The sequence below is a fragment of the Cricetulus griseus genome, chromosome 7 (assembly GCF_003668045.3).
Source record: "Cricetulus griseus strain 17A/GY chromosome 7, alternate assembly CriGri-PICRH-1.0, whole genome shotgun sequence".
Classification (NCBI taxonomy): domain Eukaryota; kingdom Metazoa; phylum Chordata; class Mammalia; order Rodentia; family Cricetidae; genus Cricetulus; species Cricetulus griseus.
Window position 1 is genome coordinate 40,530,754 of NC_048600.1, and position 72,089 is coordinate 40,602,842.

Consider the following 72,089-nt stretch of genomic DNA (forward strand, 5'->3'; position numbering starts at 1 on the left):
GCTGATGCAGGAAATAGAACATTTAACCTATTCACAAGTAGAATACAATATTTCACAGTATGGATTTTCGAGTAGGTCAGAAATCCTTACTCTGTGTGAGTATGCAGGTACACATTCACATGGAGGCCAGAAGTCAACCTCAGGTGTGGTTACTCAGGACTCATTCACCTTATTTCCTGAGACAGCATCTCCTACTGGCCTAAAATTATTTAGAATGGTAGGCCAGTGAGTACCAGGGATCCACCTGTCTCTCTACCTCCCCAATGTTGAGATTGTAAGCACACTAGTGGATTTGGGAGCCAAAGCCAGGTCTTCACACTTGCTTGGCAAATACTTCCCAAATGAGCCCTTCTTCCGTTTCTTCAGTGGTATGTTTCTTCAGTGGTATGTATATGTATATGTGCAAATGGATGCAGGTGTGCACACATGTGTGCATAACCCAAAAGTCAATATAGGCATCCATGCTATTTTGTAAGAGATGGCCTCTCAGTTTCCTAGAACTCACCAAGTAGGCTCAGCTGGCTGAATAGTGAGCTGCGCCTGTCTCTGCCTCTCCAGCTCTGAGATTACAAGCACACACCCCAGTGGTGCTCAAGAATGGATGAGCAGTCAGCCAGATGTCACTTCGCTGACCATAAAAGGAGACAGCAATTGCCTGTTAAATGTCCCCCATAACTCTTCTACTTTATGATTACCACAGGTCCATCTGTCTCAGACATTGGCGGGCTCATTTCCGCACAAGCTGGGCTTCCTCCCAAAAACTAGTCGATACTTGTGAATTCAGATGAAGATGGCTCCTGCAAAGTTAAAACTCAAGGGTGACACCTTGAATTTAGAAGCTTCACTTCATAGCTAATGTTATTCTCTGACCCAGAAGCAGTTAATAGCCTACTGTGCAGGACCACTAATGCTGCCCCTTTCTGTCCCCTAACCTCTCAGGGCCCAATTTCTTCACACTTGCTTTCCATTTAGAAGGGGAGTGGCCTCACCAAATAGAGCAGGCTTAGATCTAAACCAGGGAAGCCTTGAAATCATGAGCAAGTTAGTTAGCCACCTTCATTGTTGCACTGGGGATGTAGCTCAGTGGTAGCGTGCTTACCCAGCAAGTACAAGGCCCTGAGTTCAATCCTCAGTATGCCCCCAAAAGAAAATATTTTCCTTTTCCTTAAAGGTTTGCTGTGGGGGAACCAGTAAGAAAGGGGTGGAAAGCATCCACATTCTCCTAGGAACTATCTCTGCAAACATTAATTTGCAGCTGCTGCTATTATGAAAACCTTAGTGCCAGGAACTCCACCACCATCTACTCACCACCACAGAGTAACACTAAAGGCCCACACTCAACCCGTTTCCTTAACTTTGCTCAGACTTTCTCACTCTGCTGCGAACTTGAGAACAAACTACTTAAGCTCCAACCTCATTGAGGTCCATTTTCCTTGGCTGTGAAATGGATCTCATATCCAGTTGGAGGACAGCTGGTTTGCTCCAGCATCTGGCACAGAAAATGTATCTTTGAGATGTTGCATCTCTGTATTAATATAATCTTTATCTCCCCACAAGCATCTACTACATGTGTTCCACAAATGTTAGCCTGCTGCTTTCCCATCTTGTGTCAAGGGGCAATGTATGGATCTGTCTGCACATGGTTGTGAAAGCAAGGCCCTAGTGCAGTCAAAAACATACTAAGATTCAAAAGAAAGAAGAATAGCCACATTCCTCATTGCTGGGTCTGTCCTGGGTTTTCCTGTTCAAATGTGGATATTTGCTCAGTTCAGTCAGAGCTTTTCAGATGGACCTGGTATGGGTGTCAGCCAGCAAAGAAGCATTAACCAGGATGTTTTCAAGCCTTCGTAAGTTCCAACAGCGAACTCTGATTACATAATTTCCCCATCAGACTTACCCTTGGCTGTTCCCCTGTTCATGGTCTAAATACTACCATGGCATCTTTCCCACTTACATCACTTAAGTGCATGTGCACTTGTACCCACCTTTGGATGTCATCAAGAGACAAGCCATGAAAACTCAGCGCCTTCAATCTCTTCTCATAAATCAGACCTTCCCTTAATCTGTTCCCGCTCCCACTGCCAACTTTTCTCCAATCTGTCTCCATCTTTCTCCTACTAACGCTACCAGAAATAAATGCTACAGACGAGGGGTGGGTGAGCTGAAAGATATGAAAGGACAAAAAAAAGGGAAGAGAGACCAAGACCAGATAGGCAGCCCCAGAAGTGATGAGAACAGGATCAGAAGTAAGCTGCTGTGCCTACATTCTGGGCAGCCATGGCTCATCTTCTTCAGGCTGTGGAATGAGAGATGGTCTTTGGAACAATGCCAGGCTGAAAGCTGTACCCAATGCTGTAGTATCTTTCCCATCCCTGGTCCATAGTTTTCCTTTTGTTTCCTATCAGGCCATTTCAAGATTCACCTTTTTCTTCCCCATCTCCCCCCAATTTTACCCTGTGTTACTTTTTAAGTGTTTTCACATTTTTATCCTTTCTGTCCATATTTCTAACCTACACGGGGTACCTTTATATAATATCCCCCATCCTCGCTCCTCTTTCTAGCACCTTCCAATTTAATATCTTCTGCAAATTTCATTAGCATGCAATTTACTTTCCCTTTCAGATCATTAAAACAATCAACATGAACAACCTCACCTAGACTAAGCTATTATGAATCTCTCTCTCATTCTCCCCAGATGGCGGCCGAGTGGGAACATCACCATTTATCATTATCTTTTGTTTATAATCTCTCAGCCAGGTTTCACCTAAGCCGATTAGAACTAATCTCAATGGCAAAAGAAAACTCAGATAAGTAAAACCAAACTCCGGCATCTCCAGCCTCAATGAAGACTAAATTTACTGCATGGCTGATGGGTAGTGTTTATTTCTCTAATTCTATTTTGATTACCCTTCCATGTGTCCACTATCAGGGTTCCTTCTTCAAGGCTAATAGAGAATCAGATTGTCCTTTGGTGAATATTTGAACAACACACCCAAGTGATTAATTCCCTTACTCCTAATTGGTAAACATTTTCATAGAGTCTATGTCTCCCATGGGGTATACGTGCATATGTGTGTGTGAAATATGAGTGTGTACCCATGCACATGCAAGGACTTGTATGCATGTATGTGGAAGGAGGCTGAGGCTGGTCTTGATCATCCTCCTTAATCATTTGTTACCTTATTGTTTGACACAGGGTCTCCCACTGACGATAGAACTCATTGGTTAGGCTACCCTAGCTGACCAGTGAGCACCAGGGACTCTTCTGTCTTCCTCTTTCCCGTGGGCTGAGAATACAGATGCTTGTCACTGTACCTGGCTTTTTGCATGGGTTCTGGGGGATCAAAAATAGGCCCTTATGCTCCTGTAGCAGGTACTTTACCAACTAGACGATGCCCCCAATCTCTTCTGCAATATTCTTAAACTTTAAGGTGGAGGGTACTTTATGCAGATGAAGTTCTTTACAAATTGTCAAAGTGTTGCTTATTTAACTTCTGATGTGTAAGAATCCAGGCTCCCCCAAGGCGGAGGGTTTCACACCAGCCTTGGCACTTGGCGAGCATGTGCTGTTAATGATCTTCTATTTACGGCTTTAATGAGGATAAAGCAGTGATTTCCTTAGCTAGGTGCCAGATCCAGAGATTGATAACCAGCTTAATCCTAATATAATTCCCTTAATAATGGCTAAAAACCACTGAAGTACCTGAATACATCAAGATGTAAATGTCTTATAATGCCCATAAACACTTCCAGAAGCATAATGGAGTAATTCTACTAAGATGGAAACAAGCAAGAGCTGGTATAAAAATCAATCTGGCTTCCCCTTCAATGATTGATTACCTTCCCCTGGATCAATTAATTTTGCACTAAGGAAACATATAATGAAGTTTCATACCAGAGGAACAGAACACAGAACACCAACCCTACTTCAGACTCACTAAAGGACTGGACATGTTTGTTTCTGTTCATATGAAGAGAAACAAAAATTCAAATGTGTACCACGCATCACTTAAGATTTTACATCAATAATCATTTGCAGTGCTTTTATGAATATTCCAGGACTTCTCACCAAAAAATACCTGGGTTCCATCTTGTTTCTATTCTTTCTGATGTGAACTCAGAAGCACCTTCTGTTCTAAGTGACACGCACGGTCTCTTCTTTATTGATAGTCTACATTATAGAAAATGGTTATAGGGAACTGTCTAGTTATGATAGTAAAATGGGTATGTACAGAAATAAAGAATGTGAGTCACATGGGAATCTAAACATGCTCAATGTAGGGTGGCAAGATGAATCAGTAGGTAAAGGTGCTTGCTGCCAAGCTTGATGGCCTGAGTTCAATCCCCACATGATGAAAGGAGAGAACTGACTTTTACAAGTTGTCCTCTGACCTCCACACATGTACCATGACACATGTACACACACACACACACACACACACACACACACACACACACACACACACACACTATTAAAAGAGAAAACAATGGAAATTGAGAACAGAATGGTAATTATCGAAGTGGGAGCAGGAAGGAGGAGAAAGTGGGAAAACTTGATTGATGGGCACTAAGTCATAGTTAGACGGAATGAAGGGTTACTGCTGACAGGACTGCAGATGACAATTTGCACATCTAACAAAGCCAGAAATTTTTAAACATTTTCATCATAAAGACATGATATAGGTGTGAAGACATAGATTGATTTCATCTTAAATTTTACACAGTGTATGCATGGGCTGACATAGAGACTCAAGATGCTTAATAAGCTGGGATTTTGATTTAGTGGTAGAGTACTTCACCAGTATGCATGTGGCCCTAGTTTTCATCCCCAGTACCACAGAAAAAAAGTGGGAAAAGATTTAATACATAAGAACATGTTCCAAAGAGAACTCATGGTTTAGGGTGACATCGTCACCAATTTTGAAACTCAAGAGCAACTGTTGAAACAGGAAGTGCCGTGCAGACTTACTCTGGATGTGATTCAGTGAAATTCTGCTCAAGTTGAACAGACTCCGTGATGAGCTCTGCAATTTCCTTCAATTGAAGGAGACAAAAAGGAGCTTCGAGGAACCTCAAAGATCAAGAAGACATCCTTACAGAAAGGGATTTAAGGGACACACTCACTTCCTGGCACTGAGGCAGGAAACTAACTTACTGCAAGGAGTCATTCTTCAAGAAGGGACGGAGCTCCACAAAGCACATGCCTGAAAATTTACTGTCCCTCTTTATGGCTTTCTATAAAGTCCTTTTGCACAAAATGGCAAAGCAACGCCCCATTTATGTGGCATAAAAATTAAGCAGCTAATGGGGTGTGTCCAATGGACTCCTACCCACTTACAGAGGAAGGAAACCTCAGCTTTTAATTCGTTCAGCTCAAGGAGGCAAGAGAACATCATCAACTACCAGCAATGGCTTGAAATGAAATTTCTGACTATGTCAAAGTGAACCGTGAAAGGCAGATGATGTGAGGGTACCCATAGTTCTTCAAGGGCTTTGTAGGCCATGGCTGTGTACTTCAGGAAAATCAGAACTTTGCAGAATCATCTCAGCCATGATTTTTCTGGCCTCTCTACTGATCTTCAGCAGCTAATTCCCATCATAATCATCCACATGAAATAGCAGGGGGAAGACACCAGCATGTATAACACCCAGAACCCAGGAAATAAATCAGCATGTGTCCTTAAAGTTTTTTCAATGATAAAATCAATACTTGCCAGCCAAACTTGAGTTATTTTAGAGTTACGGATGGACACTACATTTACTATCATTCTGTTGAGATGAGATTATTCTGCTTTGCAAAGTGATAATCCAGGCTCAGTTCAGAGTGGAACACTCACATGGTCTGGGAAGAAGGCTCATTGGATGGAGTACTTGGTAGGCAATCATGAAGACCTTACTAAAATTCTCAGAATCATACAAAGCTGGACACAGTAGCTCATGCCTGTAATCCAAGCACTCCTATAGTGAGTTGGGTGGCAAAGACAGAAGAACACTTGGATGCTGGCAGGCCAGATAGTCTGGCTTACAGAGCAAACAACAACAAAGGGAGCCTGCCTGAGACAATGGGGAGGGTGAGGAATGACATCCGAGATTGTCCTCTGATCACCACATATATACAGTGGTATGTGCTTGTCTGCACTCTTTACAAATGGGCACACACACACACATTCACACACACACACACACACACACACATTCACACACACACACACACACACACACATCATAATACATACATATAAAATTACATATAAAAGAAAAAGAGTAGGTATTTTTTGGTTCTAGTTACTTTTCTGTTTCTATGATAAAACACTCTGATCAAAATAAACTTAGAGAAGGAGAGTGTTCATTTCAGCTTATCATTTAGGGAAGTCAAGGAAAGAACTTGAAGCAGAAGTCATGGAGAGAAATACCATTTTCCACCTCTCAAGAAGGTTCATGCTTAGCTTCTTGTACAACCTAGGATCACTTAATCAGGTAATGGTGCTGCCCAGAGTACATTAATCAACAATCAAGACAGTCCTTCACAGACATGCCCACAGCCTAATCTGATCAGGCAATCTATCAACTGAGATCCCCTTCATAGACAATTCTTGACTATGTTAAGTTGGCAGCTAAAACCAACCAGGATACTTTCACCAAAGGAGCCTGTTCCTGGTTTCTTCTAAATAGACATGACCATTTAAATAATTTAATAAATGTTGGAACGCCTGTCACATGGGCATTTGAATACAAATCAGAAATGTGATGCATGTGGTGTTTGCCTTCACAGAGTTTCTATTCTCTTAATGAACAGATATAACAAGTGAAGAAATGAATCAAGGCAAAGCAATTACCTCAGGCCTTACCACATGCAGCAGAGAGACAAACTGGACTCAGCCAGAGAAAAGGTAATAAGTGACAGAACTGTGAGGGACTTCAGCCTATGTAAGGATAAATGTGAACCCAACATTTAAATCTCATTACATTTATTTATTAACTTCTGTGTGAAAGGAAGGGGCAAGGGTAGAGGGCATTGCATGTGAGTTTATTACCTGTAGAGGCCAGAAGGGGGCATCAGATGCCCTGGAGCTAGAATTCCAGGAAGGTTTCAACTGCCCAACTCTAGTCCTAGGAACTGCTCTGAACCTCTGCAAAACCAGTAAGGGTTTTTAACCCCTGAGATCACTCATTGCTTTCTCTTGTTCTCCACTTTTCTTCCATTAGACCTCTCTCTTCTACTTCCTTTTCTACTCTTAATTCTACACACACACACACACACACACACACACACACACACACACACACACAAGCAGAGAGAGAGAGAGAGAGAGAGAGAGAGAGAGAGAGAGAGAGAGAGAGAGCCTCATTTGAATTGTATCTTGGTGTCTCTTAAAAATAAAGCTTTCTACTCCAACTTACTTCTCTACTCAGTTCCCAGCGATCCCCTAGTCCCTTCTCTTTCCATAAGAAAGTCATCAATTTCTGCAATTGATGAGTGAGGACATGAAGTATTTGTCCTTCTCTATGTGACTTATTTAACTTTGAATAATGACCTCCACACAATTTCATGCTGCCCAAATCCTAGGATTTTCTTTTTTTGGGAGCTGAGTGATTATTCTCTCATGTGTCATCACCATATGTCATTATCCATCCATCCAGTGATGGATATCTAGATTGATCCTGTATCTTAGCTAATGCCAATTGTCCTGTAATGAACAGAATATGATCATGGGAGGGGATGCTTATTATAATTGCATTACAGTATAATACCTTGAAAAGGCAATGGAAAAATATGCTGTAGATATAGATATAGTTAAAATATACTATCAACTTACAAGAATTAAAAAGCTGTGGTAGTGGGTCTGGCATGAATGATATGTGTCAATCATAGATGTAGAAATCCATCCTGCCTGGTTATCCAAAACAAGCACTGAGAGGAGGATAGAGAGCAAATGGTGTTGTCAAACCAAGTTCAGATTCTAAGTGGAAAACACTGCATTTTGCCTTCAATATTTCAGCATTTATTGTTTTACATCAAAATATTCTAATTTCTTCCACATACAACTACTATCTTCTCTGCCAATTTTATCTCCTCAACCAACTATTCACTCCTACAAAAACATCATGTTTACATTTTGTTCCTTGGCTAGAGTCCTAACACTGGGGAAACTGAAATAAGAGGCCCTCAAGTTCAAAAACCCTGCTTACTTTACATCTATCTATTACTACAGTAGAATACCATGAAACTACAACTGTATATCATCCATAAATACAGACCTTAGACCAGATAGACCAGATTTTAGTCTCAGGTTACTTACTGTATGAAACTCAATAAGACACATCACACAACACTTTCAATGTCTTTGTCCTTAAATGCAAACTGAACACAAAGCTATTAGCCAGCCCTCCACCACAGGGTGGCTGTGGGATTCCAAGGATATGAGATGTGTGAAAACATCAGCTACCACTCAGTACCTCTGGGCTGGGTGAAAGACACTAAGTTTACAATCCTTGGAGCATCTCTGCAAGAATCTCAGGACATGAATCTCTGCACTCACTGATTGTGCTTTACACTGGGGTGATAACTCTTACCATGTGAGCCTCCAGTCAAGAAGAGCCTGGGCAAGACATACCTGGAAACAAGTTGGGTCTTTACTTTGGCATCCAGCAGCCAGAGAGATAAGGGTACATCAAGATCTTCCAGTGCACAGATTCTCTGGGTATTTCAGTATATCCACATGAATGCTTTGCTTTCCTACACTATGGGTTCTATCCCATCTCTCATGGACTCATCTATATGTCAGCTCCATAAAAAGACTTTCCCTTAATATCTGGTCTAGGAAAGTCCAATGGTTTTTCACCCTACCTTCTCATCATAGTATTCCTTTATCGGCAAATGTCTTTTCATTTATTTATTTAACAATATTATTATTGTATTATTTGGGAGATGTGAGTATGCATGGGCATACATGCCACAGATTACATGTGGAAGTCAGGGACAAAATCTGTAGAGTCAGTTTTCCCTTTCCACATTTACATGGGGTCTGGGGACCAAAATGGGGTCACAAGAGAAGCACCTCTACCTCCTGCCATCTCTCCAGCCTGATAAATGCGTTTTGTAGCAAAGCTTTTTGAGGTAAGCCTTGTGAACTTAGAAGAAAATAATCCAGGGGGATTCTGGGTCATTTTTATCTAGTTTTAAAGTCACAGCACAATGTCAAGACATTCATTGTACCACAGTGACAACAGCACAGGTAGGAGAGAGTACAATTGCATCAGCATAAGAATGCTTCACACTGCACTACCATAAGCACTTGCTACCTGCCTGCTCCCCACCCTCCTTAATCCCTGGTGGTGACCAGTGTGCTCTGTGTTAATGTCTTTCCTGTGATCTCAGGAATTCTACAGAAGCATAATTATATTGCATATAACTATAGAGGACTAACTTCTGCTGAGATCCATGCAGCAATGTGCATGTACCAATATTTCACACTTTTACCTCAGATTCCATGGTTTGTTGAACTATTTACCTTCATAAACACATCTGCTTTATTACTAATTTCTGGATAATATGGGTAAAGCAGCTTTCAGTGTTAGCAAACTGGTTTTGGGCCATCAAAAATTTCCAAAGCTCAGGAATTAGCACTCAGGAGTCCATCTGCCAAGTTCTATGATACTTGGATTTTTTTTTTATTGAAACTGCCCAACTTTCCTCATAGCAGTTGTGGAATGGACCATTCCCTTCAGGGAGGCTTAAGAAATCTAAACTCCCCACATCCTTACCAGTTTAGATTGTGTGTTTGTGTGCAGGCACTTATGGAGATCACCAGAGGGTGACAGATCCCCTAGAGTTAGAGTTACAGATGGTACTGTAGTTAGAGTACTAGCGTGGGTGCTGAGAACTGAACTGAGGTCTGCATGAGCAGCCAGTGATCCTAACCACTCAGCCATCTCTCCAGCCCTCTGTCACTATTGTTTAAAAATAGCCATCCTTAAATGTGTGCCCTGAAATGGAACTGGACTCCTGTTCCCCACCATCTAATGATACTGACCACTTTCTCATACACTCATTTCCATCTGTACAACTTCAGTGAAACATGTCTTCATGCATTCTGACCATTTATTACTGTGTTGACAGAATCATTTATTGTAGAAATCAGTGTTTTTGTAGACAAATGAGATTCAAGAGTTTACCCCCAACCTGTACCTGTCTTTTCATTTTTGATCTGGCTGTTTTGTAGAGCAAATGATGTATATGTGTATAAACATATATCTATATATCATATATATAGCAGTTGTATAAGATACATATATAATATGATTTAATTTAGTATTTTGTTTCTTCAGAAGGTTGGTTTTTTTTTTCTCAGTCCTAAGAATTCTTCGCTACAATATTGAACTTCAAAACTGAGACCTTTCTTTTCTTCCTATTGACTACCTTGTGCAGCCTCCATATGAGGGTTATTGCTTTGTCTTATTGTGTCTGATTTTGTCACTTTTGATTGTTGTCTCTTGGAGGCCTGCTCCTTTCTGAAGTGAAACGAAGGGGGGGATCTAGGGGAGAGGGAAGGTGGGAAAAACTGGGACGAGTGGATAATGTGGAAACTGGTCAGGGATGTATTGTATGAGATAAAAATCTATCCTCAATAAAAGAAAAAACCTTAAGCCTTATTTTAATTCCCTAAAAGTTTCATAGTTTCATGTTTTACACTTAATTTGGTGCTCTATTTTGTGTGCTCCTTTTGTATAGATGCAAGTTGTAGGCCCAGGCCACCCAGTTGGCTTCCCAGCTGCCTCCTGACCATATATTGAAGAGAAAGGTGACTTTTCATCTCATTAATTCCATTTCCAACTTCATCAAAAAGTCAACTGGACATATGCATGCAAATCTATTCTGGGTTTCTGCATTCTGTTGGATGAGCCTATGTGTCTGCCTGTCCTTCTGCCAGAACCACATAGGTGCAACGACTGTAAATATTCAGACTGTGCTCCTATAGACTCATCCCCCCACCATTTAAACTGCCTAGTCAAATCAGTTACCTCATTTAAATCCACCACCTAACTAGTTACCTTGTAGAATAACTGTATCAAGCTAAAAAAAAAAAACAAAAAACAAAACAACAACAAAAAAACATATCATACTGGGATTGTGACAGACTGGGTTAACAGACACCTTTGCTGGTTGCTCCAATCCATGAACATGGTAAATTCCCTAGAATTACAAACATTAACAGTGCTGCAGCTTTCAGCCTGTTAAGTTTTGTTTTGTTAGATTTTTTTCCTATCTTACTAATTTTGTCTTAAAATTTAAATTCTTTACTCCAACTTGATCTTTAGATGAAAAGACATTGTTATTTGGAAACCAGGGACCCTTTGTCTGAAACGTGCAAGGGAATCTGCCAGAATTGTTCAAAACTACGGTACTTTTCTTCTGGGAAGATTTTTCCTCCTTTGATGTCCACAAAAATAGTTAATGGGATATTGCTTAATTTTTTAATCTTCCTGATGTTTTTCTAGCTTTTGTGGGGCATATTCATTGCACATAGTGACGGATTTCATAGAGACATTTCAAACCAGCACATCATGTACTTTGACCACATCTGCCCTCCCCACACTTCCTTGGTCCTTCCTTCCCCTAGGTAATAGTCTCACTTCTGTTCTCTTTCAAAAATATTCTCTCCCTCCCTTTCCCATCTTCGTGGGTGTGCATATGTGTATGAGCATGTGTGTGGATGTGTGCAGAAGCCAGAGGAGGGTGCTGAATAGTCCTCTGAAGCTGGAAATACAGGTATTTGTAAGCAGACTGATGTGGGTGCTGAGAACTGAACTCAGGTCCCCTGGAAAACAAGTGCTTGGAACCACTGAGCAATCTTCCCACTGCTCATTTTTGTTCTCATATTTACATATGATTTTATGTATCTGTATAAAATCTAGGATTCACAAATGAGAGAAAACTTGAGACAGGTGTCTTTCTTGCTATCATTTATTTTGCTTAATATCATCTCCACTTCCCTCCAGTTTCCTGTTGATGACATAACGCCAATTTTTTGTGGCTGAAAAAAACCCTACCTCTCTGCTGATACCATTTTACAGTCAAAGGAACTGTCAAGGAAACTGAATTTTATCTTGAGTTTCTATGTGCTAGCTTTGGATTTTTCTTGGTGCATGTTACCATACTAAACCTCTTCTCTTCCAGTTTTTCAGACAGATTTTATAATGAAATAGTTTATTGGACTTCTTTAAAAGACATGTACACTAACAAGGTAGGATGACACTTTCTTCTCCAGCATGTTGCTATTCTATAGTACACTGATTTGATGTTAATGGTTTTACTGTGATTGGATTTCTATTCTAAGCTTCATGTGATTTGCAAAACTCTTTTTACATGTAGCTGAATTTAGGTTGTTAATATCTCTTTGCCATCAAGTACATAACACACATCTTTATGGTCACAAACAACATAAGTCTGGAGCTTCTTTTCATTTTTCTTTTCTGTTCTTCCCTTTTGTACTGTCTTTGTCTGACTTTATTTTCATAGAAATATTGGCTCTAATAATGAATTGAGAATTTCTCTGTTTGCTTTCACCATTTGCCATAGTTCTTTGATGAATCCTCCTGGGTGAAGTTTATTATGGGGGAATTGTTGAAGTTATAAGTCCAATGCCCATAATAGTTAAACAGACACTTAAACTGTCCCTTACATATGGTGTGAATTCTGCCCTTCCCATTTCTTCTTGGTGAGATGTGTCCCCTCTTTTCTCTATCACTTTTGTTGGAGACTTGAGAGTGTCAGTCATTATTTTTCTCCCCAAGCCAGTCTTTCTGTTTTTTAATTTTCTGCATTCTCAGTGTTTCTAATTGCATCAATTTCTGATGATGTCAGTAGAATGTATTCCCTTATTGTGAAGGAGGGATTGTTCCTTTTTTCCTGAAGCCTTGACAATATTTTTATATATTTTCTTTTCCCTTAGAAAAACTCTGCTAGCTCCTGTTTAGGTAGGTTTTCTTGTGAGTAATTATTTTGCCTTTTTCCACTTGAGAATTCCTTTATTTCTCCTTTTTTTCTTGAAGGATTTTTGTTGATGTTAAATATAGATTTGTGACAAGCTTTTTTTAATTACTTGAAAAATCCTCTATTTCTTCATTACATCAAAAACTTCTCATGGGAGGACTGTTTTCAAATTGTATCTTCTCTAAAATGTGATGCCCTGCTTTGTGTCTACATATAAGAGCTTTATTGTTTGTTTTTGTTTGTTTGTTTTTCATTATCTTCCTTTCTCAGAAGTTTGACTGATAAGGCCTTCATATGCCATGCAGTTAAACCTTATCTGAGGTTTATTCAACTACTGGAATATGTGTATTTGCTTTCAGGGATTTTATGTGTATTTAGCAATAATACAGGGTGTCTATTTGATTTCTCTTGATATTGACTTATTTTATTCTATTGATTTATTTGCATATCTAGCCAGTGTGTTTTCCTGCAGTGAAGTATAAGATCCATGAGAAAAAAAATACCTGCCTCATTCATTTTCCACTGCATCCCAAAACCCAGAGTAAATCATGATAGATGATGGCTATCCCATGCACACTGTGATTGTCTGAGTTAACAAACTGAAGCTGTGGAGTTCACAGTCAAGCATCCCCCAGTCAGCCCTTGAGAGTCAGATGCATACTTCAAATAAGGAGCACCTTGTCTCTTGATATTTCCATCTTAGGTCTTGGGTGGTTTGCATAGCCTCCATAGAGAATCACAGCTTAATGTACAACCCCAAGCTGAGCTCCCCAAGACCCAGGTGTGCACAGGGGTCCAGGAGCATTTGGGAGGAGAGTATAGCAACCATTGTAGGTGATCTGCTTCTTCTAACCTGCTCTGTATCCAATGGAATCAAGTAGATTTTCCTGGCAAACATATGGAGATCTGCAGATATACATGCAAAGCAAAAACTTGAGCCAATAAGAGAGGAAACTGTCACAAACGGTGCTGTGATGGAGCAGGTAGCTGCTGGAACAGCTCTGCCCTGGACTCATGCATTTTAAAACCCTGCATCAGGGCTCATGTTTACCCAGTGCCGGGCCATTAATACAGTCAGCCCAAGAGGGAAGCAATTTTAATATTAATAGGCTCTTTATGAGAATCTAATAACAGAGTCCTAGCTTCCTTGTGTTTCCAGACACGGGGGGTTAATTACTTCAAACGGGTTGGCAGGGAAAAGGTCAAATTTTAATACTGACCTTAACAGTTTGGGATAAATATAAAAAGGTAATGGCCCATTTTAAGCCATGGTGCTCACTGTTCTTCATAGGCTGAGAAACTGTCACATGATGTCCAACCTGTGGATGACAACCATGGACACTCAGAGTAGCCACACTCACAGTCATCAGACAGTGTAAGCCTCAGTCACTTTCAACTAGATTTGTGTACGCTGAGAAAGAGCAAACTAGCTGTCTGCCTTTCTAAAAAGTTTCTCTCTCTCTCTCTCTCTCTCTCTCTCTCTCTCTCTCTCTCTCTCTCTCTCTCTCTCTCTCGCGCGTGTGTGTGTGTGTGTGTGTGTGTGTGTGTGTGTGTGTGTGTGTGTGTGCAAGCTCACAGGAGTGATGTGTGTGCTGGTGTGCATAGAGTCTAGAAGAGGGTGTGAGATCCCCTGGAGCTGGAGTTATAAGTGAGCCACCATGTGGGTTTGGAGAAGCAAATGTAAGTCCTCTGGAAGAACAACAAGTGCTCTCAAGCACTGAGCCACTCTCCAGCCCCCAGTTGCTTTGCTGTAATCATGGCTCTCTCCTCTCTGATGTTAAGGCACCATGGTGTTTAAAGTTTTCCAATCTTTCATCAGAAGCTTTCCCAAAACTCCATGGTGAAAAATAGTATCTATTATTTGAGACTGTGGCTTCTGGGTTATATTAAAAGCTATCCATACTTTTAACAAAAGCCTCATCCAGGCCACTCAGGTGGCTGAGGCAGTGGGATCACAAGTTCAAGACCTGTCTGGGCTACTGAAGGAATTGAAGGCTAGCATGGACAGATCCTGTTGAAAAATTAATTACAAAGTTGAATAAACCTGTGGCTACAGCCTTTTCGCGCGTGTGTGTGTGTGTGTGTGTGTGTGTGTGTGTGTGTGTGTGTGTGTGTGTGTGTGTGTGTGTATGCAACCCCTACTCGTGGAGGGAGGAAGGGTGAGGGGGCAACTGGGAATTTCCATGGGCAGAGTCTCTTGATACACAGAGAAGGAGATAGACAGCCCAGAAATCTCTCTGTCTTTAAGAAACGATATCAGAAGCACCAGGCAGGTCCTGGGGCTGGAGTTTGTTAGGAGATGGGTGACTACTCCTTTGAGCAAATCACCAAAAAGGATGGATTCAGGGTGTTTGCTGGAAAACCTGACCCTGCCTTGTTAGAGTAAGCACTGTGGGGTTCAGGTGCTGATACAGTATTGCTTTTGTTGCTTACACTTTGGCAGAGAGGCTCCCAAATCTCTTCTCACCACTGCCCTGCATTTTCTTTTTCCTATGGTTCCTTAGATACTAATTAGAATCCACCATGCCTGTAGCTCCAATCTCATATGTGCATCTTCAATCTCCATAGCATCTGGGTGTTCTTCTAACACCACCGACTTAGCCTGGAAACAGCTGCCATGTTCAGGACAACCCATCACCCACAATGTCCCTGGTGATGTGGAAATGTAGGCCTCTCAGCACTAGAGAAGGCTCATTTCTTATTCTTTTTGAGAAAAGGTCTTGCTATGTAGTCAGGCTGGCCCCAAATCCCTTGTCTGTCTCAGCCTCCAGAATGGTAGCACTGTAGGTATATGCCATCTTTACCTTGTCCCAGTCCACTATATTTTTTTGGTTGAATGAAAACCTAGCCTAGAGCAGGTACTCTGCTGATCATGGGAGATTAAGCAGTGATTTTGGTAAACTTCAAGATGTAAAATAGTAATAATAACAGCTCTGGTATTCTATTTTTATTTCTGTTGCTGTGATAAAAATTATCCTGACTAAAACCTAGGGGAGAATGGATTTATTTTAGGTTACAATTTCAGGTTAAGTTCATTACTGATAGTCAGTCAAGGCAAAAGGAACCTGAAAGAGATGGCCACATCACATCCACAGTCAAAAGCAGAGGGCAAGGTGTGCGTGCTCACTTGCTTGTTTGTGCTCAGAACCATTTCTCTACTCTTAAATAGTTCAGGACACCCTACCCAGAGAGTGTTGCTGCCCACAGTGGCCTGGGTCTTCCCACGTGAATTAATTTCATTCCGAGTCAATTCAGAAAATCCGTCACTGAGTCTTTCTTCTCCAGGTGATTCCATACTGTGTCAAGGTGACAACCCCAGCTAAGCATTGCACATGGTATAAGGACTGGCTATGAAGGCATGCCAAAGGATCAGGAGAACACATTAAAAGAAAGAGCTCATTTAATGATGAGCAGTCAAAAGGAATAATATCTTAGATAAAACTCAGTTTCTGCAGATATGGGCTAGGAATGCTAAGTAGCAAATAGCCCTACAATCTTGGAGCCAGGTGACAGGAAAATCTTGTTTCTGATTGGGCCATTGTCCCATTCAAGTCTTCTCTGTCATGTTCTTGTTCTCCACTGGCTTGGGGTGATACAGAATTGACTCTCTGGCCTCTCCACAGAAGCCTAGAGCCAGAGACTGGCTCAGGAAACTCCCACACAGAAGTGACCTGTCTCACTTCCCCAAGCCTCCCTGGCTAGACTGAGTTGTATGTTCCCATAGAATTCTTAAGAAGTTGAAGAACCAAAAACAAATCTTCCCTCCAGGACAAAAGGCAGATGACAGAGTGAAATACAGTCTAAGTAAACTCTTGTGGAGCCACGGCTCTGTGGTGAGGGAATGAAGGATGAGTGTTCTCAGAGGTAGAAGGAGCAGGAGCATGCAGCGAGAGGCAGAAAGGTGGTGAGGTCATGGAGGATTCTGAGAAGTAAGGTGAACACAGCTGAAGTGAGAAGTACTGGGAAGAGAATGGAGGAAAAACTCCCCCATCCCAGGTACCAGAGCAGATGTGATCGATGTGATGGACTCCTACATACCTCACAGAGAATGGTCTGGGAAATAGGATTTCAGGAGCACTTCAGAATTTTTAAGCGATGTTTCAAATGAAATGTTTTCCCCTTTGACAGTCAGGATAGTGGACTCTTCAAAATGAGATGATAAGGCCGGGAGATGGCTTAACAGTTAATCATGTGACCCATGTGTGAGAACTGGAGCTCAGATCCCCGGAACTCACATAAATGCTGCTTGGGTAGGGTGTCTATTGGTAATTTCAGCACAGATGGCAGAGATAGGGAATTCCCCAGACCAAGCTGCCCAGGGAGACTAGAAATATTGTTCACCTCTTGGTTTCTTTCTTTCTTTCTTTCTTTCTTTCTTCTTCTTTTTTTTTTTTTTTGGTTTTTCGAGACAGGGGTTTCTCTGTTTAGCTTTGGAGCCTATCCTGGCACTCACTCTGAAGACCATGCTGGCCTCGAACTCACAGAGATCCTCCTGCCTCTGCCTCCTGAGTTCTGGGATTAAAGGCGTGCGCCACCAACACCCAGCAGCTCTTGGTTTCATTAAGAGACCTTCCCTCAGTTAGGAGAAAGAGAAGGGGAGAGGAGGACATGAGGGAGCAGGAAGATTGAGTCATGGAATAATAGAGGAGAGCAATAAAAGAGATACCATAATAGAGGGAGCCATTATAGGTTTAAAGAAAAATCTGGCACTAGAGAAATGTCTAGAGATCTACAAGGATGACACCAAGTGGCAATCTAAGCAATAGTGGAGAGGCTACCCTAAATGCCCTTCCCCGATAATGAGATTGATGACTACCTTATATGCCATCCTAGAGCCTTCATCTAGTAGCTGATGGAAGCAGAGGCAGACACCCTCAGCAAAACACTGAACTGAACTCCTGGAACCCAGTTGCAGAGAGGGAGGAGTGATGAGCAAAGGGGTCAAGACCAGGCTGGAGAAACCCACAGAAGCAGCTGACCTGAACAAGGGGGAGCTCATGGACCCCAGACTGATAGCTTGGAAACCAGCCCAGGACTGATCCAGACCCCCTAAATTAGGTGTCAGTTAGGAGTCCTGGTCAATCTATGGGCCTTTGGGTAGTGGATCAGTATTTATCCCTAGTATACAAATGGACTTTGGGAGCCCACTCCACATAGAGGGATACTCTCTCAGCCTAGACACAAGAGAGAGAGTTTAGGCCCTGCCCCAAATGATGACAGAATTTTAAGATCCCCATGGAAGGCCTCACCCTCCCTGGGGAGCAGAGAGGGGATGGGATGGGGGGTTGGTGAGGAGCAGGGGCGGATGGGAGGGAGAGGGAACTGGGATTGACATGTAAAACAAGATTGCTTCTAATTTAAATTTTAAAAAAAAGAAGAAAAGAGACCTTCCCTCGATGAATAAAATGGGAGAGAAATCAAAAACATCCTCAAGATCAACCTTGGGCCTCCATATCCACATGCACACACATATACAGGCACCCACACATGTGCCCACACACATTCTAATATCTCTATACACATGCACACCACACAAACTCATGGAAATGGCAAAGGGATAAACAGGAAAATGAGATGACAAGTTAGGGTCCTGGGAAAGACAAGAGGTGTGAGAACTAGGTTCAAAGAATATGAATTTTTATGAGAGATGGCCATGATAATATATAGAAAGATAGAGATAGACATAGATGGAGATATTTCAGACTGCTGAGATATATGCAGGCTGTTTGTGCTGTCTGGGAACCCAACTGCCTCTTAGAGTTAGGGGAGACTTTTCTGAGACACAACTTCTACTAAGTGACTAAAATCACTGAAGAAGAAGAAAAAGAAAGGAATGAGTACTCTAGAAGCCATGTCAGGATAGCATGTGCAAATGTCTGGAATGGGGCAGAATATGATATGTCTGAGGACCACAGAGAAGGCCCAGGTAGTCAAGGGGATCCGAGAAAAGTGGGGAATTCTGGGAACTAAGCTTAGTAGGTCCAATTACCATATGACTTCTGAGAGTCTGGTGAGATACCCCGAGGGTCACATTTCACTCTGCATATACATGTGTGTGCATACATGTGTACACAGGAGTGCTCATGGGAATGATTTTAGGTATACATGAAAGCACATGTATGTGGAAACCGGAAGTTCATCTTGGATGTTGTTCCTCAGGAACCATTCACCTTGCTTGTTGAGCTAGCATCTCTTACTTAGTCCTAATTTTCCCATTAATCTAGGATGGTAGGCCAGAAATGCCCAGGGATCCTCCCATCTCTCCATCCCCAGCACACCTCACTTGTTTTTTGAAAGCAAACACTTTCACAGCCTGAGCCACGTCCCCAATCCCTGAGCTTCATCTTAAGATTCATCAATGGGTTTCCAACATAGCAACAGGGTAATGTAATGACCCATTAAGGACAACTGCTACTTTGAGGCCCCTGATACCTACTATCTACACAGGAAATCTTTTCTAGAACAAAGTTTGGCTGAATCCCCATGGGGATGACAGTTCTAGTATGGCTTCCTAAGACTTTTTCCCCCAACCTTCACAAAAAGAACCAACAAACTAACACCCAGAGAATGAACTAATGGATGATCCATTAAAACACTGGAAAGCCAAGTAAACTGTATTTGAGAAGAGGGTCAAGAAAGCATGAATAGGCAGGTGTAAAAGCTGGGTAATTTGGATCTGGAGAGATTGATACATGGTTAATAGTTCTTGCTGTTCCTCCAGTAGAATGTGGGAGTTCAGTTCCCAATACCCAAATCACTTGACTTAAAACTGCATATTACTTCAGCTCTAAGGGATCCAATGCTCTCTGCTGGTCTCTGCTGGCACTGCAGCCAGGAGGGTATGCATGTATATGTACACACACACACACACACACACACACACACACACACACACACACACACATACACACACAAATTAAAACATAAATATTTACAAACAATAGTCTAAGACAACTGGTCTGACAGAAATTCTCTTTATTTAAACCTGACTTGAGAGTAAATTGCTGTCTCACTGGGTGGTTCAAGAAGACTGAATTCCTATTAATCCTGTAATAGTGGATGTTACTGGCTGCCACTGTTATTGCCAGCCCTTCTGTTTCCAACTTCCTCCTTCAGAAATGGCATTTGGGGATGAATACACTGGGCTTGCAGATGGAGTGGAACTTTGAACGTGAAGATATAGATATTTACTAAACCATGGCAAGCCACTTTGTGTGAGATAATGACTAATTTACAAACAAAGAGAAAACTCTCCAAATTATAGACACAAATGGGATAACAAAAACGTACCAGCCAGGAAGTGAGCAGACACTGGCAGATATTCCCAGCTCTGATGATAAAGAGAGGGAAAGAAAGAGGAGGAGACAGAAAGAGGGATTTTTTTTCTTACAGAACTGGGCACAAGATAAGCCACATCTGTCACAGTGGGAGACAGATTGCAGAAAAAGAAAAAAATGAGAGAAATGCTTTCATAACTGGAGGCTATGCTACTCATCCAAACTGAGTGATTATAGAAATGTAACTCCAGTACATTTATTGGTTTGGTTATTTTCTCCCCCGACCAACTGAATGCCTTCCCCAAAGACTTCCTTTTCTTATCTCCCCATAAAAGCATAAATACGTTCTCCCTACCACTCTGTACTGCTGCAACAGTTGCAGCATGAACAACTCTAGGCTAGAGCTATTCCAGGAAAGACTCTGGTGACAAAGAACTTGAATATAAATAGATTTAAGAACAAGTGCTGAAGCAGGAGAAAGTTGGCTGCTCTAACACCAAGCAGAGTCATCTTCATAGAAACGCTCCCTCTCTTCCCAGCACAGGTCCACAGACTTCCTACTCTCACAAACACACCAAACTTCCCCTGGTTCTGACTAAAGTGTGTTTCCATGAGTGTGTGAGCTGTCTCTAGCTACTCCATGTCTAAAGAAGGCTCTGTGTGGGTGATCTTGATGGTCAGTTCCATGAACTTACAATCATTGTGGGAAGAAATCTCTGAGAATATTTGTGAGTTTCTAGATAAGGATAATTGAGGCAGAAAGATGCATCCTAAGTGTGAGGGCAGCATCCCACAGGCCAGGATTCATGACAGAATACAAAGGAGAAAGTGAGCTGAGCACCAGCGTTCAGCTCTCTTTGCTTCCTGACTGTGATGCAGCCACTGCAAATCCTACTACTATGCCTTTCCTCCTATGCTGTACTGTACCCTCAAGCCGTAAGCCAGAACAAACCCTTCCCTCATCTAGCTGCTTTGTTAGATGTGTTGTCTGTTGTCATAGCTACAAAAGAAGCAATGAATAGAGCCCTCTCCCTGACTCTGTATATCATACACACATGAACCCATTTATTTCCTTCATATCATGCACCACAATCTCTATTTTGACCAGAGATGGCTGGCTTCACTTCCCTGCTGGCAGATAGAACAAATGCTTTCTCAAATAAAGGAACATGGATGAGTCAAGGAAAATCGAAGGTGACCAAGACATGACCCTTGCCCACTAAGGCATTGTTAGCTTTCCTGTTGTCTCCACCTAAGCCTGAAATAACAAAGAACTCACATCTGTCATCTCCGTCATGAATCTTCCCAGAACCACACATAAACCAGGCTTAATGAAGGGCTGAAGAGAAAAGTGTGCAAAATCAATGCTGGAAGAAATGTTTCAATCTTGATGGTAGGTAAACAACTGCAATGCATATTTCCGACCAATTCTCAGGAGACCTTGCTCAGTAAACACCAGCTCCACCAATATAAGTAAAGGAGAAAGTGCCCAAGCTCTTCCTAAACTCACCTTAATGCATATGTGTGCAGGTGCATGTGTGTGCACATAAACATTGAGTATCTTGATCTATCCCTCTCTACCTTATGTTTTGAGACAGGTCTCTCACTGAACCCAGAACTCACTGAATCAACTAGACCAGCTGGCCATTTCTCTTTCCTACATAGTGGAATGAAGGATCTGATGTGCTGACATTAAGTTGCTAACTTGCAACTGAAGCTAGACCCCAACTGTTGAGGACAGTAGAGTTCCTTAATAGAAAAGAAGACAAGAAACCTGTGCCCCTCCTGTCCTTTGCATCACTGGATTTCACTTTGGACAAGAGGGAAGTCACTTGTAGATTTTCTCTTCGACTTGTTAATTTTATATTGTTGCAGTTTGGAAGCCAACATTTTATACATGTATTTGTGACACATTCCCATCTTAGCTTCTTAATTTTTTTCATGAGACAGGGTCTAATATATCCAAGGTTAGCCTCAAACTTTATATATAGTAGAGTTGACCCTTTATCTCATTATCTTTCTGTTTTTACCTATCAAGTTTAGATGTGTGAGCCACCACACCTGACTTATAAAATGCTAGAGATGAAACATGGGATTCATGTACACTATATAAGTTTTCTACCAGCTTAGCCACATTCCAACCTAAAACTTCCCCATGAAAGCCAAAACTTGCCTGAGTTTCCTGCCACTTGCATACTAATAACTCTCACCAATCCAACAGATGTTCTATAAAAGACACAAGTGAATACTGAATGGACACCAAAAGGAGCTCCACCTGCCCTGGGGTGAGGATGACCTATAAATAGCTCTCTGTCACTGTGTGTACTTCATGGTCAAATGGCTCTCACAGGGCACCAAGGATCTACCAAACAATCACACTCACCATAAGTCTGCATGCGACTGGAACAGTCAGCAGCCAGCAGGATGCTTTCTTTCCCTGTGACCTACTGTTATGGCTCTAGGGAATCTCAGAAGAAACAACCTTTATCAAAATATAAAATATCTAAGGATGGCACCATACCAGCACCCATATGAGCAGCACTAACTGTACTCGGGTGTTAAGAATAACGAAAAGTAAAAAGACATGAAGCTGGAGGGAGATGTGGAGACACTGGAGGGAACCGGGGGGAAGTAGGAGTAAATGAAGATGACCAATGTTCCTTCTATTAATGTAGGAGCTTTCAAAAATACAAAAAGTATTATTGACAATGTTCTGCTGTGTATTCCAGCAAGGTCCTCCCCTGGGTGTGAGTGGGCACATTGCAAGGTGCTCACCAAGTTGATGCTGGAATTCTAAGTAGATGCCACTCTCAGTCACACTAATTTAAGTGCAGCTACAGATCCTGCCCTTGTCCAGAGGGAGAATCCACACTGCAGTCCATAGCAGCAGCATCTCAATCTCTCTAAGGATGTGTGCTTAGCACCTACAGTTAATATCCGTTCCTTCTCTGTGCATTTTAATTAAAGCTCAAGAAGAAATTTCTTTCCTCTTCATTTCCTTTTGCCTTTTCCTTCAGTGCTGAGGATGGAATATGGAGGTTTGTGGGTGATAAGCAAGTCTCCTACCACGGGACCATGCCCTCCCACCTCTTCTGGGGGACAGGAAAGTTCTCTACGGAAGCCACACTCAGCTCTTCAGGACAGATTCTTCTCAGCTGCCCTGTTCACCCCCTTCAGTTACTCTATTCTAGCCCACTGTATGACTGCCAAACCCCAACACTCACTTCCGTTTGTTCCATGTGATTGATCCTCTACTTGCTACTCTCTATCCACACTACAGCCCCATCAAGGTCTCTTCTAGACTGGATGAGAGCCCTGTAGCTTCACAAGTCCCTCCATCTCTGGGAAGGTAGTGTTCACACACCCCTCTTGGGATAACAGGAGCCACTTACCCTGGATGTCATATTTTGATTAATATTTATATGCATCATTTCTGAATGCCCACTAGTCCCCATACAACATCTGCCTCATATCAAACCCCAGTATGACAGGAAATGTACCCAACACAGGACATGGTTTGAACTTAGGAATATATTCTTTATGTTGAATGTATCACCCCTTTGTTCCAGCTCTCCCAAGCCCCCCTTTCTCACTCCCTACCTCTCATTTTGTTCCCTTAAAAAATTCCACTTCTATTATCATTTAATACATACATATGGAATTTCATGTGACTATATTAAATCTAGGAGCCACACGTGAAACAAAGTCTGTCTTTTCAGGACCTGCATTAATTCATTTAGTAAGATGATCTCCAGTTGTATTCAATTTCCTGCAACTGACATGACTTTATTACTCTTTATGACTGAAAACTATATGTATACAAGCCCCATTGTGTATACAAGCCACATTTCCCTCCTCCCATCCCTTGGATTCTGGGCACCTAGGCTGATTCCATAGCTGTATGATGTGAACAGTGCTACAGTAAACATTAATGGACAAACATTTTCTATGCTATGCTGGCTTGGAGTCCACTATGTAAATACCTCAGCGTGGTACAGCTGGGTCATATTGTGGATGTATGCTTACTTTCCTGTGAACTCAGGGATTATGATGCAAGAATTTCTTTTAATTTTTATTATATTTATTTATGTGTGTGGAAGAGTGAGTGGTAATATATGTGGGTGTGGAAGCCATGTGTATGTGTGGAGGTCAGAGGACAACTTGCAGGGGTTAGTTCCCCCCTACCATTATGTAGCTCCTAGGGATACAATTCAGGACACCAGAGTTGGCAATAAGCAACTTTATCCACTGAGCCATCTTGTCAGCCTTAGAATATCTTCTAATATAAAAAGTGAAGTGTTCTTCACACTGCCTGCAAGGCCTCTGAGGATAGAACTTTAGACAGACTATACAAAGTCCAAGTAGCTGGTCATGGAGGAATAAAATCCAGGTCCCTTATGTGTCTAAGGACCCCCATATCTAGTGATAGTGTTTGGGAGTTATCCACATGTCATATGGGATCACACAGAGACTTCCCCATGCTCAGCTGAGAAAGACAAGGGCAAAATCAGACCATCCATAAAGCAAAGTCATCCCACTGGGCAATGACAAGGAAGCCTGTTAGATCCTGCAGCACTTTATCAACTGAACTTCAGCACAGGCTGCATACAAACGGCAGCATCATGTTCAGTGAAACACCTTTTCCCAGCTCACCAGATTTCTGGAGCTGTAGAGAATGTCTAGGATCAAGAGTCTCCTGAAGCATGGTGGTGGATGTTCACTAGAAGGAGAATTTTCTGATGTATTTTCCCCAGAAGAATAAAGGAGCTATTCTAAAGAGCTATGAGCAGAAATTCAAAAGGGGAAAATCGGCTTATTTCCATAAATTATGTGTAAGTCAGTAAAAAGCATAGATTTTTTTATTTCGTACGCCATCACACTCCCGGTATCCCTGAAAGGAGACACAGAGGATGAGTCAGGAAGGAAGGTGCACTGTGCAGAAGATAGAACAAAAGATGCTGTGTGTGTGTGTGTGTGTGTGTGTGTGTGTGTGTGTGTGTGTGTGTGTCTGTTTGCATCTGTACTCTGTGTGTGTGTGTGTGTGCTGTGTGTGTGTCTGTGTGGGTGTGTCTGTCTGTATCTGTGTGTGTGTGTGTGTGTGTGTGTGTGTGTGTGTGTGTGTGTGTTGTGTGTCCTGGTATACTTGCACCTGAGTGCACATGCATATATAAGAAAGACATTAGTATTAGGTTACTAGGTGGTCTTTTTCATTCACTACCCATCTTGTTTTGAGACATGATTTCTCAAAAAACAAAACAAAACAGAGTTCACCTGTTCAGCCAGATTATCCAGGGATCATCCTGTCTCTGCATCCTCAGCATTGGAATTGCGGACACATACTGCCATGCCTGGATTTTTATGTGGATGTGAGAGGTGTCTAAACTCAGGTCATCATGCATGCACAGCAGCAACAGCAGCAATGTGCCCACTGAGCAATCTCCCCAGCCATAGGAAAGACATTTGACATCACTTTTGTGCAAAAATGGTTAAGAAAGAGAAGTGGAGACAATGAATACACCTAAAGTGCTGCTATGAGAACTGCACATTGCACGTTGTTCAGACAAGAGCTGGGTTAATATTTTACTAAGAACAGGTGCTGAACTCTGCATGACAGATAGAAGGGGTAGGAAGGAGACAAAGAAGAACTCAGGTAAAGCACTTGACAAATGAGAGGAGCCAAAACAAAGGACAGAGGATCAATTTCATTGGGCAGTTTGTGACATGGACACAAATCTGAATAATAAACAGTGGGTGATCATCTAAGCCAGCTTGCATCCAATTTCAACTGGAGTAATTAATGAAGATTCATCAACACACCCACTTGGAATCGGGAGCTCTAGATTTCCCATCTGACACAGCGAGATGAAATAGCTAGTTTTCCTGTCAGAAGCCAGTACCATGTATTTAGAAAGTAACTGTGCAAAGCTGATGTGACTCTACATGGTGGTGAATCCCAGTTCTCAGGAGACTGAGCCTGGAGGACCAGATTGCTGTAAGTTTGAGGTCAAACAAAGCTCCATAGTGAGCATCTGGTCAGATTATTTGTACATAGCAAGATGTTGGCTCACAAAAACAAACAGAAAGAGTAGTGTTTCACTCCATATACACATTGTTCCTCTGTCGGTTCATGGGCTTGGGATCTAACTGATGTCTGTTTTGTGATAAATATTTTTTAAATGATCTTGGATTCATTCCAAAATGAAGTAGAAGCTGGGGAGATGCTTAGAACATGGCATGCTTGTCATGCAAGCATGGACCCTAGATAATCCCAAGTATCAGTATAATAAGACATAAAGAGTGGTAGGTGCCTGCAACTCCAGCCCTGGGGAGGTTGGAACATGTGAGTCCCTGGAGCTTTCTGTCTATCCAGTATAGCCAAATCAGGAATCTCTAGGTTCAGTGGTAGACCTTGTTTCAAAAATTGATGTGGAAAATAACTGAATAAGACATAGCTGACCTACCAGTGCAACCAGCCACACACACACACACACACACACACACACACACAGAGAGAGAGAGAGAGAGAGAGAGAGAGAGAGAGAGAGAGAGAGAGAGAGAGAGAGAGAGAACATGCACACATAATAAAATATACAGACTATAGTGAGGGGAAGATGAGATTCGAAACTGGGATTTGGATCACTGAAGAGATACAGTGCTGTGGTAACAACCTTTATGAAAAGTAATAGGGAACAGATGAATGACCTGAATACATGTGTGAGTAGGAAAACAGATCTAGAAACTGAATACAAACTTCATCATTGGCTACACAGACACATATCTGCATCTTCCCACCCACTCTCTCAATGAAAATAGCTGTTTCCAGGCAGACAATGAAATCAAGGGTGGTATACAGTCCGATAATGAGCTGAGATGGATGGCAGGGGAATCTGTTCACTGTGACTTCTACCATCAGTGCTTCTGGGGGCTATTTCAGTTGATTACACAACACAAACAAGAACACTGTTGCTCTGGCTTTTTTGTTTTGTTTTGTTTTGTTGCTGTTGTTCTAAAATTCCTTAATGGCCAGCTGGTTGGGCAGAAATGAGTGAACCTAGATGAAAATGAACAATTCTAATTTTAAAAATAAGCACAATGTCACAAAGGACACCAGGAGTGGGGCAGTAGGACTCTTCTTAAGAAACCTGACATCAAATGTTATTTTAATTAAAAGATAATGAAGAGAGAGACTTGGCTGCCATGCCTGCTGAGGATGGGTTCATGGCTCCTTTGATTGGAGGATCTTAATAGATTCCAAATAGTAAAATACATCAAAGCATTTAACAAGTGCTTGTTTCCAAGTGCCCCGACCCCCGAGTTTCCTGATCAAAGCACTTGAAAGCATTTCATCCACTAGAGTAGATGGGGTGATAGGTTTTGTTTTCTGGTGCATGTATCCTCATTGCTCTCTCCTTGCATTTCACTCAAAATGGGCTCCTGTTCATGGTGTTTACATGCCTCATTCCCATACATGTCTATCTTCCTAAACCAGACTTTCTCAATGGTGATTATCTTCCCAGGGGACTTCTGACAATATCTGGGAACATTTAAGTTGGTGGTAATAAGGCTAGGACTTCACAGTCAGGGTGGTTTCAGGTTGAAATGACCAGGACAGTGTCTTGTAAAGAAACTTAGTACTGATGTAGGTAATCCCTGCCCCAAACATCTCTGTGGTTTGGTTGTAACATGCCCACCATAGGCTTATTTGTTTGAATACTTGGTACACAGTTGGTGCCTTGTTTCTGATGATTTTGGGAACATTGGGAGGTGGGGGTCTAGTTGGAGGAGGTGGATTGCTCAGCCTTGGGGGTTTTATAAGCAGCCCCCTACTCTGCTCTCCTGCAGATTGAGATGTGAGGAAGTAATCTCATGTTCTTTGTTGCCATGACTCTGAGCTTCTTCCCATCTCCTACCTGCCCTCCTCACACCATGAATTGTATTCTCATCCATGGGTCAGGATAAGCCCTGCCTTTCTTAGCTGCTTCTTGTAAAATATTTGGTTATAGCAAGGAGAAAAAAAATATCTAATATCCTAAACAAATGGTTGTAATACTGTGTTAATCATCTTTTAAATCTTCCAACTGCAACTGGTAAAGAAAAAAAAGCTGTAGACTGACATTCAAAATCAGGCAGAGAGGGCAGTGGCCTAGTCCATAGAGGTTGATCCCCATCCCCCACTGTGCTTGCAATTCTATCACTGAGGAGGTAGACAGATTTTGAGATCCCTGGCAAAGTAGGCTATCCTTACTTGGGAAACTCTGTCAGTGAGACATCCTGTTTCAATAAAGAAGGTATGGGCATATATGGGGGGAGGTCTCAAACAAGGTAGGCATAGAGAGGTATCTCAGCAGGTAAAAGGCTTGCCATGCATGTATGAAGGATGGTGTTCAGATCCCAAGCACCCACACAAATACCAGGCAAGTGCTGCTTCAATCCCTGTGCTTAAGAGGCAGAAACAGGGGATCAAACTAAGCAGTTAACCCAGTCAAACACTGGGTGAGGCACTGACTTCAAGTGAGAAGCCACATATCAACGCATAAGGGAGAAAATGGTCAGGTCAACCTTTGGCCTTCACACTCATGAACACACACATACATGTATAAATACACACATTTGTACAAATAAATAAACATGTAAACACACATCTGTACACAGAAATGAAATAAACAGAAAGCAAAGAAGGTGAACAAACAGCTCCTAAAGAATCACACACACACACACACACACACACACACACACACACACACACAGAGAGAGAGAGAGAGAGAGAGAGAGAGAGAGAGAGAGAGAGAGAGAGAGAGGTGCTCTCCACTAGCATATCACTCTCCCAGTCTCTGTCTGCCTCAGTCCTCACCCATCACCTTCCCCTTCCTGGAACATCCTTTATCTCTATCTCAGTATCCTATGCATCCTTTCTGGATAGCCCCAGACACCATATCTACAGACCTGAAAATAATGGTGTGATTACTGGCTCTCCAGGTCTTGGGGCAACACATTGCCTCATCTATTGGCTGAGTACCTGGGTACTCAGGATGGTACTCTTCTGAGTACCACTCAAAGTCACATCAACTAACACATTAGTTTCATCACAGCAACTGCATCTCACCAATGTGACCTTCTTATTCTCCTCCTGTGCACTTCGCTCTTATTTTTCATCCAACAAAGCATGAGCCCCTCCATCCACAGTTCACTTGTCAGTCAGGCCAGGACCTTAGAAACAGCAGCTTTGACTCTTAGAAACAGTTGCTGACTCTTGAGCACTTACCCACACATAGGAATGAGCACCTGAGGCTGGCACTGCACTATGGCTTGGATGACTGGGAGCTATGGAGCAGGGACAGCTCCACCAGAAAGCAGTGATATGGAAATGTTAAGACCTGAGCCATCTCCATGATGAATAAATATATTGTGTCTTCTACTTTTCATCCTCCCCAGCCTCTTGACCTGCCAGACAGGTATGGGGACACAGTGGATGCTGAGCTGCACAGGTGACAGGAAAGACACTGATTGAAAGGGGAGGGACAGACACAGGAAAAAAAGAGGGAGAAGCTAAGGCCCTGAGAGTGGATGGTCCTGTAGTGAAGGAGGAGCATGGCCAACAAAGAGGTGTGACAGTGCAGAAATCTCACATAGGGTTGGGGAGGTGGTCAGTTAGTAAAGTGCCTGCTGGACAAGCCCAAGGATATGAGTTCAGGTCCCCATCACCCATGTAAAACCCAGGCCTTATCACTCATATCTGTAACTCTAGCACTGACAGAGGGAGTGGGAGCAGAGGCAGGTGGATTGTCAGAGCTTTCTAGCCAGCCAAGTCCAGACAATTAGTGAGTATCACCTTTAGTGAGAGATCCTGTCACAAAAAAATTAAATGGAGAGCAATAGAGGAAAACACCCAGAATTGATCTATGGATTCTACACGCATGCATGTGGGCATATGTGCACACAATTATAATTACATGTACACACACACACACACACACACACACACACACACACACACACACACACACACATCACAGATAATAAGGAAGAACAGAGGCACATGAAGAGTTGACACAAATTACAAATCAAGCTACCTGCAATGAATTTGATCTCAATAGAACAGAGAAAATCACCTTAAATTATTTTAACTTAAAAGCATGTTCAAACATTTTTCACTTCGGGCCTTGACTGAACGGAGTATACCATAGAGATTACAGTGTAGGGTGTAAGGTTTTAGGAGTGTTTCAGAAGTATTAAACTTTTCTTTCTCAGGAAAACCAAACCAAAGATCAAAACAGGTACTTTGCAGAAATTCACGGTATGCTGGATGTGATCAGGCATCAAGTCAGCCTGCAAGATGACCAAGCCTGTATCCAGAATCTCAAAAACTGCTACTGAGCATGAGAGGTCTCAGTTTACAGTGACCATTAACAAGCACACAGCTCTCGTTTCCAAACAGAGGGTTTCTAATCACTATCAATGTCTCCTTCCCTAACTCTAACCCCAAACCCCAACAGTCACCTAGGAATACGTCTGATGAACACCCAGTCAGATGGAAGTTCTCACAAACACACCTGATTAGTGGACAGCCCCAAATGCATGCTGAATCACACACTGTGTAGACAGGTGACATGCCACCACTTTGCACACAAACAGAATACTCCAAAAAATTCCCCAAAGTGGTATTGCTGGGTCTTGAGGTAGTTTGATTCCCAATTTTCTGAGGAGAAGTGAGCAAAGGGGTCAAGGTCATGATGGGGAAACCCACAGAAACAGCTGACCCAAATTCAGGGGAGCTTACTGACTCTGAACTGACACTGGGGGACCTGCATAGGTCCAAACTAAGCCACCTTGAATGCAGGTGACAGTAGATTGCTTGAGCAGTTTGTGGGACCACTGATTATGGGACCAGGATCTATTCCTAGTACATTTGGAGCCCATTTCCTATGAAGAGATACTTTGCTGAGTCTAGACACAGGGCCTTGGTCCTGCCTCAAAGTGGTGCCAGTATAGACTTCCTTGACTCCCCATGGGATGCCTTACTGTCTCTGAGGAGCAGATGGTGGTTGGGGTGGGAAGAAGGTATTGGGGGGGAGCGGGATAAAAATAAAATAATAAAAAATACACTGATGATGGTGCTTACAAATAAATTCACAAAACTTCAAGCCCCCATAGGATGGGGCAATCTAAATTCTCTACTATAATCCCTTTTATCTTAAGTTTCTCTTTCCTCTGTGCCTCACTAGCTGTATCAGAGAGAGCCATGTCCCCCGGTGAATGCCTGTCATAGCACCTTTGTTCCCTTGTTCTTCATGAGAGTCATGTCCTACTCTGAGTTGAGAAGAAAAAGACCCCATTTATATTCACTCCACTTCTCTTTGGGTTTTATTCCAATTGGTATTGTGACAGGGCTGTTATCAAGAGGAATATCAATGTAAGCAAGGAGTGAAGTGCTCCATCTGAGCCAATGCAGAGAAGTGGGCAGAAGACACTGGGACATGGAGAGCTGGATTCTAAATACAGATATATGGAAACTGACATACACACACACACACACACACACACACACACACACACACACACACAATATCTGCATCTCACTGACTCTACATACCTGTTTTGTATATATAATCCATCTATCTGTCTGTGCTATCTGTCTGTCTTATCTGCCTGTCTATCCATCTATCATCTATATATCTATGATCTGTTTAGCATCCATGTATCATATATACATCCCTATTTTACTATCATCTATCTATATATCATCTATCTACCTATCTATCATCTATCTGTCTATCTCCAGTTATCTGTCTGACTGAAAAACACAATAGCAGATGGTTAAGCGTGCAGAATTAAGAACTCAGAAAACCAAGTTTATGGCCCTAGCATGGCCTCCCTATATTTGACTTTGGAAAATGAACTTCAGATTTTTTCATCCAAGTCACAAGCATACCAAGAACAGAGACTGCCTCAAAGGTTGCTGGGAGTTCCTCGTGCGTTCGTGCGTGTAATTCCCACAGCCCATAAGCTGTTTCAAATCGGTGCCCCCTCCATGATAGATGGGATTACTTTGTGGAGTGCTGAAGTAATGGGGATGATGAGAGATGAATCTGTTAGGCAGAAAATAAATTAGATTTCTTTGAATAACCTTTAGATAAAATCCTAAGATTGGCCTCCCTCTAGGAAAGAAAGATTTTGAGTTAAATGAGACCTGAGTTCAAATTCATGCTTTAACATTATCAAGGCTCTGTGTGTGTGTGTGTGTGTGTGTGTGTGTGTGTGTGTGTGTGTGTGTGTGTGTGTGTGTGTGTGTGTATAAAAGGAATAGAGACAAAAGAAAGAGAGGGGCTAGAGCCATGCCCCTTTATAATCAGGAAAACAATGTCCTCATTTGTCAATGAGGAAGGTGGTAACAGTAAAGGCTTATAAGGGAAACATGAAAACTATATTATTTTCTGGAAATAATCAGTCCAGCCTACTGTGTCACAGAGGAAGGGCATAAGAAATTCTTGTTCTGAAATATTCTGTCACATTATACACTGTCTAGGTGACTGTGCCTACACTTTCCATTCATACCCAACTAACAGTGACAAAAAAATGTTGTCAGAAACCGTTTGCTGATTCCCTCTGCAGAATTTACAGCTCTCCATCTACTTCACCTGCTACTCCCTGCTAATTATGTAATTATCTTATTTGAATACTTACAGCAAGCATACAAAGCTACTGTGGTCCTTCTGCCTCCTGGTCAAACATAATTAGGGGTGGTAGTTTACCCCCAAAGAGAGTGGGAAAAAAAGCACACCTTAGCATAGAAATGAAAGGATCAAACTGCAAGAATTTCACAATATCTGTTCTGGCCAATTGGGCCTTTGAGGATTTCTTTAGATCAACTACTTCCCCACTGAAATCTAGGATGAAGGGACTGGTCTCCACACTTACTCTGCCACAGATGTTCAGTGAAAAATTAGGATTTAGTAGCTTCTGGTTCTCAATCAAATGTAGTTAAAAGAAACAAAGGGCTTTGGAGAAAGTTCAACCCCTGACTCCATCTATCACAGACTGGCTTTGTGGCTTTTAGCAAGTGTGATGGTTTGATCTTCAGTGGCTCCCAGTGGCCTGTGTGTGACAAGCTGTTCCACAGTGATGGTGCTATTGAGAGGATGTGGGCTTTTCAGAGGTGGGGCTAGTGGGAGGGCTGGAGGTGACTGAGGATGTACCTGATACAGAAATTGTGGGTCCTGGCCCCTTTCTTCCATTCCTCTTTCGATTCTGCCCTGCCTCATCACCACAAGACTAAAGCAATGGAGCCAACTAGTGTCAAGCCTCAACTTCCAAACTGTGAGCCAAAAATAAAACTTGTATCAGCTGAGCGTGTCAGAATTTTACAGTTACACAAAGCTGACTCACAAAGCAGGTGACTTAGCATTTCTGAGTTCTACATAATAGGAGGACTCTAAGGTGTACACACTGTAAGCAGGGCCTCCACACAGTTCAATGTCAAGGGTGTCCTCCAAATGTTAAGTGACACTCCCTGTGGTTTGGGTTACTGCTTCTCCGGTTGTTTGGAAGATTAGCTAAGATACTTTAGTTATTAAAATAGTGCCCAAACAACACAATAAGTGACAAATAAGTGTTTAATGTTACTGCTATTATATTTATGACTGTTACTATTGTTCTAGTGTTGACATAAGAAATAAGTCAAGGTTAAGGGCTAAGTACAGTGGCTAGGACATAGGCAATTCCATGCTGCAATAACCATTGCTAGCACATTTTATCAATGCCATTGTAAGTGACAGAAAATTGTTCAAATCAACTCAAACTCCCTGCCCCCACTTCCAATGCCATAAGAACTTCCAATTAGGTATAAAAACACCAAAACAGAAATTGTTCAATTATCTACACTAATGGAAGGTTTCAGAAGCAAGGGCAATTGAGCAGAGTGGTTAATCCAAAAACCACTTTCCTTCAGCTAAGAGACACACTAGTCAGTTCACATTCAAATCTGTCATGTCTGCCATTTCTGGGGATTAATTTCCAGCAAAATAATGAACCTACACAGGACAGGCCTGATTCAAGCTGGGAAGTGCCCTGGTTCTCCAGTCTGTCTCCTGCTCATCTTCCCTACAACACACTCCATGCTGGGAAGAGCCAGCAGGCTTCCTCAGCTTGTGCAGAGGACCAATCTAAACAGGGTCGACCCCTCACCAATCTTCTCAGTGCATGAAAGAGGTCTGGCTTTCAAAGGCAGCCCCGGCATGGAAATTACCTAGGACTCCTTGTCAGCATGCCCCAGAGATGGAGCCAAGGGGATGTTTTCCTAACAACGAGCCAAGCAGAACCACAAGCCACAGTGCCCTGCCCAAGGTCAGTCGTTTGACATAAATACTTTGTAGAAACCCCACCTCACATCACAATCACTGTGAGCTCAAAGGGAAGGCCATTCCTGTTCCAGAAGGGAACTTGGTCTTCTAATAGCCTGGGTGTGCAGGATCAAAGAGCGGGAGGAGTACCTGACTATGCAGGCCTGGTGAGTTCTGCCAAGACTTGGTTCTAGCACTCAGAATAGAGGGTAGAAAGAGGAGAAACAAAGAAATGTGATCCCTCTTCTTACAGCCTAGAGAGGACACAAAGATCACAAAGACAGGTGTAGGGAATGAAGCAGGGTGTTAGAACAGTAGCTAGATGACCAGGCTGTCCCTGGCCTGATAAGGGCTGTTTTAACCTGGTCCCCCTGAGCTATGTTATCCCTCCCCTGGCCAAGTTCAGGAGCTTCCTGTGGATTCTTCTACCTACTTTTGAGCCTTAAAATAAGGAATTCAGAAAGCCGTTCCTCAAACTGTCCCTCACTGGACCCCCAGATTCCTACATGGCACAGCAAAGGCCCTTGACTGATGTCATTCTTCTCTGAGCTCATTCTGGCCCACTTGCCTTCCCTCCACTTAGGCCTCTCCCAGTCCTCTTCACACTCACAGACTACACTGTTCCCGATGACTGTCACACAGCAGTCTCTGCAGTTCCCTTCCTTAAAGACTGTGTGTACACTGGCATGCTTTTCCACTGCAATGGATATGTCACAAGCACAGGCCTCTTTGACTTTACCCAATGGCTTATTTCCCAAGAGAATCCTTCCTAACAACCCCAACAGAAGAAGTACAGGTGTGTGTGTGACTGGGGCAGGCTTCCCAGGAAGCCTCTGCTTCCCTGCACTCACCATGTAGCAGGAACATTTCTGCCAGCTCCCTCATCAGGGTCTATGAATACCAGACTCTGGGAGGCAGACTGTGGCTGTTCAGACCTGACCACAGCTCCAGGGTCTGATACTACAAAATATCCATAAAACATAAATAATCAAAGCAAGTGCTGGTAGAGTCCTGACTATGGGCTGGATTCTCCTTTCTGGTCCTTGCTGTTGACTCCTGGAATCTTCACAGAAAATGGGTGCAGCTATATTTGCAGACAAGAGAAGACAGAGGTTAAATAGCTGCACACAGGCTGCTCAAATTCGTGTCCAGTGATGGCTCATCTTTGTTGTCTGCCTGGCTGGATCAGGACTTCTTGGAGATGAGTAAGCACACCTGTGGGAGTGTCTGGTTGTGTTTCCAGAGACACCTAGATCCCGAGTGTTCTGCATAGTCAATGGATTTATCCCCTGATGGTTTCTTGCGTGGTGACAGTATTCAGAAGTAGTAAAAGACAGGAAGTGGAGTACATGGAGAAAGCAGGTCACTCTAGGCATGCTTTTCTGGCAGAATCTTGCTCTGGCCTCTTGCTGTATCCCGTTATTTCACTTCTTGTCACATGAGGTGAGAAAGCCCTGCTACCATATGCTTCCTCCATCATGCTGTTCTGTCCAGAGCCAAGTGTCTAAGGACCAAACCCTCTGAAACTGTAACCCAGAATAGATCTTTCTACCTGTAGCTTATACATGAGCTCTGCAGTAATGAGAACAGTATCTTACATAGCATGATGCACATTTATCGGCATCTGGGAAGCCTAAGCCCTGAGCTCCTAACCTCCTCAACAGATAATCTGTCAATCACGTCTCTATTCTTTCCCAACAAAAATAAAGCAGTCTCTCCCAAATGTCATGAAAAAGCAATAAAGTCCCTGGAGGGTGTCCGGTTAGTCCACTCCTACCATGGGTTCTTCTGGAATATTTTCCTTCCCACAAGACAGTGAACATCCTCCCTCTACTTTCTGAACTCACTACCCACAATCACTCTTAGCATCTGTGACTCCATGAAGCTTATTTATACCCATGTCCTGTGGCTAAAAGAGATCTTTAGGCAGCCGGCAACCCTGTCCAACGAGTATATACATCATGGAGACAAGCTGTGAAATAGACTGTGTTGATTTAACTAGAAATGTCCATTATCCCAAAGCAAAGAAAACCCAAGGCCACCTCTGCTTCCCACCATCCTGCCGTCCACCCCTCCCTACCCCTGCTCCATTCTAATTCTGCACCTCTGATCTTAAATACATTAAAAAACATAACCTATTCTATTTCTTTCTTTTTTTTTTTAACTAAACAGGCTCAACTTAAGGTCAGCCTCTTCCGGTACACTGGCTCCTATTATGGAGAGAATAAAGGGGAGATTGCTTTTAAAAAGAGAGAGGCTGCTTTTAATGACAGTTTCTGAACAGTGGCCTTTTGTACTTGAAGGGATTCATGATAAAGCTCGCTGTCAACTGACAGTAACATCAATGTCACAGCACAAAGGGACGGATGTCCCTCAATAGAGGATCAACCCTGAGCCATTAACCAGTGCTGGCCAGCTCTGCAATCTGGGAGGACAGCAACTCTTAGGACAAGTGTGTGAGCAGAGCCAGAGGGAAGGTCAGAGTTGAGGAAGGCATTCCTTACCTCTGTGGCTACATTTCCTTCTTCCCTCCCCTCTCTTCTCTCTTACCTACCCTCTCTCTCTCCAAATAAAAACATAAACCTTCCCCAAGAGGTAATTAAAAAGTGATAAATACCCCCAAGCAACATTGTTCCTTAGATCCTCACCATTGTACACCTCCAGGATTCTGGATTTTTTTCCTTTCTTTCTGAGTCCCCATATCCATCTCTTTCTCCCCTCTCTCTAGTCTCCTTTCTACAGACACATCACATCATACACACACACGCGCGCGCATGCGCGCGCGCGCACACACACACACACACACACACACACACACACACACACACACACACACACACACACACACGAGGAACACATTCCATTGCAGTAAAATAATTAATTACTGTTTGGTGGTAAAGGCTTGAGTTTTGATTTCTCCAATTCTTGCTGCCTGACTTGGAACAGTGTGTCTTGTTTCTCTGTGACCTCTGTGTTAATGTGTAGTACAAAAAAAGCAATACCGACAGTTCTATGTGTGTGGTTTGTAGACAAACAAAGAAGGTCATTCATTCATACACAAACCTGGACACCATATCTGGGCTGACCAAGCACTCACAGGAGCAGCACCAAGTCTTACCATTATTGCAGTCACTGTTGCAGGGCCATACGGTTTATAGTAGACTTTTTTTTTAACTCATTTTCTTTCCCTAAGGTATCTGGAAACAAAATAGGCCACCTAGTTCTCTACCCATTTTAATAGGTGATCTCAGATTAATGAAAGGACAGGATGGATGCTCATCATACAAGAAACCAACCATCAGCATCAGGGCTACACAAGAGACCATCTGATTCCAGACTGGTGTTTGGCCTACTGTTTTGGGGTTGGGTGATAATGAATAATATTTTCAACTTGACAGGATCTGAAATCATCTATGAGACATATCTCTGGACATGCCCATGAGAGAGATTTTAATTTAGGTTAATTGATTTGTTAAGATCCACTCAAAATATAGATGGTACCATTCCTTGGCCTGGGGAGTCTGGTCTACATAAAAAGAAGAAACAAACCAAGCAACATTCATCTCTCTACTTCTTGCTGTGACTGCAGTGTGACACGCCACTCACACCCATGCCACCAGGCCTTTTGCCACCACACCCTCCAGCTGCTCACACCCCTGCCACCATACTCCCCACTGCACCCTCCAACTGCTCTCACCCAAGCCACCATGCCTTCCCTACCACGGAACCCTCAAGCTGTGAATCAGAAAAGCCCTCCCTTCCTTCAGCTGCATTTGTGAGATATTCTGTCACAGCAATGAAAAGTAACCGGCATAGGTTGTCTCTTATTGTTGGGGACCAGAAGACTAGTGCAAGTCTGGAGAGATCTGAGGGGGCAGAGGAATGGAGATCTTTAAAAAAAACAAAAACTTTCCAAGATTGTCATGATGCCAAAAGTCATATCCAACTGTTAAAATGGCTGCATTATTTGCCATTTACATGGCAATCTGCCCCCATTTGAGAGTGACCAATATGCTACATGACAGGGTTCCTAGAAAAGCATCGTAAATTTTTGAATATGAAATGTCACCCATAGGCCAAGGTGATGAGGGATGGGCCCCTACTTAATAGCACTATTTTGCAGGATGGAGAAAAATTTAGGAGGTGGGGGCCCTATGGAGAACCCCAGTGGATATGTACCTTTGAAAGTTATACCTAATCCATGGCCCATGCTGCCAACTCTCCTTCCTGTCTTTCATGAGGTGAGCAGCCTTTGCTAACATGACAGTAAACCTTGCCTGAAACCCAAAACAATAAAGCTAAGGATTGTAGGATGGAACCTCTAAAAGCAGTAACTACAGTAAACATTTCCTTTCCCTAATAAATTTCATTTCAGGTATTTTATCACAGCATTACCAAATCTAGCAGAGAGAGCTATAAATAGAAGGACCAGACAGCCTGGGTCATTTGTGTTCTACCTATTGTACACATATTTACACTAGTACAAATGCTGACGTGTTTTTTAGTTGACTGTGCAGGCTGCCATTTCACTCCCCTACAGTTTTCCATCCCCTGTCTTGTGAAGGAATTATCCTTCTATTAGCCAAGAACTTTTCCAACTCAGCACATTACCAAATAACTGCAAACCGCAACAATTCTTGTGTTCCTAGCTTCAAGACTCCGTGAAGTGAAAGCTTCAAGTCCAGCCAAGTGGAGCCCTTCCCAGGGATTTTTCTGCTCAGCTGTCAGGGAAGAGGGTACTTGCCTTGTGGGGAAAGAGGGGAACATGATGATCAGATGATAGCAAGTTCGGTTCCCTTACCTACTCTTATTTATTTCAGTAGAAAAAAAAAAAAACTAATCTTGGGCAGGAGAAAGTGACAACAAATCAAGAGACAGAAACAGGTAGAGCTGTGGCACAGCTACTGAGAAGGTGTGTTTCAGGAGAAAGAGTCACCACCTCCCTCACTACACCTGGGGATCCGGCCCTGACACTCCCATTCCTTCAGTCATTTGTTTGAGTCTGTGGGCTACTACAGAGGTCTTCTCAGCTCCATGGTCCAATATTTACATGGTTATGTGAGTTTTGTTGGTAAATTTTGCTGAAGCCAAAGTAAAATAGGTATTTACTACTTACAACCAAATTAATTCTGATTATACAGTACCCAGTACACGCATGCACACAAGAGTCCTAGAAAGTTCAGAAAATGAAGTGTAAAAGGGGATTGAAAAGTGATAGTAGAAAGATGCACCCAAGAAGCCTTAAAATTATGCATGTGGGATAAAAGAGAAATACTGCCTGTCACAAGGAAACATGAAAGTTGGCTTGAGGAAATGATGTGAAGAGAAGAGGTGTAGAAGGATGGCTTTGCCTCCTGATGAAAATAAGTTTAAGTGTAGGTACCATTGCTAAGAAGTAACAAGTGCTGGGCTCATCCCCTCTTCTACTGAGCTTCTCTGCCTTTGTCCACGAAGCCAGGACACAAACAGTCCTCACCACTGAGGTTAGAAGAACCATCAAGATCATCCCTAAAACATATTCTACTACTTCTTCTTCAGATAAGAGTTTATTAGTAAAACATGATTATCATTATTAGGTGGATATAAGTGGATAGTTCCAATGACAAAAACTGATAGACACTTGTTTGTAGAGTGTGTTGCTAAAGGCACAGAGCATGCTTTAGATATTTTGGGTTTGCCATGACCTGCCCCAGGATCTGAAATCTATGAAGTACTTAATAAAAACCAGTGAATAGATAAATGAAAAATGAAATCACTGGTGCACATACATAGCCTCAAAGGAATGGAAAAATCACTATAACACACCATCATCAGTTCCCTCAAGGAAAGTGCATCTGTAGAGGTACCTAGTGCCAGGCTGTATTAAAGCAATCCTTGTAGCTGGTTTAAAATAAATTAGTTTGAAGAGCTAAAAATCTGTGAGCTAGTACAAATTGAAAAAAATAGTCAAGCAATCATAGCTGCTTATATTCATGGGCCCATGTGACTTCCTTACAAAGAAACAAGGTAAAAGTGCATTCTTCATTTAATCAGGCATATATTGTTGAGTTCATTCACACTCATGTTTTTGTGTCTGCTATGATTTGGTAATATTCTCTGTACCAGAGACCAGAAGATGAAGACATGGGTACTACAGAGAAACTCTCTAAAAAGGGAACCAGGGAAATACACCGATTGGCAACTAGAACCAAATGTGGTAAGTATTGTGTTTTCAGAAATAAGAGCCCCAGAGCTAAAGAAAGCTGGGTAGATTTTATTTACTAAAAGTAAACATAATTTACCAAAGAAGACCAGGAGCTAAGGCAAATAGTTGAGGAAAGACACATCCCAACAGAAGTATAGCGTAAGGAAGATTTTATGTCTCATTCAGGAGATAGGGATTCTATGGTCTCTCCCAAAAAAGATGACTAGAAGCAAATAGAGCATTGAAACACTAGTACCAGGTTAACCAGATGGCCAAAGGCTTTGATAGGCAAGTGAAACATAAACATGTGGGTTTTATTCTGTAGACAATGGTAGGCTATTAACATCATTGATAGAAAAATAGATATAACCATACATACATTTTAGCAAGAAAACTTAGACAATGAGGCAGAGGGAAACTAGAAGGAATGATGGAGTGATACATCTTTCTTTCTCTTCTTTTTTTTGTGTACATATAATTTACATATATAATATAAAAATATATTACATATATAATTTCTTTAAATATAAGCTTCATATGAGAATTTGAAAATTTGTGTTTTGATAATACCTAATCCTTCTCCTCTACCTTCCAGTTTCTTCCAGGTACACACATTATCCCCTTCCATCTTCATATCCTCTTTTCACTTTTTTTATAACCTGCTGAGTCTAGGTAGTGCTGCCCTATTGTGCATGGATATGGGGCAATCCACTGGACCATAGGAAACCTACTACTAGTGGCCATATCCCCCCAAAAAATTATTGTTCTTTTTCCAGTGTCCAACAACTCCTTAGTTAAGGGTGAGGCCCCATGAGCCCTTCCTTCCTCCAGGCTAGAATGCAGACTGGCTTGATCTTATGCAGGCCTAGTGCAGGTAACCATAGCTTCTATGAGTTCATAAGTGCAATCCTCCTGTCAAGTACTCCAGACACTATTAACCAATAAGTGTCCCCAACCTCTGCCTCTTATGAGCTTTCCATCTCTTCTTCTATGATGTTCTTTGAACCTTGGGGAGACAAGAGTGATACATACATAGTCATTTATTCTCTGAACTTTTACCAGCTTTGAGTCCCTGTTTTGACTATTATCTACTGATAATAGAAGAAGCTTCTCTCATGAAGGCTGAAAGCAGACTCATTTATGGGTATAAGGATGAGTCCAAAGAAGTCCATCATTTAGCAAAATAATGATGGTAGGTTCTCATCTAGCAAATATGACCTTCCCACCCATAGGTTCTTAACCAGGTTTACAGAACTAGGTATCAGTTCCCTCTTGTGGAATGGATTATTGTAAGCACGAGTTTTCTGACCCATCTGGTCCCTCAGCCTTTGAGCCCCAAATAAACTCACAGATGCTATATTAATTATAAATCTGTTGGCCAGTGACTAGGGTTTCTTATTGGCTAGTTCTGTCATAATTATTAACCCATATCTATTAATCTGTGTATTTCCACGTGGTCTTATCTTACCCGGGAATGCCAGACCTGCAACTCCTTTGCCTGATATATGATGACTGCTCAGTGTCTCCACAGAGAAGAGAGTGAATTCCTGTTTGTCCTTGCTTATATCCTGATTCTGCCCAGCTGTGTCACTTCCTGTCTGGCTTATCAGTGTTTTATTCATTAACCAATAAGAAAAGCATACATACAGAAGAACATTCCCCATCAGATTATAAACCCTATCAAAAGCTATTGGCATGAAAACATGTGGGTTTTTTTCAGGGGGTTCTTAATTTTAACATAAGAAGTCAAAACTTTCTGTAGATGTTTAAGTGAGGATGGTCACAAGTCTGCAAATGCTGCTCATTATAGTCTTAGATCCTACATGCAAACGCAAACCCAAACTCATTGAAGAGGTGAGTATCAGAGGTTACAAGAGGCCAGAATGGGAATATCCAAGGACACATACAGCCCAAGCAGGACTGTGCACCAGGCCATCTAGGTTTTCTCTCTCTTCTCCTGGATCTTTTCCCTCTTGTACCATCATCATCCCAGCAAGGATGTTTCTTTCATAGTTGTGTCCACAACTCCTTCCAGTTGCCAACAGCATAGCTTCTAACTAGTCAACTAAACATGGTAGTCTCTACCCCATGTTTTCAACATGCTGTGGATTAGGTTCTCATCACATGCTATTCAAGGGTCAAGTTTGGTCAATTCAGCCTTGTGGGACACCTCTAAAGTTATGAGGGCCCATCCTCCAAGACTGTGTTTTAAACATGGGCATAATGAGTGCTGTTTATTACAGAGGAGGTGGACATGGGTAAACAAATGGAACAGAAGACTCCTTTGAGAACACACAGAAGGGAAAGATAGGGGGATTAAGAAGACACTTAGCTGTGGACCTTAAGACTCAACAGCAGCCCTTAGTACAAATTCACTCAAGACCAACCACTGGCAAAAGAAACTTCAAACATGCTTTCCAAAACTCCAGAAGCACTTGAAATTTTGAGACTCAAAATACTTTGATTTCTTGCAGATCAATTCAAGTTCCTTAGAAGTACAAATAACAAAATCTGCTCAAAGATGTGGGGCCGTGGAGTGGAAATGAGAAGAGAAACACAGCGAATCTAACTTACCTGATGCTTTCACATTAAAAAGCTTTCTCCCAGGAACAACTCACACAAAGAAACACAAAACACATTTTCCAAGAACAGGCACAAGCTTGAGTGTCCTAAGATACTTCCATAGCAGGAACAGTCATCATCACTTTCTGTGAACTCGGCTGCATGCTCTAATAACTCCTGAATCAGTCTGATTGAAAAACATACTTGGCTTTATGATTAAAGAAACACTTACTTCTTCAATATTTTATTTTTAGGTATACACCTATTTTGAAGCATGAGCACTTATATTGTGAATCTGAGAAAGTTTGAACACTAGTAGAAAAACTCAAAGCCATAGGAAGGTGATAAAAAGTAGGTCAAAATTAAAGTGAGATTTGAGATTAAAGGAAAGACTATGTTTTTATTACCTGGGAGTTTCCTGGAAAATCACTTACTATTTCTGCTCCTAGATTTCACAACATAAAAAAAGATGCAATACAAATACTAAAGGAAGTGACAATTAAATAAAACAATAATGCATGTAGAACAGTACAGCACAAACTTGTGTATGAGTGTGTGTGTGTATGTATGAGTGTGTGTATATGAGTGTGAGTGTTGATTCTGTGTGTGTGTGTGTGTGTGTGTGTACGTTCAAGAAACCATCCTTTCCCATTAAGATAGAATCTAAGTATCACATAAGGATGTGACTGCATCACTGATGGCAGACATGCAACACAAACCTATGCAGGGCTTGTAAGTTGGCTCAGTGGTTAAGGGGCTTGCTGCCAAACCTGAAAACCTCCAAGTTCAATCCTCAGGAAATTCTTATGTATTTTCAAATATATGCAAAATATTGTCTAATTGTTTGTAAAATCAGATATCCTCTTACTTCACTGTCTCTGCTGTTGTTTACCTTGTCTGTGTGAATCCTGGGATTTCTACACCTGCCTAGCTCCTGTTCCTGTGGAAGGAGTATGGGGCTTCACTTAGATCTCTCTGTTTACATGCATAGGCCTATTTGCTGAGAAAGGCAGTGGTTGATTAAGACAGTTTGTGAGGAAGGGCCCACTGTGATTGAAACACTCATTTAATACATTTTAAGTGCCCAAAATGATCAGCTCCCTTGATTGCTGTTGAGTGTTTCCATTTGATTTATTTCTTCCTGTATCCATGTTCATTAAATTACTTAACGTAATGGCCACCCTGCAGTCAGAACTCCATTCAACTCTGCATCTTCAGGAGGGTTGTGGTTCTCAGGCTGTTCACTTCAGGAGTCCGAGTTGTGGATTTTACCATCTGAGAGCTGGATAGTGCTCCCAGACAACACTTAGGAGGACAATTATCTTTCAAAGGGAAGCACAGCAGTGGAGTCTGATGTTTTTCTACCTATTTATGGTTTCTATTCTTAGCAATGGTCTTATTATTTTTGACAATCTATTAACTACCATGGTTAGATTTGTAACATGATGGACCATGAGCTCATCAGTATGTTTGTTCTTCCACATTTCAAAGTCTACCACCCAGGTGGAAAGCAAGATTCAGGTAGGCAATGTTGCAGGAGTCTATCCACCAAGTACATCTTGTTTCTTTGAAATAGGCACTGTGAGCTAGGGAGGAGCTCAATGGATTATCTGAGTTCAGATCCCTAGCCAGATAGCACTGGAGGTCACTATGTATTTACAATTCCATATCCCTTTCTGCAAGATGAGAAACAGAGACAGGAGGATCCCCAAAAAGCTCATAGACAAGCTAGCCTGGTGAACACACACACACACACACACACACACACACAGAGAGAGAGAGAGAGAGAGAGAGAGAGAGAGAGAGAGAGAGGCAGAGGCAGAGGCAGACAGAGAAAGAAATAGGAGACAGAGATGGGGGAAGACAGAAAGATTAAAATAGGTGCCTCTTTAACCTTCGAGGTAGAGTAATAAAATTCTTCTTCATTAATTGTTTAAACATAAGGATTGTTGGGACTGACATAGTGAGCAGCAAACAGAGCTGTGATGTGCACATGTGTGCCAGGCTAAGCTTCCTTGAGGGCCAGGAATACTGACCAGAGAAGCCAGGACACTTAAAATATAGGTAGGCTATTTGCAAAGAATGAGCCATTTCACAGAAAGGACTGGAGCATGTGCGGATACAAATGCAAATCTCACAGGTACAAAGGTATGCCTGTATTTCCAGGAAGCCGAGAGTAGACAAGGGTCAAGCCTGTTGAACTTCATTTACCCAATAAGATCTCACTTTCCCTCTGTCTATAGACTGAAATAATCCCACTGGTTGGGGAAGGGCTTTTAAAAACTAGAGAGGTTGGACATCAAAATCCTGAGACACTAATTTATTTGGAATAGAGCCACACATTGAGAGTATTTTTTATACTTTCCCTAGCTTATTTGAAGACAAGATTGAAAACTAGCAATGTATACTTAATACCTGTTCACTTGGGACTGTAATCATTATGGGTAGGGTTTGGATTCATGGATAAATCCACAAAAAGTCCTATCAAATCTGTGAGTTTATCTCTGGCAATTTCCATCATGCCACAAGGCATCCTGGGAAATGAGTTACTATTAAATTTTCTGGTATCAGGAAGGCAGGGAGTAGACAGGTCATGAGATGTGTCAGTAGGCACTTTCTGAACAAAGCAGGCTCCAGAATTAAGAACAAATCAAACCCATAACCTTAGAAAGGACCAATGTAATTTCCAAGAATTAAACACTTAAAACTTAAAACTTAAAACACCTCACAGTGCCAGACCCAATGTCTAAGCCCTGGCAGCAGCACCCCTTGGTGCCAGGTTCTTGAACATCTCTATGTCCCAAGAACCCTATAAGGCAGATATACCTGTCTGTGTTTATACAGTTGATAAGAATGGGGCTCAAAGAGAGAAACTGACACAGCCCCTAGTTATCTCTATTGTGAGTGAGTGAGCCTGGCCTGCCCATGCAGAAGTCCAACACTCTCCACACTCTAATGTCACGAACACACCATTCTTGTGTGTGTTCTTCCATTAAACATCTTCCATCACTGTTTCCAAGAATTAACAAAAGTTCACAAATTTTGCTTCTAGGAACACTATCCTCCTGTTTCAGAAAGATAACCATGAGAGGGTCCCGAGCAGACTCAGGGAAAAGATGTAAGAAAAACAACCTTGCCTGTAAGATGTTAATGGCTATCATTATTAAGCCTCAAGGGGAACAAAGACATTGCTTAGACATTTCATTTGTGGAGGACTTATCTGTGGAAGTCATTTGTGTTGCATTTGTGATGGCCAGGTCTCTTGTGTGTATTTAGTGACCATGTGATTATCTGCTCTGAGCCTCTTATTTCCCACTATAATGGGAACAGACTGTAGAATCCAATAGAGTTGTGACTGCAATGGACACATTTTTAAAACATAGGCAACTCTCCTTATTTCATTACTAGTGTTGTGATACAATACATAGACAGAAAGCAACTGGGGGGGGAGGTTTTATTCTGTTCACAATACCAGGTTAAAACCCATTGTTGAGGGCCAGTCAAAACAGAAACTTGAAGCATCTAGTTACACCCACAGTCAAGAGGACAGAAAGAAAGGATCTATACATGCTCGGTACTCAGCCAGCTTTCTCTGCTCTTATCCAGTACATGATCCAAACCCCAGGAATGATACCCACTTTCATGTTTTGTCTTCCTATACCAATCATGTCACTCAAAACAGTTGTCCACAGACATGGCCACAGGCCAACATGATCTAGACAACCCTTCATTGAGACTGTGATCTCAGATGACCTGAGGTTGTATCAAGTTGGTAATTAAACTAACCATCATAGTATGATCCACCCACATGTTCAGAAGGACAAGGGTGGATGCTTCTGGCAAGCTGATCTAGGTCAACCACTGTGGTAACCTAAGTTCTTCCTCTAGGTTAAGGTTCACATATCAGTAAAGGAAATGTTATTATTCCAATGTCACCAAAGAAACTGACACAGGTACATGATGTCCCCAAGGTCATGGTTATGGTGCCAAGAATCAAATTCACTTGGGCCTGAATTTCAAGCCTGTGTGTTTCTCCACAGATGTTCTCTCTTCTTGTTATATTCTTCCCACCACCAACCACATGTGCTTCCAAGGTATGATCTATGAACTTCTCCAAGCAAGGAGAATGGAGTGCAGATGGAGCCATGTCACACAGCTCAGCTGCCCTATATAGAGTAGCCAGAGCCTCATTATTGTCTTCAAGAACAAACTACCGGGTGAACACATCAGATCTACAGACATATGCCCCCATCCTTAGACAGCACTTCCAACTCACATCAGGCTTACCTGAGATGTTCCTTACTAAACCACACAGAAAAAACTCCACCCAAGATCTCCAAGGCCACACATTAATATATTGTTTTGAAAAATGAGGAAGAAAAGGGTAGGTGAAAATAAGACAGATGAGACAGGCCAACACAGGGCAGAGTACACACCTATAATAGGTTTTAAACTGAGCAATCTTCTTTCTGTGTTTGATTGGTTATTGCTAAAATTACAGGAAAGCTCTCCCAGATGTCAGTAACAGGAAAGCTAGCCTCAGAGGAAGGTGGGGCTCATCAGTGTGAAGGACGAGGGAGAAATGATCATACACACCAGAGTTTCTTGAAGGTGAAACAACTGTAAGATCACCAGGGACCCCAGCCCCCAGACCTACCACACTGAGTAAAAATGTCCCAACTTTCTTTTTCCATTTGACCCCATTTTCCAAAAGAACATACATGTTATGGTCCAGGGAAGCCTTCACTGGGGCCCTTGGAGATTTAGCTGCAGTTCCTCAGCCATGATTCTATAAATAGTCTTTAAGCCTGTGGCACTGGCAAAGAGCTGAGGTCCTTGGCCTCCTGGTGTGACATTCCATCGAGTTGGGACTCCACATTCTCCTCTCCTCAGGAAGCAAAGGGTTCCTGTGCTCTTAGCTGCTGTGTCCAGTTATTTTTGCTGCCCTTGCAAAATAAGCACTTAGGCATGTGGTGTGATTTTTTAGGAAATGGATCAGCATGACTATTCTGGGAGACACAAAGCTCATGGAGGAATAGGGCAAATTTTAAACTTCAGAAACTCTCCATCTCTGTGTATTAATCACACTAACACTGTAACTGAGAGAAGGATAAATCCAATGCCTACCTGTCTATGCACCATTCATTTTGTTTGGACCCACTGGTGGAACTCCACAGACTACTGTCATCCGGGATGTATTTCTTTTCTTGTTTTCAATTATTGCTGATTTTTTTAAAACCAGCCAAGAAGAGGAGGAGGAAGAGACTGAAACTTACAAACTAATTTTCTAATAAGCAGTACAAGCAAGAGGAGACTTTATACTGGGAAATAAAGTGTCATTAGAGAGAGGCAAATAGACACTATGCACAACACCACCTTCTAATAATACTGAGCTGGTGGCAGACATGGCTAATCAATTATAGAATTTGACCTAACAGATCATAAGTGGGCTCAGATTCCTCATTCCATATATCACACTACAACTGGCATCACTGTGACCTGGGCAACTGAATTCCAGATAGGAGGAGGTGGAATACTTATCTCCTTATTTTTCTATAACAACTGGGTAGAAATCCTTGCCTATGAGACAATATTTTGAAAAATGAGAAAATGTAATGGGGCTGCATCGCTGAAGGACTCTGGAAACTTACACTTAGAACCTTGCTTTCCCACTAAAGACTTGTACTAGGCACAGCACCTGTCTTCACACACACACACACACACACACACACACACACACACACACACAGAGAGAGAGAGAGAGAGAGAGAGAGAGAGAGAGAGAGAGAGAGAGAATAATTTCTTTGCCATACAGGACCGTTTCCTACTTAAAATCAGATTTCAGCTTAGTTTTAGATATCCCTTTTCCAAAACACCTCATCTGGTCAACTCATCTAAATAGGTCTTCTAATTTATTTCTATGTTAATATTTTGGGATACATAGAGATACCCAAAAGTGTTAAGGGGATCACAGTTTATTAGCTTTCAGACAATGCCTGTCTTCTAAATCCACCAAGTACATCTGTTACACACTACCAACATGCAGTACTGTCTGCACAGATGGGCACCCAGTAAAGATGGCAGATGCATGGCACATACCACCTGTTCACTTGTGTGTTGTACTGTTTTAGCATTTTGTTCTATATGAATCTCCATGTAGGATGCCCTTGGGCATCATCTATTAAAAGCCACAGACCAAGCATGTAAATCTCCCCCTTTAGGCTAATACTTCAGACATTTACTCAGAAAAATGAAGGTCTTCCTAAGTGACTACAGGGGAAGGAGTTAAACCTCCCAACTTCAGCTAGGCCAACAGGTTCCTCTGTGTTCCCATTCCCTCCATGCAGCTAACTCCAGTTCAAAGTTCTGACCTACAGGAACATGAGATGGATTAACAGTTATTAGAAGCCTCAACCTCCAGATGTTGGTAGGGTATAATGAATCAAAAGTTCTCCAGTGTACCAATAGATGAAGGGTTCAGGTTCTAGAAGAGAGTATCTGATATCTGACACTGAGCCCTCCACTCAATAACTGTGTGACCACGGGCCAACAAACCACAGTCTTAAGTCTCTGTGGGTAAAACGAAGAAAGTAAGATCATTTTCCTCATGATGCTACTAATGCAGTCATAATTTGTACAGTCTTGATATCCATCATGTATTATACCAAGTAGAGAGAAAAGGCTCGACAGACACTAGTGATTAACAGTATTGTTGTCTTTAAAGAATTAAAAAAGATCCACTCCAATCAATCATGTCTTACATTTAAATCTGTGTTCTCAGCATCTTTTTTCTACAGAAAGAAAAGGTGTTTGTGTGCTGATGCACAATCTTTTCAGAGAAGACAGGGTAAGGAATATATTTATTATTATCTACAATTTCCTGTTATTATTTCCATCATGTAAGCGTTGAGATTCACAGTCAAGTGCACCAGAGACGAGGGATTATTTTTTGTAGAATGGAATGTACAAAGGGAGAATCATATCTTTTCTTGTTCTTTAAATAAGATCATTTCAACAGAACAAATACCCTAAAGGCTCCACATGCCACATTCTACCAAAAGGAAATTTCCCATTCTTAATTTCAAAGACCACCGAGTTTAACATGCACATTTTCTCCATTTAAGACTATCCATTTCTCCCACAGTAGGGAGGTTGTTTTGCAATAGCAATGCTGTAAAAGGAGCCTTGCATCTTGAAATTCTGGAAGGACACCAAGAGTTACAATTGAGTTTGTCTATCGAATCAAATCCATACACATCTGAAATCACTTCTGGCATTCCTTCAGAAAGCACTGTTAGCTCGTGGCCCATCCTCTGTATGCCTGAAAAGCAGAGAGCCGTTTATTTCTGTTTCACGAGGCACTTGCGGTCTGCTGTGTGTCCCCCCAGTCATTACAAAGCCCATGTATGAGGTCTTTCCATACTTGACTTGGGACACGCACAACCCAGAAGACAGGATGGAGCAAGGATGATGCTGTGTGGAAGAAGCCAACCATGAGTGTCTTGTATGCCAGACACCAAGCAGGGACACAACTTCTGAACCTTCTGCATGTGAGTGGCTGAGGCTCACTGCAGGCATAGAAACTGTCCACACCAATGTCTCTTCTTTGGAGCAAAAGAACTGTTTTCCATTCCCTTCTCTTTGAAATAGTGAAGGCAAACCAGACAATCCCATGAGCTTTATAAATGCCCTTTCAACCAGTGATTGATACTGTGGCCCCTGAGGTGGAAGGCAAGGAGCTGCCACTCATCTTAACTACAGGGCTTGTCAATAAGACCAAAGGGGGAGCTAACCCCCACACCACACCCACCCGCTGACCTGGAACAACTGAGGGCACAGGAGAGAAACAGACATCACTTACAATAAGTGCCAGGAATGTTTTTTCACCCACCCAACTTCTGTTCTTTATTTTCTTTACGACAAATACACATAGTTATTTATTGTTCACACTTATTTAATATATAAGAAGTAATTAAATTATATAATATAACTATAAATTAGTTATGTATATGGGTGAATTTGTTTGCATATATATGTAAATTGACTCTATATAGTCAAATGACTAAATCAATGAACATGTATCCTCACATTGATTTGTGAGAGCACTAAAAATTACTCCCTTAGCAATTTTTAAGAAGTATTACAGTATGTCTTTACCTACAATAAACACATAGCCCAAGGGATGTCTTGATAATAGTCCTAATTAAAATCACACACTACTTGAACAATAGCTCCCTAACTGGTCTTCTATTGAATAGATACTGGTAGAGACCATTCTTCTCTCTGTTTCCTTGAGTTCAACTTTTCACATTCTATATGTAAGGAGGATTACATTATACTTACCTTTCTGTGCTCAGCTTATGCTATTAGACACAACGAGTTGCCTTCAAGTTCATCTGCATTGTTGCTAACAGCAGAATCTTCTTTTATAAAGATTGAATAGTGTTGTGTGGCTCATGTGTGCAGCTGTGTGGGTGACAGAGTCTGTGCATGTTTTGTGTGTGTGTGTGTGTGTGTGTGTGTGTGTGTGTGTGTGTGTGTGTGTCCATTTTAATTACCCATGTATTCTATGAAAGACTTAAGTTGACCCCCTTTTTGCCTATCAACAATGCTGAGGGGAACATAGGGTGTAAATGTATCTTAGACCCTGACTCCATTTTGTATGGATTTGCACCTCAGAGAGGGTCAAGTTGCAGCTCTGCTGTCTGCTTCCTGAGAATCTTGCACACTCTGTACTTCTTTCACTCAGCAGAAAGTCCAGAGGTTCTGTGTGTGAAGGAGGTGAGTCGGTGCAGGGCTACTGTCATTTGTAAGCACATGTCCTTTCTCCCCTTTTTACCCCAAAACAGAAGTTTGGAGATGGGCATTACATAGCTACTGCGGCTATACCTGAGAAATTTGGGGTTCTTCCCTATTCCAAAACAACCTCCACATTCCTGGTCCTAAGGTGGTTGGACCATTTTCTGCTAGCAAAAAAAAAAAAAAAAGATAAAAGTAAGAAACAGCATGAACAGACAAGACCGAGCAAACAGTTTTGGGTAAGTGAAGTAATGTGAGTGTTCTCTCAATTTCAACACTTAGGGCATTCTGTGGCCACCCCAGCACCAAGCCTTAGGAATCAGGGTCTATTACTCATGTGGGTCTATGCTTTTGTTCCAAATGGACGCCCTGTTAAAAAAATGAGCCAAAAATATACATTGGAGAGCAGTCATTGGGTAGAACAGTCCCAAGATGCAAACCCACAGCGGCAGGTTTCCCATCACTGGGACAATTTTATCAGTAGAAGAGAACCTTCCAAATTCTCTAAATCTCAGACTCCATTCTGAGATGTATCAAAAAAATAGCTCTTACTATATATATGAAGAAGGATATGAGCCAGTGATATGACTTAGGGAATAAAGCCAGTTGTCACCATGCATAATGACACAAGTTCAATCCCTGGGACCCCCATGGTGGAAGGAAAGAACTGACTCCCTGATGATGTTGCCTTCTGATGTCCACACACATGTACATGTATGTGCACACACACACACACACACACACACACACACACACACACACAATGAATTAAACATAATAAAGGCCTCATGAAATCCATGTTCTAATTAGGTCTGTGGTAATGACTAATTTATCTATAACAGAAGGGTAAATGAACTAATAATCATATTTATCTTTTAAATTCTCACAGGAAATACATGAGGAATATGAGATATTAGCTCTCTTTTAAACAACAAAGGACCATGATAGTTTAAGTCAAAGACTAAGGAGTGAACAGATATACCAACATTTAAAATCATCAAAACCATGAACAAGGTTGATGAAGATAAAACACTAGGAGATTAGTGTTTGCAATGAGCATTTAGTAGACTCTTATATTATCATTTTTCAAAGAAGCAATTTATGGGGCAAACAAAGAAATCCTTAAATCCCACTTTAATTGCCACTTCAGTGTGTGACCTGGACCCTGCATCCCTTTTCTCATCCCTTTTCTCAGCCTCAGTTTCTCTGTCTGTAGAGTGGGATGCATGTCCTTAGCTCTGCATTGTACTGAAAATTAATCATTAGTACAAATTTATAAGGACCTCTCATTTGTTAAAAAGCAGTTTTAAAAAATGTTCTTAGATTCTTTATCATACAGTAACTTTAAGGCCTCTAGAAAAAGATTGTCTTAAGGTCTCAAATGGTTAATTACCCCATTAGACATAAAAGGGCCAGGCCACCATGCTGCTGTCTGGTCCATAAGTTCCTATGCATTAAGTCACAAGACAAACTTTTGAAAACCGTTGCACAGTGGATCCAGGCTTCCTCAATGTCTTCTAGGCTAATAGGAACTTTTTCTTTCTGACATTATCCATTTTGCTAAAGCTGGTTGTGATTCCCCACACATTACTTGAAAACCAATTTCATTCAAGACAAAAGCATGTGAGCAGGGTATTACATTTTATGCCTAAATTATGCAAATTTGGTGGAGTCATATTGTATTGTGAGCAATTCCCTTTCTTCCCGTTTTCATTGTATCATGAGTTAAAGAAAATTTCACTCTCCTCATTTGCAAAAGGTGAATACTTTCTATTTTAAAACCCTGAGGGGGGGAGGATTGACTTTTAATGAGCAGTTATCTAATATAAAATCTCTTACATATATTACTGACATCATTCCTAAGTATTAAATGAACATTCCAGATAGGGCTGGTCTTGATCCAATTAATCCTTGGAGAGAAAGGGTTTTACAACCCAGTGTTGGGTGTCCCGAGGGCAATATGGGTGGTGAGGCCATGGAAGGAGTCTTGTTTTTCAAAAGACTACAGAGTTATAGAGTAGCTTTGCTGTTGGACTTTACACTGTCCATGTTTGCTATGAAGAGCTCAGAACAGAGACACAGGTTTTCTGTGACATTTTGCTGGTTGCAGCAGTAGCTCAGCAGCAGGGGACATGTATGCAGAGGTTCTTTTCTGCTGTTGAATGCTACCATCAAACTCCTTCCAGGTTCTCACCTTGCATAGAAACTGTAACTTCCCAGGAGGAAAAGGGACTGTGAAGGTGACCAACTGATACTTCCAAAGTGAGTAGCTATTGACTCATGTCTAACTGAGGGGACAGAATGAATGATTCATACTTCCATAGGTTACAAGCACTACCAACCACAGGACTTATTATGAGAGGGATGGGGACGTGGTCCAAGTGCTTTCCACAGAAACGTGAGAACCTATGTTCTCCACATAGGCATTTACAATGCCAGTGCTGGAAAGGTGAGACAGAAGGATTCCTGGGACTTTCTGACCAGCCAACCTAGCTAAATCAGTGAGGTTCAGGTTGAGTTAAAAGCACTGCCCCCCACCAAAAAAAAAAAAAAAAAAAAACAAGGAGCAACTGAGGAAGCCACTTGACATCAACCTCCAAACACACACACGCACACACACACACACAAATAAATAATCAAATAAATGTAATTATAAAACAATAAAACAAAAATGTTTTGAAGAAAGAATTCCTAGAAGTTGTTCCATGCCCACATACACCATGGTACATGCATAATCACAAATACAACAAATGTATTGTTTCAACTTAGGAAGACATCTCCCTCCGCTGAAACATCCCTGCATGCTGGGGAGTGCCTCATTGCTGCTAAGAAACACATCTTGCTAAAGATTCATATGACACAAACTCCTCCTTGATTTTTCAGCCTGCACCCATTTCTACCTCTTCAATTCAGTGACATGTTCAGGAGGACCTTCCTCAAAAGGAAAAGAGGCACCTTCAAAAAGTAAAGCACTGACCCCTTTATCAGAGAGAATAAGGACTGCAAATTGATCATCCTGTGTGCACTGAGCCTAAGATCCTGTTTAAAAGTAACAGTTATTTGGGGAAAGATCCATTAGAATTCAGAGCGGTATTGCCAGAATGTGTTTTTGTTTTGTTTATTGCAAAGAACTCTCAGTCATGGCTGTCTGAGTGTTACTTGGGCATCTGAAATGTCAACGCACACAGCAGATCTTTATTAGAAAAATATACCCACATTTGAAACATATTAAAAAACTGACAGTCCCCCGTGGTGACTAAAGAAGCAGAAATAACAGCAATGATGTGGTCCCTATTAGGAGACCATCCAAGGAATTATGAGAGCCATGGCTAAGAAGTCCAAGGGAAGCACATGACTAAGCACAGCCAGTGGCTATGTACATTCCTATTATTCATTTGCAAAACAAGATGTGAACATACACAAAGTGTTATCTGAAGCTGGAGAGGTGGCTTGGTGGCATGGAGCACTTACGGCTCTTCCAAAGAAATAGAGTTCAACTCCCACACCCTCATCCAGTGGTGCACAACCCCATGTAATTCCAGAGTATCCAACACCCTCTTCTGGCCTTAATGGAACCACATGCAATCCACATTCACACATGAATTTAAAAATGAACTTTAAAAAATTACAGTTACACCTGGGCATGGGAGTGCACACCTGTCATCCCAGCACTCAGGAGGTTAAGGGAGATGATAGCACATTTAAGTCTAGTCTAGGCTAAATAGCAAGAGTCTGTCTCAAACAAACACAAATAGAAAAACAACTCTACTTGATAATACTGCATTGTACACATGTATAAAACTCTGAAGAATAAGGAAGACTACCATTTATGTAATTACACAGCCTAGATCATGTAGGACCCATGAAGTTGTTAAATTGAAAAATGAGAGAAGTCTTCACTCAATAAAATTGGTCACAAAAATCAAGAAGACATTCATGACCTGGAGGAGGGAGTAGAGAAGGCATACTGTAAACCTAGTGCTGACTGGATTACAATGAATATTCTTATTTTCCTCATCTCACATTAGGGGATTAGTAATAGTGTATTTCAACATTTTCAATGAAAATAATTATGAAATAATTATGAAAACTAAAATTCCTCAGCATAAGACATTCTGCAAAAATAGTTTACTGTGACCACAATAAAATAATGTATTTGAGATTCTGACTCTATTTTGGTTAATCAAAGTATCACATTGATTGAGAAGAATACCAACAATACAATTGCACATTGTTAGAACTGCTATTTCTTGACTGAAGGAGTCCCCCAAAACAGCCAATATGTCAATCTTTAATTTTCCTTTCCTCTCCCCATCTTGTTTTGTTTTGTCTTTTCATTTTGAGTTAGGGGTTCTCAGGAATAAGCCCAAGATGGCCTCAGACTTTTAATCATTCTGCCATAGCCCCCAAGTGCTGGGATTGTAAGGGCATTTCACCAGGTGAAGACCTCTCTCCTTTTTCTACCTTTTCAATGTCCATAGAGTATTGTACAGGGGACAAATTGCCCATGAATTTGCACCAATTAACACTTCAAGGAAGTAAATTACATATATCCATCAGATGTGTATGACTTCCTGCATGCATGCCTGTAGAGAGGGTAAATGTATGCCTGGACAGTTTTCTATATTCAGATAGCTACATACATGTGTAAAGATGGAGAATAGATGCTAGGTAAATACTTATTTACACATATAGACAGAGATGATACATTGATAGGTGTTTTTACACAGAGATAGGGAGGGAGGGAGGGAGGGGAGGGAGGGAGGGAGGGAGGGAGGAGGGAGGGAGGGAGGGAGGGAAGAAGGGAGGGAGGGAGGGAGAAAAGCAATACTTGCTCAGTAGGAAACGAATCCAGAGTTTCACCATCTAAAGTCCAATCAAGGCAGTCACCCATCTATGGGAACTTCATCATCAACTAAACATTTGATTTCCTGATGGCCCCTCTCAGAGAGTCAGGGTTTCCACACCCAGGTGAACCTGATCCTCCAACTTCAAGCATGAATGAATTTCATAGACATGACAGCCTTTCTGTTTTCCTGCCGATAATCACACGTAATGCCCTGCTCCTTCCTTCCTTCGTCACTTCAGAAGGAAGAGCCTCAGCCTGCAGAGATCCCAGCTTTGCTTCCAGCAGATGAAGCACACTGGTAACTTGTGGAAGTTTCCAGGGAATTGTTGCATTCTATTGACAAAAATATTTCCATGTGGAACCATGATATCATATGTGTTGTGAGACACATGTTACAAAGGCAGATTTCCCTCATAGCAAAAATAAGCCATGTCAGCTGGCTAGCCCCTTTCGTATTCTTAGCGCAGTGAGTGGCTCTCAGATCTATGCAGCTTACTCAAGAATCTGATTTTACTTGCAGTCTATTTAGGATGAACAAATGAGTTGATTAAAGGCTGGGCAGTGGTAGCACACGCCTTTAATCCCAGCACTTGGGAGGCAGAGGCAGTTGGATCTCTGTGAGTTTGAGACCAGCCTGCTCTATAAGAGCTAGTTCCAGGACAGCCTCCAAAGCCACAGAGAAACCCTGTCTCAAAAAAACAAAACAAAACCAAAACCTGTTTTAGAGCCATTGAGATGGCTCAGCAAGATACTTCAGCCCAGCCTGACCCGAGTTCAATACCCAAGTCCTCCATCATGGAAAGAGAGAAGTGACTCCTAAAAGTTGTCTTTTGCATTTGACATACATGCCATAGCATGCAATAATGTGTACATATGTGTACACACACAAACAAACACACAAATATGATAAAATTTTAAGTAGCTGTTTTAGACTGATATTGACAGCTGTAAAGGAAAAAACATACCATGCCAAATTTCCTTCAGCATTGCTTATGCAGTTTTGATTTATGTATGCATTCATTTAGCATATTTGTCAGCAACTATTATGTGGTAGCTGCCTATGCAACGCTGAATCACAGTGGGAAATAAATAGATCTAAAGATATAAACGGGGTACTCAGAGGTGGCCAAAATATTTCAGAATACTAACATGTACCATGAGGGCTAATTATTGGGGTACCCCAGGGCCCATGAAGAATCACCATTTGAGGGAGTATAGAAGGAGCTGGAATCTGAAATTGATTTTCCCCACTCTGTTCATAGTTTCCCTGACATTCCTGTCAATTGTACTCAATTCTAGTAGCATCTTATTAATCTTTAAAATCTTTCTTATCACGCTGTTTAAATTCTAAATATCCAGCTAGGCTGTAAGAAAATCAACTCCATGACAGAACCTCCCATTTCTGTGATGTTTAGATGGACAAAATGGTAGCACATGCCAACTCCAGGGTGAATTATATTTGTCAAATATACCTCTACTGAAAGTGGGACATTCAATAAAATAACACTTGTTTCTAGATTTAGGCGAATAGTTCCAAAAATAAAAGAAAAAAGTGTCTCCCACATGAATAGACAAAAGGTTCCCCTCATACACAGAGGTGAGCAGTGACTGAAGCTAAGAGCCATTTGTAGCCATCCCATTAATCCAGCAAAGCTTTGTGCTAAGATGCAGAGATGTCAGATCAGGTTACTCAAGAGGGCCTTCTTTTGAACTTGAACTGCTAAAATCCCAAGCATACACCAAAGGGGCCTCAGCTTAAGTAGGCAAAAGGTGAACAATCAGAAGGAAGGCAGGAAGAGCAGCCTGGCTATCAAAGGAGAGCTTCCAAGGCATGGAAAAAAGGGAAATAGGAAAAGTTTTTTAAAAGTCAACATTCAAGTACAGCTGTAGTTAATAAAAAGAAGAAGAAATCATTCAGAAGCAGACATGCAGAGGGGAAAAGATCAGTGTTTTTGTGTCTGAGCATATTGGCAAAGGGAATGAGGACACAAATGGACTGCTTGGATCCTAGATTGTAGCTAGAAGGAAATAACCATGTAAAAATAAACACATTAAACACCAAGGTTATAATATTCAGGCCTGAGATTTCCTATGAGTTTGGCAGCTACTATGTTTTCACTTGCTGCAGAGTTTGAAGCTACAGCTCAAGGGTGGTTATAGAAAGGTCTGATTAGGAACTCTGAGCAAAGCAAATGAGGAAAGAGCCCTTTTGGGTGGTGTTCGAGCTCTGATGAAGAGCTCTAATGTGTAACCTGGAATCTATTCTTTCAACAGACATAGTCTTATCAATGCCTACTTCCCTTCAAGGCCACAGAGAAGAGATGGGGCCATGGCTCAGTGGATGAAGTCCATACTTAGGAGCTGAGTTCAGATTTCTAGCACCTAGTACTAGAGAGACAGAAACAGGAAGGTTCTAGTGCCAGTTGGCCAGCCAGCTGAGCAAATCAGTGACCTACAGGTACAATAAGAAGCCTATGTCAAAGTAATAAATCAATAAATAGGATGGAGAGCAACAAAGGAAAACCATGAAGTCAACTTCTGGTCTCCATATATACACATAAACAAGTACATGTATACCCAGGGGCATGTAGGAACATGCATAAATTCAATACACACACACACACACACACACACAGAGAGAGAGAGAGAGAGAGAGAGAGAGAGAGAGAGAGAGAGAGAATACACAAGAGACACAACCAGTGAAGGAAGCCATCTCTACACCATAGATGTCTACCATCTTTGTGGCTTTAAACTTGTTTGATTTTATTTGTTTAAAAGATGGAATCTGACTACAAAGGTATTGTTAGCCTTAAATCTGTGGCAGTCCTGCTATATCCTCCTGCCTCAGCATCAAAATTCTGGCCTTTGGGGTGTACGTCACCACCATTACTCTTAGGCAGTGCTGAGAGTTAATGTTTACTTGGTCACGATCACCTTAAGGATGCCATAAGTGGGTTCATTCATCCTAGGTGACAAACACAGTCAACATACCACTGGGATATTCACGTGGCTTTTTCTATATTCGTGAAAACAGGCTAGCAACTAGGAAGATGTCTCACTGAATGAAGTGACAGTCCTGCAAGCACAAAGACCCCGTTCAGGAAGTCAGAGGTGGTGGCATGTGCTTCTATAATACTATTGCTGAGGAGGTGGAGACCGGTGAATTCACTGTCCGGCCAGCCTAATCTACTTGCTGAATTCCTGGTCAGAGAGTGACCTTGTCTCAAAATAAAAATTGGAGGTGGCTCCTGAGAAATGGTAATCAAAGTTGTCCTCTAGCCTCTGCAACACAGATACAGACACACAGTGCACCAACAAATACACAGAGAAACACACCCATTCACATGTGAACACACAAAACAAATCGGGCTGCACTTCATGAGACAGAGCACTTGCTTTCCAAGAACTGCGTACCTGAGGACTGAGATGTGTCTACACAGCCATTTACCAGTATCAACAGTTCACAAGGGAAAGGGGCACAAAGCATGATAAAGCATGAGGAAAATCTTAGTAGGAGGAAAAAACAAATTCACTCTGGCCATAGGAAGAAAGCAAGGCACTGGGGAGGAAGTAGTTATCTTTATGGGTAGGGAAAAGAGGAAAACCTGCAATGGTCTCTTTACAGTTGCTGTTCCCATGAGAAGTGCAGCAGTGAGAAGTAGGGATATTTCCTGGTCAATGAAATAGGCCAAGGGAAGGATGCATCTTCCATTGGTGATACCTCAGGAATGTCATCATATTAAAGATACATTGAAGCTGGGCGTTGGTGGCACACGCCTTTAATCCCGGCACTTGGGAGGCAGAGGCAGGTGGATCTCTGTGAGTTCGAGGCCAGCCTGGTCTCCAGAGCAAGTGCCAGGATAGGCTCCAAAGCTACACAGAGAAACCCTGTCTCGAAAAACAAAAACAAAACAAAACAAAACAAAACAAAACAAAAGATACATTGAAGAATGAAATCCATGAGCTGGCAGTGAAGAAAGGGGTACGAGGCAGATGGAGGTCTGCAAGCTGCCACTGTTGGGAGCTTGGGCTTGATCAGGGAGAGATAGCTCATGTAGCTGGGGTACACAAAGCAGCCATAAAGAAGACTGCTAAAGATCTGAGATGTTTGGGTTACTAGCTCACAGCAGTGAGTCTCAACACTCAGAAAACCACTTTCCATTATCCAGGGACAGTGTCACCATCCGGTGAGTGTGTTGAATCAACATCTACTAGGTAAGGAGAAGGGATGGTGTTAAGCATCTTCAAATATGCTGGGCACACCATGACCTGCACTTTCCCTTAACAAAAATGACTCACCCTACTGTGCCAACAATATTAAGGTGAGGAAGCTGGGTTCAGAGAGAAGAAATATGGAGAATAGATCAGCTCTGTGGACAAAGAGTGAAAAAAGACAAAACCCAATTAGGCAGCTACTGGACCAAGAGAGGGCCCCGTCTTTAAGGGCTTTTCAGCAGAAAACCATTTAGTAAGTCTTATTTCTCTTTAGATAAGAGCCCAGAAAAGTGATTTAAATATATGGCTTAAACACTGCTAGTTAACATGGTCTATGCAACTTCTCAGCACTGAGAGCCAAGGGCTCATTCCCAGGAGATGCCAAAGGAGTCAGAGACCCGAGGCTAGTCTGGAAGGAAGCAGAAGTGGCTGCCTGGGAGGAGTCTCACAAGAAGGGTGATAGTCAGGTCAGTGCTATCAGAACTGGGGTCCCCAAACCTCACATAACTGCCAGAGTTCCCCAAAAGGACACATCCAATACAAGTGCATTCACAAAACCACCTTGAGTGAACAAATAAGGATTCAAAACAGGACAGACTCACCTATTCTCTTCTCCCTCCCACCCCCATAACAACTACAACAAAAAACACAAGAGGGGGTGGGGAGCTAATATGTAAAGTTCCTGTCCCACAATGCAAACATATAGCAACAAACAGAAATTAAAATTAGTTAAGAGATTCAGGTTTCTGTGAAAAGTGAGAGGCTTTTTAAGCTCAGAAGATGTAGGCAGCATTTTAAAAGGTGGCAAGGTCAGAGCAGGGAGAGTTCCAGCTGACCCCAGCCCTGAACTTGGAATTAGCATATTTCACTATTAAAGGACAGGTTTTTCCAGCCTGATTCATTATGTGAACCGATTACTCTAAGTAGGTAGCACTTCAATTCCCCATTAATAGCCAAGCATCTTTATATGACTGGCCTCTTTTCTAAAGCTTTTATTTTGGGGATTGAAAATATAGTGCACGTTTCTCTAGATATATAAATATGGAGATCTTCTATTACAAAAACCTGCTACTGTGTTCCATTATCACATTGGTGAATATTTAATTTATAAATGCCTACATACACTTACACATAGCTCTCTGCTTAAATATGAAATTATAACTATAAGGTCCATATCTTGCATGTTTTCAAAATACATGGTATGTTATCTAAATGAATGTATTTACCTATAAATTTTTAAAAATTGTGACCATAATGCATGTAATATATAAATATGCATATACACTATCATCCAGTGACTTCCCCCAACCCTATATCTTTGTTTTTCAATTCTACATTAATTTTACAAATGACTCATGCAAGGTACTCTGAAACAGTAGGGAGTAAAATCATGGAAAAGCCAGACAGTTGTATTGTATAAGAAAAGAAAAACAGGCTCTGCTTATGTATTTCTTTACCCTCATTGCACTTTCTCCATTCCTGTAGACCCATTGATGCCTTGTATGCTGAGAAAACACACAATATTTGTCTATGATTGGCTGGCTTATTTTGTTTAACATGATGGCCTGCAGTTCCACCCACTTTCCTGCAAGTGACACCATTTCATTCTTCACAGACACTGTGTGTGAAAGAGTGAGTGTGTGTATCTGGTTGTGAGTGGTTGTGAGTATATGTGTGTACGTGTGCAATTATGTGTGTGCATGTGTGCATGAGCATGTGACCACCCATATATCTTAGTTAGACAGCTGTGTATCAAGGTCTCCTCTACTAGTCAGGATTCTCTAGAACAGAACTGATAGAATATATATATATATATATATATATATATATATATATATATTATATATATAGTTATATATATAATACTATAATGGCTTTCAGACTCTCTAGCTAGTCCAACAAGGGCTGTCTACCAATGGAAGGCTATTCAGTCCATGAGACTGATGTCTCATCTGGTCTTCCATATACACCAGAATTCTGACGAAGTAAGCTCTACTGCCAGTGAAGGAATGGATTTGCCAGTGAGAGTAAGAGGAAGCAGGCAAAGACAGCAAGCTTCTTTCTTCTATGTACTTTATATAGGCTGCCAGCAGAAGGTGTGGCCCAGAAAAGATGGATCTCCCCTCCCCCTCAAAAGATTACACTAAAGATGAATCTCCCCACCTCAGAAGATCCCGATCCAGCATGGAGCTTCCCACTTCAAAAGACTCAGTTAACAAAAGAATCCCTCACAGGTGTATCTAGCAGCTTGGGTTTTAGTTAATTACAGATGTAGTGAAGTTGGCAACCAAGAATAGCCATTTTCTCATTCTTTTGTGTATGTATGCACATGTTCACACACAGAGAGAACACAGTTCAGTCTCCAGCGTCATTTCTCATGTTCCACACACCTTGCTTTTTTTTTGAGAGAGTCTTCATTGGCCTGATGGTCACCAGTTCAGCAAGGCTATCGGCCAGTGAGCCCCAGGGATCATATGCCTCTGCCACTCCAGCTCTGCAGTCTCAAGTATGCACCATCATACCTGGCTTTTTATGTGTGTACAGGAATTGAACTCAGGTACTCAAGCTCTCAAGATGAGCATTTTACCCACTGAGCCATTTGCCCAGCAGGACTTTTGTCGTTCTTAACAGCTGTGTTGTGTTCCTTTGAGCAAAACATCATTTATTTGGCCAGTTCTTTATTTATGTGCAAGACACATTCCCACAGCAAAGATAATACTGAATTTGATTTCTAACAAAACAGAGAGTTTGTACCATGGAGGAAGTCATGTCAGCTTGTTTAGAGAAAAGAAGGACATGGGGTCATCACTCATGTCACCACTATGATCCCCATTTTCTGTCACTTGTAGAAGCCATTTCTGGATGATGCCAAGGCTCTCCAGCTGCCGAGAAAGCACATCCCCACAGGACCTCTGCTGCTCACACTACAGATAATGTTGGTCCTCTGAAGATGGCCTTCATGCCTCAGTTGTGTCTTCCATGACCTTCAGTGTCAGCAGGTGACTGGCTGGGGACTAGTTGCATCATTTTCAATGTCAATACCAAAGGAAGGGAAGCCATCAAGATATCTCAGTTGGTAAAGGTGCTTAAGACTAAATCCAATCCCTGAGACCCACAAATGGAAGCAGAGAACTGACTCATGCAAGTTGCACACTGTGGCAGTGAATGCTGGGACAGAAATGATATTGTTCAGACTAGATCCTTATATTCATATCACTGACTTTCTCAACTCTAGTTTTAGAGCACATGCCTTTCTGAAAGACCTTACAAGCCAAAACAGCCCCCAGAGGAGACTGTGGGTCTCAGCCAACCTAGTCTACACAAGGTTGTCACTCACTTAGCTTGAAGACTCTCCAGAGGAAGTCAAAAACTGCTAAGTCTTTGAAGAACAAATCGTTATTAAACCTTTGTGAAATACTATCTCTGTGCCATTTCTGTCTGGAGAAAGGAAATATAGACATTTAAAACAAAACAGAAACTAAGCCCAAAGGGACAGAAATTCAAGCTCTTGTCAGAATCAGCATGATGCTTATGAAATGACAGGCCAAGAAGAGCTAATAAAATGGGTCACAGTTGAGGAGGGATTCCTACCACTCCACTGAGTGCCTAGCCAATCAAACATTGCCTCTAGCTAGAAAGGCCTGAGGAGACAGGTGGCATACACCTCACTTCCAGGTAAGAGGATAACTCAATATACAGTGACCACAGTATGTCCCCTGCTCCTGAAGTCAAAGACCCCACACTCAGTTTCTGTGGTAGTTGTAAGATCTTGGTGTGGAGGGAGGGGACATGTATGGGTAGAGTTCTGGAAAGCAGGAAGGCAGTGAGGACACTGGTATGGATAGGAATACTTAGCACATTTGTGTGACGAGAGGTATTTAAAATATAATTTTTGTAATCTTTTCAGAATTTCAAACACATACACAATGAATTTTTATTATATCTACCTGCCCCATTTCCTCCCCACAACTCCTCCCAGAAATCCCACCCATAAGCCTTCCCAATTCATGTCCCCTTTCTTAGCCCACTGAGTCTAATTAGCGCTGCTGCTTGTGCATAGGTGTAGGGCCATTCCCTGGAGCATGAACAACCAAAGTTCATATCCAGGAAGCAGCTAACTCTCACTCCCCTAGCAGCCATCAGCTGCCAATAGCTGCTCAGTTAGGGGTGGGGCTTCGTGCTGTGAAACAGTTTCTTCTGGACATGTTGAGCCTGTGCCCTCATGAACTCACAACCGCAGCGGTAGTTGCCTGCATGAGGCCTGCCCAAGATCAAGTCAGTGATGAGCATTTTGAATGCTCAATTGTCTGCTTTTATCTGCAAATTGATTGCATTGCCCTGGTCCCTCATATGAGAGGGGTCATAAACCTGAGGTCAGGTGGAATTAACTGTGTGAATAAGTCTGTTGATATGGAAGGCTGGGGGTGACTTTCCTGTTGTATTCATTGCAGCATTTCCTTACAGAAGCTGAAGAAACACATGGAGCTCACTGCAACAGAATGCATGCATCAAGGGCTACAAAGGAAAATGCATTCACCTCTTCCATGGCTTCACATCTAGTAGACCCTTCCCAGAAGAATGGGTTCCACGGCCTTACTTCTCTCGACATATAGCATCTTTTCCATCTCAAAAACTAGACATGGTCAGACCTGGTTAGAACCGGGGCAGGAGAGGGAGAGTGGTTCTGTGCATCTTCAAACAAGTGCTGAGAATCCCTTGAGAAGAAAAAGAGCCACTTCTATCTGTTATCCTCACTGCTCCTCTGCAACTCTGGAAAGATTCACAACTTTATACTATTGTCCTCTGCAAACTTCTACAAGGTTATCATAAAATCTGAGACTTCGCCCCAAACACTTTCCAATCACAAAAAAATCAGGGAAACAGAAAACATGGTAAGAAAGGGCTAGTGATAGACTGCCTGTATGTAGGGGAATGCTCTGGAAGGTGATACGGCCTGAGGCAAAATGGCTAGAAGACACCCAGGTGAAGCAGACAACCACCACTCCATGTCAGCATGGTCATAGTGGAGGGGTCTCCTGCTGCAAAAGATTTGGTTCTTCATAAAGAACAAGAAACATAGACTCTTTCATGGACACACATGTCCATATATGTGCACACACACACATGCACGCACATACCACTGGCACAACAAATGAAAGTAAAATGAAAGAGAATGTACTTCTGTAGTGGCCCAGATTAAGATACACAGAACTAGGTAAAATATAGAAAATATAGGCTAATTTATTCAGGGAGAAGTCACTTACATAAGAAAACAATGACCTGCAAGTTCCAGTTCCAAGGATCCACACCCAGGATACTCTGCATGATGCAACCAGAATCAAGAGAAAGGGAGTCTGTCCCAGACCCTAGATCTAAAACCACACTCTCAAGTACATACCTGTGACCATGCTTAAACGGGCGTGGTCAGCACCACAGGTGAGGCTGGGTGGATCTCTTGCTACATACTTCTGAGAATGGGAGTGATTCAGAAAGCCAACAGAGCACAGAAGGCCACATCACAATGCACTCCTTCCTAACTTGGCCAGTGGTCAGCAGGCATGTGTGGACTGATTAGAACAGGTCATTTTTGACCTGGTACATCTCTGAGAGGGCCCTGGTCCTAAGAAGATTCAGCTAAGGCATTTTTTTTCAAAGAAACATGGGTCTAGTAGGTCTCACCCTCCACTGAAATGTCTAGTCAACCAACAAACAGGCTCTTCTAAAACACTAGGCAGGTAGATGTCTGCTGGATGAACAAACAGAAGCCTCTCCCCTGCAGTCATACTCTCCTCAATGACTAGTGTCTCTTTTTCTTCAAGACAAAATGTGTTTCCAGCATGAGTATTAAGCAAAGATGCACTATAAAAGACAGGTTTGGGCTAAGAGGTGGGTAAAGTGGGTAAAAGTGCTGCTGTGCAAGCCTGCAGCCCTGAGATCAGGTGTTTAGTATCCATGACAAAGCAGCAGAGAATGTGCCAGAAATCCCAGAAAGCCCTACTCGAACTCCTGACACAAAGGAGAACCAAAGAAGCTCAGTAGCAACTATCCTGGTATACACAGCTGCAAAGGGAGCTGTCACACACATGGTTAGGAAAGGTGAGAACTGACAGCAAAAGGTGATCTTCTGAGGACACACCATGCTGTGACATACTTACACTAGTGTCTGCATCCAAGTACATGTACATTCACACACAATACAACACACACACACACACACACACACACACACACACACACACACACACACACACACTAAAAAAGAAAATGTTTAGAATATAACAAGCCATGACCCAGAAATTGACAGTAATTTTAATGACTAGAAATTTTAAAAAATTATTTTGCAAAATGGGATGGTATTCCTCACATGACTTTAGGAGTTTGTCTTCTTGTCACTGTGACAAAGCACCTGACAAGAAGCAACTTAGAAGAGGAAGAATGTGATTTGACTCCTGGTCCAAGGTATCTCGTCTGTCATGGTGGGCAACACTGGCAGCCAAAGTGACTCATGGCTGTGGCAGCAGGAATGTGAGGTGACCTGTCATGTTACTTTAAAGGTAAGAAGGAACCCAGGTCTGAAGCAGAACACATATGACCCAGGGCATTTTCATAATGATGGCCTCCTGCAGTCAGGCCTTACCTTTTAAAATTCTATAGCCTTGAAAGATAGCACCACCAACTGGAGACAAAGGATACAAATACAAGAGCCTGTGGGGAACATTTCACACTCAAACTATAGAAAGTCCTACATAAAACACAATATAGTATTTTCTATATTAAAATTGTTCTATTTTATTGTATACCATATCTTTGTATGAGAAGAGAGTACAAAATGATTTATTTGGGGGTATAGATAGACATATGATAGATTGATAAATAAATGATACATAAATATGATACCTAAATCGATGATAGATAGATAGATAGATAGATAGATGAGAGATAGGAGATAGGAATAGATAATACATAAGTAGACAGATATAAAATAGAGATATAGATGATAGATTTATAGACAGATGCACAGAGATAGATAATAGAAATATAGATGTGGTAGTAAACACAAATATAGGCTCTAAGTGCTTTAAATTTTTAACTTTCATAATGTTAAACCAATAGTTTAAGAGATGCTATGTTAGCCAAGTGCTACGGGAGTGTATGTATCCTAGTTTGCCTCCTATTGCTGTGAAAATAAAGATCACGAGCAAAATAATTTGGCAAGGGAAGTGTATTTTCAGTGTGCAGCTTACAGTTCATTATGATGGAAAGTCCAGACAGGAGCTCAAGACAAGAACCTAGAAGCAGGAAATGAAGCAGAGGCCACAGAGGTCACTGCTGCTTACTGGCTAGCTTCCCAAAGCTGGCTTAGCCTACTTTTGATGCAATCCAGGTCCACCTGGAACAGTGAGCTGTGACCTGCTACATCAATCATTAATCAAGTAAACATACCACAGACTCGACTACTGGCCAGTGTGATAGAGGCATTTTTTTTTCAGTAAGATTCCCTCTTTCCGGATATGTCTAGGTTTGTGTCAAATGACAATAATTTAGCACAATGTGGTTTCTAGCAGCTACAATCCCATCATTTAGGAAACAGAGACAAGAGGACTGTGAGTTAGAGGCCACCTTGGGCTACATAATGAGACACAACCACCCTCCCTTAACCAAAATAAAAGAGTTTATGTTAATCTCAAATGGAGAAATTTATTTTGGTTTTTTGGGAGTTTTTGTTTTTGTTTTTTTTTCCAGACAGGGTTTCTCTGTGTAGCTTTGGAGCCTATCCTGGCACTCACTCTGGAGACCAGGCTGGCCTCGAATTCACAGAGATCTGCCTGCCTCTGCCTCCCAAGTGCTTGGATTAAAGGCATGGGCTACCAACACCCGGCAAGGGTGTTTTTTTGGTTTTTGTTTTGTTTTGTTTTGGTTTGGTTTGGTTAAAATGGAGAAACTTAAAAAGAAAAAAATTATCCCCATAAAACTCTGCATGAAACGTGTATAGAATTTACTTAGAAAAAATATTTATTTGAACAAGGCATTCATTTGAAGTTCTCCAATCTTTTAACTTACATATCTTATATTAAATATAATTTCCATTTTAAGATGACATATCTGGCTAATTTTCAATGTAAAAATGTATTCTTATCTAAGTAGTTGTTTATTCATCTGCACATTTTTTGACACAGGGTTTCTTTATGTAACAGCCCAGACTGTCCTGGAATTCACTTTGTGAACCAGGCTGAGCTGGAACTCATAGAGTTCCACATACCTCTGCCTCTGCCTCCCAAGTTCTGGGATTGAAAGCGTTCGCCACCAGTGCCTGTTGAACATTCATGTTTAAGTGCCTAGAAATGTATTGCACAGAATTCTAATGATAAAATCATGTAGTCCTAATATATTTATTTTTCTTTCAAACCGTAGAAGATTTATAACTACTATTCATATCTCCCTATGTTAAGAAAGAAACCTGGGCAATAAACTGATTGTTCAGACTCACTGTCTGAAAGATGGCTCATCACTGTTCCATAATTGGTATGCAATGGAAGGTCACCATATTTAGTAAGGCAAATAATTAAGCCAGCAGGTGACAGTCTATTTCTTAGACTCTTTGGTCCCAGGAAACAATTTTAGGAACTGAATTCTCCTTAACTCTCCTCTAGTTCCCCTATCCCCACTTCATTCTTGACCACCTCCCCCTGAAGAAAATAATCTTGGATTTCATTGTTCCAGGTAACAGCCTTGTCACATGGATCCCCTCTCCCTAATCTTGTCATTTACCTTCTGAATTCTAGCTAGATAAATGAGCACAGCAACCTTTCGGCTGCTGAGTAATTTTATTGCCTCGTTCATGGTTTCCTATAGATTGTATTAATGGCCTTGCTTAGAGATAAAAGATAAAGTGTGTCTTATGCAAAACGCTCCACTGAACACCCGGAGCCTTGGAAACTAACAGCATTAGAGCACAGAGGGGAAAAGTAGAGGACACAGAACCATCCATCTGCAGTGGCACTAAGTCCCTTTACTGTCAGGGCAGCTGTGCCAGAAACCTGTGGGGCAGAGCAGAGTCACACTACAGCAGAAACACAAACCCATGCAACTTCTCAGGAGCTTGTGACAGAATTTTGATGAAGACTAGCCTTTGTTTTACTTTATTGTGTGTGTGTGTGTGTGTGTGTGTGTGTGTGTGTGTGTGTGTGTGTGTGTGTGTGTGTCCATCCAGGTATATGTGCACATGTACATGTATACTTGTGAAGTGCAGAGGGACAAGGCTTTGGAGTTACTGCAACTTGTTCTGAGACAAGGTCTCTCACCAAACCGAGTGCTCATTGATGAGGTGAGTCAGGCTGGTAGGTGAGCCACAGATATCTTTTTGTCTCCACCTCCCAGCACTGTGATTTAAAATGTGCCTCACCATTTCTGGGTTTTATGTGGGTACTGAGGATCAAGCTGAGGTCCTCAAGCCTGCACAGCAAGCGATTTAGCAACAAAACTATCTTTCCAGGCCTCTTTAGTTTTTAATTTAATTTTTTGAGAATTGTATACATAAGCACTGTCTTTGCATTTTTATTCTTCCCTCCATCCCCTCCAACGTCTCCCTGTCTCCACTCATTCCCTTTCAAATTCATGGCCTTTTCTTCACTCACCTAAAAATTAAGCATCTCTCTGATGACATTTCAGTACACTATTTTAAGAAAAAAGTGAATTTTGATGTGTTTACCCTGTTTGAATACACAAAAAATTAACTCCTATGCTTAAAATATCAATGTTGTCTATGAAGATATTGTCAAAGACGGGCATAGAAAATGTCCAAATAAAAGGATAAGACAGCAAGGAATTAAACAAAGCAAGTGTCAGCTGCCTCAGAAGTCACTGTTAGCACAGGGGAGGGAAGTTGCGCAGGTGGACGGGTACCATTCAGGGGAATGAAGTTGTATGGGTGGATGGGTACCATTTCTACAGTAGATATTTCCATTGGGGAATGCTGTTGACAACACTAGTGTTTTGGCAACTTCTTGGAAGCCTGTGCTGCTGGCAGAAATGTAAATGAGTGTAGCTACAATGCAAATCACTATGGACATTGCTTAAGAAATTTTCCATAGGTTCCATTCATACCACTCTTGGGTAGCTGCTCAAAGGACCTCAAGTTAGCAGGAACACCTACACACTCCTGTTCTTTACAGCACTAATGCCCATAGCTGAATTGTGGCATCAACTAGGCGACCACTGATGGGTGGACAAAGAACATGTGATATGCCAGCATGATTGAGTTTTATTCAGCCATAAATGTGAATGAGATTATGTCCTTTGCAGGATGGATGAAATTGGAAATGACCATGTTAAATGAAATAAACCAGACTCAGAAAGACAATTATCAGCAGGGGCTAGAGAGCTGGCTCAGCAGTTAGAAGAGGTTCTCTCAAAAATATACTATGTTATTTGTCAGGATGTTTTGGCCTGCATGTATGTCTGTGCACCATATGCTTGCCTGATGCTTATGGGGCTATAGAGAGTATCAGATCCCCTGGAATTAGAGTTATAGATGGTTGTGAATTAACATGTGGGTGCTGGAAATCAAATCTCATTTCCCTGAAAAGCAACAAGTGCTCTTAAACTGATGAGCCATCTCTCCAGCCCTAGAAATGCTTTGTGCTCTTCTAGATGACCTGAGTTGATGACCACTACCCAAGTCAGGGCACTCTGGCTTCAGAGGATCCAATGTCTTCTTCTGGCCTCTTCAGGAGCCCACATGCACATACACACAGACACAAACAAACACATAAATAATAATAAATCATCTTAAAAATAGAAGTGAAAGTATCACGGGTTTTTCCTCATATATACAATCTATGGGAACAAAGCAAGACAAAAATGGCACAGCTAA